Genomic DNA, 72,089 nt, shown 5'->3' with positions numbered 1-72,089 from the left:
ACTGGAATTTCCAATTTCCATTGGTTTTATTTGTTGGCGTGTATTCGACGCCTTTATGAAAATTGTAAATTGTTTAATAGCCTGGTTTGATTTGGTAATCCAAAGCTACTTAAGTTATTATCTAATGCTATGTTCCCACCACAAATTTTAGATGATTAGATTACATTTATATTCTGCTGGTCACGATTGTCTCATGTCTCTAATTGTCACAATCGTAATTTAGTGATTCTGTTAGTCTGGATGTCTCATTTTGGCATTTTGGCAAATACAGTCTCAAAAATATTCACCAAGTAGTATGGTAAAAAGAAGGGCAGCAATCAGCTGTTTAGTTTTGCTGATTAGAGATGAGAGCATGCAATTAGTTTTTCTTTTATAAAATTTCAGCAGCAAAACTTCTTCTTAATAATTGCACAGTATAATTATTGAAAACTAATACTGAAATAGCTTACAATAAATGCTTAACATGTGCATTTTATCTGAATCAATTGTTAAGTAAATATAAAAAAATTTAACAACACTATTATTGATTAAGGGGGGAGCCTGATTTAGAGCTTAAAAAAAACGATTTTTTTTAATTGGCGGGCAGGATAAAAAAAAAACTAAACGTCGTATGGAAATGGGGCAAAGTTTATTATTTTTGGCATTAAATTATCTTCTATTTAAACTAAACAAAAGTAAGAAAAGTCGAGTTTGAACATATTTTTAAATAACATAAAGTAAAATGTTTTTGGTCAAAAACCACTTTTTTCAATTTTTAACAAATTTCTAAAATTTTTTTTGGAATTTTTTTAGTTTAACTAGAAGATAAATTATTACAAAATATGAATCTTTTTGAATTTTTGTTTCCGATAGAAATTGCGACCTAGATCCTGCCTGCCGTCCGACAAATGCACAAGCGAGATGCATCCGGCAATTGCTTCCAAAACGCAGATTATCAAAGATTTCGTATTCAAAAAATGTGTGAATAATGTTTATATATAACAAACCCTAGAAATTTTATTTTAATCACCCATTTCTTTCCTTCCCAAAAAAATCGATTTTTGAAGCCTCTAAATCAGGGTCCCCCCTTAACATATGTGTTCATCCTTACATTTGAGAATAATGGAAAAGGAAGGTAAGTAATTGGAAACAATACAAATTTCATTATTTTATGCTTATTATAGTACAGGGTAGGCCATTTAAAGTTGGCCCATCTGGCAACGCTGTAACTTTTAACAGCGCTGACAAATCGGCTAATGTCATACCGCGTTAGAAGCGTCATTCGAAGACAATTTATACCATGGAACAGTACACTCCAAAAGAACGCGCTGAAATTGTTCAGCTTTATATTCAAAATAACTTTTCAAAAAAAAAAAAACTCATCATGTCAGACGAGGCACATTTCTCGTTGAATGGAGGCGTAAACAAGCAAAATTGCCGATTTTATGCCACCGAAAATCCTCAATTAATTGAAGAACAGCCTCTTTACGACCAAAAAGTAACAGTTTGGTGCGGTGTTTGCGCGAATATGATCATCGGACCGTATTTTTTCGAAGACGATGATGGAGCCACGACAACAGTCAATGGTGAGCGTTATCGAGCCATGATAACGGATTTTGTGATACCCATTATTCGCGAAAATGACATGGATAACTTCTGGTTTCAACAGGACGGGGCTACATGCCATACAGCTCGACCAACAATCAATTTATTGCGACCATTTTTCCCCGGGCGATTGATATCGAAAAATGGTGATGTTGACTGGCCACCGAGATCACCAGATTTGACGCCACCAGACTTTTATTTGTGGGGTTATTTGAAATCCAAGGTATACGCTAATAAGCCAAAGACCTTAGCTCAACTGAAAGCCAACATTCGACGTGAAACAGCCGCCATATCATCCGAAACATTGGCCAAAGTCATGGAAAATGTCGAAAAAAGAGTGCATTTAGCTGTCAAAGCTAAAGGTGCCCATTTACGCGATCTAATTTTTAAATATTAGCTGAAACAAATCCCCTTGGACCAAAATAAATTATTTTTGAAATGAACAAAAAACATTGTTTTCTTTTGTTCTTTTTTTTTAGAAACAAATGGGTCAACTTTAAATGGCCTACCCTGTATATGTATAATGTGTATATTTTACAGATCATAATAAAACGTTGTGCACCTCGAAGGAGCATATCGAGTGCTAACTCAACTTTGTGCGGGTTCACCCAGAAATAAAATTACATAAAAACGACTCATCGCAGCTGAAAAGGGTTAAGGAGCTTTGGGAGGAACTATCCGAACAATTAAATGCCCTTAAAGAGCCCACCCGGAACCCCACCAAATGAAGAGAGGTCATTTTTAACCATAGATATTGGCATATGTATTCATGTCCTTTCTTTTACAGAATATGAGCCATTGGAAAAATTGATTACGGTCACGTGCAAGGAGAGCCAAGGCGCACAAGCTGGTGACAAGCGCGCGTCCCAGCTCAACATTTGAGCTCCCTGAAACAGAGCAGAGGGCGTTGGATACGTTGGGGTCAATCGCGTTTGATGGGTTGGCTGATGTACCAGCCATTGGCACAGAGGTAAGAATGGCAAGAAAGACCAACAGAGGGTGCGGAATTTATAATTGTTTTTTCTTTTTTTTTTTAATTAAGAAATTGTTTTTACAGCTACACCATCACCCCTGTTGACGACTTCGGATGCGTCCAAGGACGGCACTCCATCATCGTCCCGTACAAAAAGAATGACGACGGACGAAATGTTCACGAATTTTATGGATTTAATCAAAGGAAAGGCCGAGGAGGAGAAAGCTTTTCGAACTCAGACATTAGAATATAAAGAAACACATGGAATCTATTAATAATTTAGAGGCAGCCAAAGTGAAAATTAAAAAAGTACCTCTTTATTTATGTATATATGTATTATTTTATTGTTTTGTTTTTATTTATAAATTAAATAAAGGAAGTTTGAATTGAAGTAAATATTGGTAGAATTTTAATTATTTAATGTGTTAATGCTCCTTGCTGCTCTGCCTCGAGTATAATACTACCCCGAATGGATTTCAGAGATTGCTCCCACATTTTCAGGAAGTGATCGATATGGCAATATTTCGGTTTCATCTATAAAAATGCCACGTTTTTGTAATATATTGTGAAATATTGTACATTGAAATTTTTTTCATTTGGTGTTTCAGGGTTTGTCACCGGTGTAAGAAGCCATGGCTCCCATGGATATCCACAAAGGCTATTTAAAGGCTCCATCAGAGTGTTCTCTTATAAGCTTTATCCTTGCTGGCGAAGTAGTCCATATACCGGAGTCAAGACATAATCCGGGAAATTTTGCATTCACGTGCCGGAAAATTAGTTCATCGTCACAAACCTATTAGGAAAATTAGTTATTAATTAATTATTAAATATAATAATTTCCACTTCAACACTAATGCTATAATACCCTTTTCTGTTCATGTAATCATGCAGTGCAACTATGTTTGACAAGGCAGGTGCAATTATGCCAACATGAGTACAATTGCTCCAATTATACCCTTTATTCCAAATTTCGAATAAAATCTGGAATAAAATTGTTGTAGAGCGATTTATTTTCGCACTTCGCCGTGTTTACGCTCCATCACCAATTTACAAATATATTCAATGCTACGGGAAACGATGGGTTGGCTTATCACCGCGAAATATCCATTTCCCACGCAACACTGGTGTGTGCCATTGCATAAAAAATATAGAACTGTTATAAAGTACAGAAATTTGATTGCATGAAGACATACTGTTTCATTAATGTTAAAATGTAACTCACCAGAAGTTCAAATGGAATCGAGGTTTGCTGTTGGTAATACGGCTTGAGTTGTTGGCTGAGATCGCAGCACAAAGATTTTGAAAATCGAAAGAACTTCCTAAATGTATTATCTTCGTACAGGGATTTTCTTTGTTTTGCAAAACAGCCAGATTGCGGCTGTGCATGTAGCTAGAAGATAAGCACCTTGTTATCCATTATTGCAAAATTACAACTATTAATAAATTACCTCCTTTCCTCCTCTTGTTTTTTCATTACAAGATAAATTAGTCCAACTTCATCATCCATTAATTGCTCTTGTTTTTCTGTGGCCTGTGTGTGAGACTGCTCGCAGGCATTAATCTCTTCACTAATCTAGCCGTTCGCACTGCAGTTGGACATATGTTAAGACAGATGTGTTGGACAGATGTTAAAACAGATGTTTTTTCCATTCATGAATTCACATCGCTTAATATTTATAAAAAGAAAGCATTGTTATAAAGTATTTTGTTCTAAAAGCCGTCTTTTTTTAATATTTTCCATATAATGGTAATGATGGACGCATTTTTTTATTTTGGAAGTTGATTTTGAGGTGAATTCAGATTCATTGCGTTTACTTCATTTGTTCGTTTACCTTTTTTCTCTTTGTAGTGTGCTAAAGAGGATGGAGTCATGTGTAGAAGTTCATGCAAGTGAGGAAAGTTCTCTGATCGCCATTCACTTGGGAGTGACCAGAAACGATATGGCTCAAGCAGCTCACGACTTCCGGTCTTTGACCAAGTATCCTCTGGGTAGCCTAAGAATATCACTTTGAAGGCGAGATAAAGTGAGAAGGCGAAACATTCCCTGCATAGGGTTGTGCGCTGGGTTTGGGACCCGCCACTTAAAAAAACAACCCCAAAGAAAAATAACAATCAGCCTCGGGTAAGAGAGCCCCTTTTGATGACGACCATGGCAAACGAAATAAGGACTATGATTTGGGGGCATGCACCTGGAATGTCTAATCCCTTAATTGGGAAGGTGCCGCTGCCCCGCTGGTTGATGTCCTCGTTAGAGCGAAGGCTGACATCACTGCCGTCCAAGAAATGCGATGGATGGGGCAAGGACAGATACGAGTAGGTCCTTGTGGCATTTACTACAGTGGCCATATAAAGGAGCGCTAGCCCCTCTACCTTGGTAGGCACCTTGCCGTGGTGTAGAGGCTTAGTCGCAAGGCATACTCGGCGCCCCCCAACCGGTATGGATAGTGCTGATTAGCGCTATTCAGGCGGGTTGTCGGGAGCTGCATGCGTGCGACGACCAAGGTCTACCACCTCCTAATCCAGGGTGTCATGCGACCCGTGCCCATTGGATGATTTGCAGCCAGGAGGTAAATTCGGCTGTATTTTAACGGAGCCTTCCCAACACCGGGCCGAATTGGGAAGTAACGGTGGCCTTACCACGCCAAGGGGCTCTGGTGTGACCTTCCCGTTCCCCATATAGACTATAGACCCGACAGCTCACCTTGTTGAGCCAAGGGTCGTACGAACAAGATGAACGACCAAAAACAAAAAATAACAACAACAAAACCGGATTTGATGACGGACAAAGGCCAACGACAGAGGACAACGGTAGCGGATACGGAGAAGGAAACTGTAGCAGCGGAAGGCAAGGGGGGTCGAGGTGCCAGGCCTAAGCCTAAATACTTTGACGATCTCACGCCAGAGGAGCGCTCGCTGTTCGAGGAGCACGCCAGGGAGGATGACGACGACGTGCCCTCTGGCAGCGGAGCTCACCTGGGGGGTACGCCTGGAGCTGAAGCAGTACCTAGGAGCATCGGCAAATCCCCTGCCGGAGGGTGCAGTGGGTCGGCCTCTGGTGAATCGAGTCGGGCAGAGCCTGACGGCGCCAAGAGGAGAAGGAGGAGAAGGCGCAGGAGAGGTGGGCAACGCCCCCTCCCAGAAGCTGGCCAACCCGGCGGGGGTGGGGATCCACGTAGGAGAGGAATGAGTGGCTCCACCATTAGGTGGTACCTACGCCACCTACATGATGGGAAAACCCCGGAGGAGGCGGAGGCTCTAGCCAGGAGCAAGAGCCAAAGGAGTAACGTCAACCCGGCGACTGGACGCGACCACAATGTGCCAGCTCGCGCGCAGGGCAGCGGCAGCGGCGGCCGTGGCCCGGTCAGCACTACGCTGTCCGTGCGGCGGGGCGACAGCAGGGCATTGCCCGCAGGCACAAGCGCCCAGGCCGAAAAACGGAAAAGCGGCCAAATCACGCCACAGGAGCCCCCACGATCCAAGAGGGTGCGGGGCACAGACGTAAAGGAAACCGGGGGCCAACAACCTGGATCGGCTCCTCACCGGGTGGAGGAGGTGCGGCGCGGGTATGCGGACGCTGTCAGAGGCATCCGCATGGCTGTTCTGCCTCTCAAGTACCCGGCGGAGGCGCTAAAACCGGAGGAGCTTACCGTGCTGCAGGACATCCTCATGGACGAGGTGTGTCAAGGAGTGGACTACACGGCGTCCTTCCTGGGCATCGACTTCAGGGGAGGTATGATGCAGGTAGACTGCCATGACGAGTCGTCCGCCAACTGGCTGAAGGAGCACGCTCCAAAGCTGGGAGGCTGGACGGGCCCTGTCCTCTGTGCGAAGAGGGTGGAGGACGTGCCAATCATGCACAGCATGACAGTTTTCCTCCCTCGGTGTGGGGACAGGTCCTACGAGTACGCCCTGAGTCTGGTGAGGAACCAGAACAGGGGGCTCAGTATCTCGGCCTGGTGTGTCGCCAGTAGCAAGAAAGAAAAGCTAGGCGATATGGAGGGTTGGAGGTTGAACGTGTTTATTGACGACGAGTCATACAAGTACGTTCGGGCCGCGGGCTTCCGCCTGTTTTACAGGTATAGCACGGTCGTTATGCGGCCGTACAAGACTGCTGACGCCGGGAGCAAGGAAGCCAAGACGCCCGCGCCTCCACAGGACAAAGGCGTCGTTAGCCAGGCAGTGCCGGTATCCGCCTCGGAGGAAACGAAGATGGAGGTGGACGAGTCGTCGGAGCAGCCCTGCGGGAGCAGGACTGAACTGGCAGTGCCAGGGCCGGCTTCAGACGTCCCCGACGATGGCCGGAGCATGGAGCTACCCTCAACACAGGAGCTCCTAGACGGACTTGGAGACTCAATCGACAGCAGCGCGGTTGACGGCAGGGTAGAGGATCTTTCACTCCTCGAGCCCAACTTATGATGGCCGTCAACATGGAGATTGCCCAAGTGAACCTGCATCATGCGGCGGCAGCCTCCGCTGTCATAACAAGCAGGTTCACTGCGGATAAACTGGGCACGCTGCTGATCCAAGAGCCTTGGATCCATAAAGGCGAGGTAAAGGGCCTCAAGACGGAGGCAAACAAGGTAATCTGGGACCTCTCAAGCGAGAGGCCTAGGACGTGTATAGTTGTCAGAAGCAATATTGATTTCTTTTGCATTTCAGAGTTTCTGACGCAGGACTTGGTGGCGGTGCAGGCTAGGGACAGTGAGGGCAAAGACTTCGTCCTAGCCTCAGCATACTTTCCGGGAGAGGCAGCAACGGCACCCCCGGAGGCGGTGGAAAGGTTGGTGGAGCACTGCAGGCTGCACAAGCTCCCGCTTATCATCGGCTGCGATGCGAACGCCCACCACACGGAATGGGGCAGTACCGACTGCAACGCGAGAGGTGAGTCCCTTTTAGAATATCTAGTAGGTAGAAATTTAGCGGTAGAGAATGTAGGGTGCGAACCCACATTCGTAACTATAAGCAGGAGGGAGGTGCTAGACATCACCCTCAGTAATGAGCCGGCAACAGGGATGGTCTCGCAGTGGAGAGTCTCAACGGAGCCCTCCCTGTCGGACCATAGAATTGTAAGGTTCGAGCTGAGGGCAGAGGTCAAGCTATTCCCCCCTAGACGCAACCCTCGAAGGACCAACTGGGTTACCTTCAAGGAGAGGCTGGACGAGGAGTTAAGGAGGAAGGGGCAGACTGACAATAGCGCCACGGGCCGGGGCATTGAGGTCAGATTGACCGCACTTAGTGAGTCCATTATTAGCGCGTATAACGACAGCTGCCCCTTAGTTGCACCCACAGACAGGCGCAAATGCTCTTGGTGGACACGGAAACTCGCAGACCTGAGGAAGAAAGTACGGAGGCTATTTAATAAGGCAAAACGTACGGGGGTCTGGGAGGAGTACAGGAGCAACCTGACGTTATATAATAAAGAAATCAGGTCTGCAAAACAGGCTAGCTTCAGGAGATTCTGTGAAAACGTCTCCTCCACACCAGAAGCTGCCAGGCTGCACAAAGCTCTGGCTAAAGGGAAGACGGACACAGTGCTAGCCATCAAAAGGAACGACGGGACATTCACGACCAGCGCGGAGGACAGAGCTACAGAGCTCCTGCGTGCTCACTTCCCGGAGACTGTCCCGGTTTATCGGTGTCTGCCCTCATCCGAACATAGGCCGTCCCGCACTGATTGGGCTATCGCCAAACAGCTGTTTACTGCGGACTCGATCAGGTGGGCAATGGCCTCGTTCGAAAGGTTCAAGTCTCCAGGAGTGGACGGCATCTTCCCAGCGCTTCTACAACAGGGTGAGCAGATTCTGTTGCCACACCTGATTAGGCTGCTGAGGGAGAGCCTGGCGCTGGCCTACATCCCAGAATCATGGAGGACAGCTGAGGTAATCTTCATACCGAAAGTGGGGAGGAAGGACTACTCGTTGACCAAATCGTTCAGACCGATTAGCCTAACCTCCTTCCTACTGAAAACTATGGAGAAGATTATAGATCATCATCTAAGGTCTAAGGCGCTGAGGACCGTACCCCTGCATGCAGCTCAGCATGCATACAGAGCTGGCAGATCAACCAGCACAGCTCTGTACCAGTTGACCTCCGAAATAGAGAGTTCACTGGAGAAAGGGGAAGTCATGCTATGCGCCTTCCTGGATATTGAAGGAGCTTTTGACAACACTTCTCATAGAAGTGTGGCAATGGCACTGGAAGGTAGGAATGTGGCGGCACCAGTGCGTAGATGGATAGAGGCGGTACTCCGCACCAGGATTGCTGAGACCACTGCAGGGGGCACAAAGATTCGCCTAGGCACAACAAGGGGCTGTCCGCAGGGTGGTGTACTATCGCCCTTGCTGTGGAGCCTTGTCGTGGATGACCTGTTAGCACTGCTAACCGACAACGGCATCCGCTGCCAGGGATATGCGGACGATATTGTGATCATAGCGAAAGGCAAGTTCGAGGACACTCTCTGTGACCTAGTGAAACGAGGTCTAAATCTGGCAAAGGAGTGGTGCAGGGGAGTTGATCTCAGCATCAACCCCTCGAAGACCACCATCGTCCCTTTTACAAGGCGAAGATCCCTACCCGGGCTTAGAAACCTCACACTTGGGGGGAGAGTGATTGAGATGACCAGCAATGTTAAATATCTCGGTCTCACTCTGGATTCCACTTTGCGGTGGAAGCAGCATGTGGACCAAACCTTGGTCAAGGCGACAAAGGCTTTAATGGTGTGCAATCGGCTGGCAGGTAAATCCTGGGGTTGCAAGCCTAGGATTGTCAGATGGTTGTATACCATGATTGTGCGACCGATCGTGACATATGGAGCGGTGTCCTGGGCCTCTGTGGCGGCATAGGCCTCGGTGGTGATGAGACTATCGAGGCTCCAACGGCTAGCATGCGTCTGCATGACGGGCGCTATGCGAACCTGCCCAACAGCGGCGCTGGAGGTCCTGTTGGAACTCACACCGCTCCACATAGTGATCGGCCAAGTAGCCAAGCATTCACTCCTGCAAATAACGGCAGAGGGATGCGGTAAAGGAAAAATAATCTCGACCCTGAGGATGGAGGTGATAAGTGGCGATAATCCAATTGCCCTCCTCCCGAAGGACGGGATTACAAAGACAGTTAACTTCACGAGAAAATTCAAGGTAACCCTGGGCAGCAAGAACGAGTGGAATGACTCCACTCTTGAGCTGTTGCTGAGGGACAGTACACTAAAGTGGTACACCGATGGCTCGAAGACGTCGGAAGGTATTGGTGCAGGGATCGCGGGCCCACGCACAAGGCTATCCATACCGATGGGCCGCTTCCCAAGTATCTTCCAGGCCGAAGTCTTAGCAATAAGTCGGTGTACAGAGATAAACCTCCACCGCGGCTATCGCAATGAGCGGATAACCATACTCAGCGATAGCCAAGCGGCACTAAAAGCGATCTCGGCCTACGAGATCAAATCGCAGCTAGTGCAGGAGTGTAGAGAACGGCTAAGCAGCCTAGCGGAATTGAATCAGGTGCACCTAGTTTGGGTACCTGGTCATAGAGGCATAGCCGGAAATGAACTGGCTGACGAGCTCGCCCGCTCTGCAGCCTCCACAAGTATGGTAGGGCCCGAACCATTTCCCGGGGTGGGCCCCCATACGATTAAGGAGCTGCTCCGCAAAGAGGAAAGAGAGGGCAGAGAAGGTCATTGGCAGCGGGCGCATGGCATGCGGCATGCAAAGCTGCTGATAGGGGGGTACAACCTCAAAAGGTTTAAATCAATAATCAACCTCCCAAGGATCAAGCTCAGGCTCCTGGTCGCATTCTACACCGGCCACTGCAAGTTGAAAAGGCATATGTACAATTTAGGACTTGCCTCTTGCTCTAACTGCCGGTTCTGCGACAGGGAACCTGAAACCCCGGAGCACCTGCTGATCGATTGCATTGCAGTCTGCAGACGCAGGTCTAAGGCCCTTGGAACTACATTTCCGGATAGGGATCACATCGACTCACTAGCTCCCAGCAAAATGTTAAAATTCATCGAATTGCTGGGGCTTGGTGAGTTGCTGTGAGTTAGGAGAGGGCACAATAGACCCAAGGTCGCAGTGCTTACCTCAATTTATTCTATTGTCTATTGTCTATTACTAGCCACAATTCGCATCAAAGCGAGGTTCTTAAACATATCGCTGATTTGCGCCCACGCCCCGACGGAAGAGAAGGACGATGTGACCAAAGATGCCTTCTATGAGCGTTTGTAGCGCGCCTATGTGAGCCGTCCCCGCCACGATGTCAAAATCGTGCTTGGCGACTTTAACGCCTGCCCGACGAGACATCCACATATGGGTTGAGGCTGATTGACTTCGCCCGGGCCCGAAATATGGTTATCTGTGGTACTAGATTCCAGCACAAGAAAATACATCAAGCTACTTGGCTGTCTCCGGATCGAAAAGCCACCAACCAGGTTGATCATGTTGTGATAGACAGAAGACACGTCTCCAGTGTTCTAGACGTGCGTACGCTTCGAGGTCTTAACATCGACTCGGACCACTATATTGTTGCAGCCAAGATTCACACCCGCCTCTGTGCAGCAAACAACGCACGTCAGCAATCAAACAGAAGGTTCGACGTCGAGAAGCCGCATTCACAACAGACAGCCGAACGATTTTCTACTCAGCTTGCACTCCTGCTCTCTGAGAGCATTCGTAAACAACTCTGTAAAAGGGAACTGTAGGACGGCATTTCACACTCCTTACGTTCAGCTGCAACCGAAACCATTGGTTTTTGGAAAGTGCAAAAGAACAGCTGGTATGACGAGAAGTGCCGTGTCGCAGCGGAGAGAAAACAGGCTGCCTACCTCGCAACGTTACGATCGACCACAACACGTGAGGGATGAGATAGATACTGAGAGTTTAAGAAAAAGAAAGAGGCTGAAATGCGTGAGTATAAAGAGCTTGATAAGCTGGCCGACAGGGGTAGTGCTCGAAAATTCTACGAAAAAATGCGGCGGCTTACAAAAGGTTTCAAGACCGGAGCGTACTCTTGTAGAACCCCTAAAGGTGATCTAGTCACCGATGCCCAAAGCATACTTAAATTATGGAGGGAACACTTCTCCAGCCTGCTGAGTGGCAGTGAACGTACAACGCCAGGAGAAGCCGAACCCGATTCCCCAATCGATGACGATGGAGCAGACGTTGCATCACCCGACCATGAAGAAGTTCGAATAGCAATTACCCGCCTGAAGAACAACAAATCGGCGGGGCCGATGGATTGCCGGCCAAGCTATTCAAACATGGCGGCGAATAACTGATAAGGAGCATGCATCAGCTTTTTTGTAAAATATGGTCGGACGAAAGCATGCCCAACGATTGGAATTTAAGTGTACTCTGCCCAATCCATGAAAAAGGAGACTCCACAATCTGCGCCAACTATCGTGGGATAAGCCTCCTCAACATCGCATACAAGGTTCTATCGAGCGTACTGTTTGAAAGATTAAAGTCCACCGTCAACAAACTGATTGAACCTTATCAGTGTGGCTTTCGACCTGGCAAATCAACAACCGACTAGATATTCACCGTCTTGGAAAAGACCCGTGAAAGGAGAATCGGCACACACCACCTCTTCGTAGATTTCAAAGCTGCTTTCGACAGCACGAAAAGAAGCTGCCTTTATGCCGCGATGTCTGAATTTGGTATTCCCAGAAAAGGCGACTCCCTATCGTGCGACTTCTTCAACCTGCTGCTGGAGAAAATTATTCGAGCTGCAGAACTTAATATAGCAGGTACAATCTTTTATAAGAGTGTACAGCTGCTGGCGCATGCCGATGATATCATTGATATCATCGGCCTCAACACCCGCGCCGTTAGTTCTGCTTTCTCCAGACTGGGCAAGGAAGCAAAACAAATAAGTCTGGCAGTGAACGAGGGCAAGACGAAATATCTCCTGTCATCAAACAAATAATCGTCGCACTCACGACTTGGCTCTCACGTCACTGTTGACAGTTATAACTTTAAAGTCGTAGATAATTTCGTCTGTCTTGGAACCAGCGTAAACACCACTAACAATGTCAGCCTGGAAATCCAACGTAGGATAACTCTTGGCAACAGATGCTACTTCGGACTGACAAAACTCTATAAGTCACTAATAATTCCCGTCCTGCTATATGGTGCAGAGGCTTGGATGATGACAACAACTGATGAGTCGACGTTGCGAGTTTTCGAGAGAAGGTTCTGCGAAATATTTATGGTCCCTTACGCGTTGGCCACGGCGAATATCGCATTTGATGGAACGATGAGCTGTACGATATATACGACGACATTGACATAGTTCAGCGAATTAAAAGACAGCAATTTTGTAAAGTCAAAAAGACTGTGCTCAAACAGCTTATCACATGCTCACATGCTTAAAAATTATGAAAACAAATCTAATTGCGTTTATTGACACAAACGACATCATTCGATGCTTCACATAAATAATTTTTCCAGCTCACCCCCAAACAGCGTAAGTAAAAGAGCCACGGGTTTAGTTTCAACAATAAATCTCGAAGTGCCAAATCCACAAAATTGCCAAGAAGCACCATGCAGCTCAAAAGCATTAAAACCACAAACGCTACACAGCGAAAATCGAAGTAGGTTACTACTACCCACAGCAGTCGTCTCCATCGAGCATGGAGGAGAACTGTTTAAGCTAAGGGCCCTAATAGACCAAGGCTCACAACGATCTTTCATAGCGTCTAGGGCACAAAATAGGTTAAAACTGCCAACAAAACAAGCCAATTTTGAAATTATGGGAATGGGCGGAAGAGTAGTTCAAAACTCTAATCAAATCTGCCCCATTACACTATTTTCCGAAGCAGAAGCACCTAACAAATAACAAATATGCTTCCAATAAAATAACAAGCATTAGGGGAAAAGGTTTCACACCTTAAGTTAGCAGATCCCAACTGCAACCCCCTCGCTCAAATAGACCTTCCATTATATACATTAGGTTGTCAAATTGCGGTATTTTCGCTAGTTGGCGCTGAAAGCGCGTAGGTCTAGTTTTATTCACTGTCACTGTGCCGCGCACTGGGGCTGCTCCCGTAGCAGCGCCCCGAAAAACTGCTGTAACCACTGCGACAATCGTTGCACGAATGCCGCCCGACAACCACCGACCGTGGCTTCGCAGCCGTCCCGAACCCGAAGCCCGCTTTGTTGCCGTCCACACCGCTTGCAGCACAGAATTGTCTAGCTCAAACGCAGGAGTGCGTGTCTGACACCATTTGCCAGCACTGTGAGCGGCCACTTCATACGCTGCTACACCGAAATCCCAGACGCACTGTCGCCCGTTCATCAGCTCCCCGTAGCCGAGATTTAGCCCGACGTGCCAGCCAAGCCGTGTAACACGGACCCGACGAAGAGAAGTCCTCGCAGCACCTCGTGCCTGGCGTCCACATAACGACACTTCGATGCGGCGCCACCTTGCAACAGATACAGCGTCTCCTAAGCTAACTTTTCGCCTAAGGGGCCGGGATGGCTAAATGAGCCTCAGCGTGCCACACCAGCACACAATCCTACATAGACACGTAACACCGATGCACCGCATTCGTCATTTCACAACACACGTTCGACATCACTTCACCACAGAACATCCACAATGTCTCCGCTAACAAAAAGGAATAACGAGTAGCGGACCGCTCTCTTTTTCGACATCAGCAACCTCGCGCTCGACCTCTTTTTTACATCTCCTTTAGAAAGTGACATTTACAAAAATTTTGATTTAAGCTGTGCCTTTTTTTTAATAAATAAGTATTATAATACCTTCCTCGGAAAACGGAAAACAAAGTAGTTTAGCTTTTCACGATTGTTGATATGTATACATATAAACTAAACACCACATTTTCTGCAGAAATCCTTCACGTCGAGATTTTTTCGGCAAATGCCACCTAATTTCTTACTTGCGTGGATAAGCTATCAAAATTTGCGGTAGTACAACCATTTCCTTCGCGAACCATAGACGTTATTAAACCGCGCATTTTGCAGTTGGTCAACATATTCTCTGGAGCTAAAAATATATTCTGCGATTACGAAAAATCGCTGAACGCAAATACAATGAAATGGTGTCTTTAACTTCACAAACGTGAATGCTCCGCTCCTTCATAGTACTTAAAGTGTAAAAGTTGTGACAACTAAATATCTATACAGAATTTAGTCCACACAACCCATAAAAGCACACCCTATTGTTCACAACACAACGGGAAAACCACGCCACTTCTACGAACACAAGAAGATTGGGAAACAAGACACGCAGATGAAATGACAACAAGAATGCATACGCAGCGGTAAAAGCACGCCACACGAACAATTCAACGGAATAACCATGGAGACGGAGAAATCAGACAAGCAGACGAAACAACAACAAGCATGCATAAGCAGCGGTAAAACCGAGCCACCGCCAGCAACGTTGCGAATGTGTTAGCACGCAGCACAGGCTTGGTGGCGAGTTAGATGGCCGATGATCAGTCAGTCAGCACGGGACTGTGACAGCATACGCACTCTGGCTAGTCTTGGTACCCTAACTTGTGAACGCCGTCTGTTAAGGGTGAGCTTGGTAGTGAGTTTATCCTCTGACCAACTCAACCTTTAACATCGCGGTCGCTAACGCAGTCTTCCGGGATCTTTACGCGGCAAAGTGATTAAAAGGACCTCTCCAGCGTAGCAGAGGAGCGTAAACGTGTACAGCAGTACAGTGTTATTGAAGCCTACACGAGCGTCGGCAGAAGTAGCCGAACGTAGTCGTCGTAGCACGCGAGTGTCAACGTGTACACCAGTACATCGTTAGTTGAATCCTACACGAGCGTAGTCGTCGTAGCACGCGAGCGTCAATGTATACGCCAGGACATCGTCATCGAAGTTTACAGGAGCGCTGGCAGAAATAGCGGGCGCAGTCGTCGTAAAAGAGGAGTGTCAACGTGTACGCCAGGACACCCTTATTGAAGGCTACACGAGCGCCGGCAGAAATAGTCGAGCGTGGTCGTCGTAGCACGGGAGCGTCAACGTACGCCAAAGGATAGTGTCAGCGAAGCCAACGCGAGCGCCGGCAGAAGTAGCCGAGTGTGATCGTCGTGGTACAGAGCAGCATGTCGTCTAGCACCCAGGAGCGCAACAGAGCGGGAAACGGTATTGCCCTAACGGGCCACACAGAACCGTTACCCGGACAGCGTAGTCCTCGGGCGACGAAAGTACAATACCGTTTCCCGGTATAAATTAATATACATATATTACATATTAATATAAGTTGAATGAAATAAATTACGATTCGCAGAAGAGCCCTAATATTTTCAAATTTATTGTAACGAACCCTGGACACGGCGAGTATACCTCAGCAATTTATACTTGTAAGAAGCAGGGGCAGCAAAAAGCTTCGTTACAAAGATTACATAGCCCCTTTGCGGAAATTGCTAGGTGTCTGAAAATCGAGAAAGAAATTGAAGACACTACGGTTTTAATTTTACTTGACGCAATCGCATATAATAAGAGCATTCACTCTGTAACAGGCGAGAAACCTAAAGATGATTTTCAATCAAGGGTAGATGGAACTGAAGCCAAGAATAAGGTAGAAAAAGCTCAGGAGAAAACATTAAAAACTGATAACAGAAGTAAAATATCAAGGAAATTTGCGGTAGGAAAAATAGTTCATATTAAGTCAAATAAGCGTTTAGGGAACACTCACCCCCTTGTACTTAGAAGGCGTAGTTCAAGAAGACCTGGGTTCTACTGTAAGAAGAAAGGGTAGGATTTAAGTTTAAGACCTTGACTTCGGTGAGCAGCAATAAACTCAAGATACGGAGCACTTTTACGAAAATCTTTTGGCCATAAATAAGGCTGTCATTATGAGCATAGATAATATTATCCTTTCGATTGCTCTAACACTGTTAGGTTCACGGTATCCAATTATTTTTGTCAATAATAAGATCGACCCAATATTAAAAACCGAGTCTCTCAACAATTTAGCTATAATTGCTATTAGTTTATAAATCAAAACTCTATCATAACAACAATGTCAATATACATAATAATATTTAACTATCCCTAGACCTAAGATTATTTGTAAGGTTGTTTTTCCGACGACACATAATAACCAGATGCTATCATTACGAAGCAACGCTGTGGCAGTCTGTAGAAAAAATATCCATTTCCCTGGACGACTGTAAAGGAACTGTCATGAGAATCGAACATCTCGACTTGCGCTCAGCAACTAGTAGCCCGTACAACGAAACTACTGCGTCAAAGGGGGTACGTCCTTGGTGGCGTTCTCAGACAAAGCTACAGTGAACGAATTTGTAAATCGAGATGCTATTCAGATAAAAATACCAGTGGATAAATATAACGACCCGAGGGCGTCCCTCACACGGTGTGACAACGCAGTTAAAAAAAAACCTTTTTCTAACATCTGCTTACAAATTACCAAGCCGTTTTAACGCAACTTTTCTTCTATCTTTTTGCTTCTGACCCGGCGACTACGGTTCATAAATTTTTTCATCTTCTGACATCAAGCAGCTATACAAGGTGCGTTTCAAAGTAAACAGGACTTAAAAAAAAACAGAACAAATGGTTTTTTTCGGTAAAATCAATTTATTTTATTCAAAATAGTCTCCTTCTGCTTCAGTACAGCTTTTTGCATGATCCAAAAGCATGTCGAACGAGTGTTTTAGCTCGTTGGCCGGTATAGCCGCCAGTATGCCGGTGCAAGCCTTTTGAATGACCTCCAAAAGCATGTCGAATGAGTGTTTTAGCTCGTTGGCGGCCAGTACGCTTTTGTTATCCTTTTGAATGACCTCTACGTTGCATAACGCTTTCCTTTCATGGGCAAATGCATTTTTCCTGTGACATATCAGGTGAATGCGGAAAGTGGTTAATGGTTAAAATGTGTATAATCAGTCAATTTGTGCGGAACAAACCGTGCACATACCTTCCGTAAGCCCAAATATTCGGCCAAAATTTGATAAATCGATGATTTGGAGATGATCAATTCCATTTCCATGAATTTCAATGATGATTTCGGCTGAGAAAACGTTGAAACCACTCGTGCCATTAACTTGTTTCATCAATTGAAACGTTTCGGTAAAAGTTTTACCAATTTAAAAAAAATTAATGTTGGCTATTTGTTCGAAGCTCATTTTCGTATCGATACATAACACAAACATACCGACACTTAAAACGCAATAACTTCACTTCCGTGTTCAATGAAATGTCAATTGATAAATATAGCCAGGTGGCGCTAGATTCAAAAAGTCCTGTTTACTTTGGAAAGCACCTTGTACATGTTCAGCAGAACGAAATCGCAGGAACAGTATAATGAAAATTTGGAAAACTTAATTAAACTGTGTACTAAAATATAACAAAAGTGAGTTACTTAAGTTGCATACATACTTGTATGTATATTTATTTCTCTTTATATTATATTCTTGGGTATGTGAGAGAGCTGTATTTGTATGCATTTTTCGCTTTTAAAAAAGGAATATCAAAGAACTTATTTTTCTTCAATATGCCCTGATTGGGCATACATGCTATCGTCAGAGAATGTAAATACACATTCTGCTAGAGTATGTGAGAGAACTGTAAACAATGTTAACATTTCACATTCCATGGATCAAGTTTTACAAATGTTCGATATCGAACCTGCACCTTCTCTATGTCTTTACATTCTCTGCCTGCATCTTCTCACTGTTTTGTGTTTTCTGCTCATACTTCGAAAGAATTCAGGGCGATACAACGGATAATGAGCTTTGACGCGATTTTATTTAAGTGTTTAGAAGTGAAGAAATATTATTATAAATGACAATTACAAAAATAAATTAAAGCGATTACAAAGCTGGGAAATTCATTTAACAAAGTAGAAAGAAAAATTTATTCGAATGCTACGATAGACATTGTGAAAAACATGTAAATGCCATGAGGAATTACTGTAGGCGTGAGCTTTCCAAAATAAAAAAGTCGACGAAGTCTGGTGTGATATTTATGACCCGACATTATAATATTTTTACCAATTAGATTTTCTATGAGATGAAGAAATGAAGTGGAATAAATAAAAAGTTTAACTAATTTTAGTTTCCTCTTTATTTTTTGATGGATTCTGAAAGCACACGAAAACGAACAGACAACAAATCCGAACATCACGACCAAGTCAAGAATTCAAGGAAAGAACGCGATGATGCTGACGCATTTGCTGAATCTTGGGCAATTTTATTTAGAAAATTGTCTGCGAAGTAACAAATACATGGGCAGTTAGGTAACCACACATGAATTCTGTTTAAATAAACACCGTTCAAAGAAATCCAAGAATATCTGCAGAATACCCCGCGCCTCGAGTTCATACACTTCCTCACCGCCTTTTCCAGAACCTTTCCCTACAGTACTCAAATACCATATCGACGTGGTTTTGAGAATGCATATTCGCAGTCAGTATTTGCAGAATCAGAATATGTTGTCACTTAATTCTGAAAATTCCACCTCAGTGCAGTCTTTCCACGAACTGTTTACGGACACTCAATATAATCGAACTTTAATTTAATTTCCAAGTTTTTAATTACCTATTTTATTTTTATATGACAAAAATCGTAGAGTAGCCGAAAGACGTTCATGGGGCGAAATGCGTCACTCACGAACGTATTCTTTTATTATTAGGAGTTCCACCATCGACAGAAGTTTTTGATAATTTTCTTTATTTACAAAATTTTTAAATTTTTTTGTAGAATTTGTTTGCAATTTCTTAACAAATGGTACATATGAATATTTTGGCCGGAATTATAAGCAGCGCCACAACTTCATCATGCCATAACGACCGATCACTTCAAAAATTGCAACGAAATGATGTGTGTATGTATGAACAACGTGTCGCATATAAGGGCAATTCAGAATTTGGTGTAAATGGTCTTGCATCTTTGCAATTGCAAATTAGCGATCATATTTTTGCTTTTACACTAACAAAATGTATAGCGACGCACCTGCTACACCCTTGCAAATAAGCAACACTAAAACGCCATTGTACATTATTATTTGCAACACTGGTTTGCAAATCGACACCTGCTGTCAAAAATAAAACAATTGAAAACAAAGAGAAGAAATGGAGCAAACCGGTTTGAATAAAACAACGCTAAAACACGAAAAGCCGAATAAAAAGTGTATACTGGATTTCTTGCAGGAAGCTCCAGAAGTAAAAGTGAAATTTGTGCTATGTACCGCATAAAAATATTTCTCACCTTCAATGTCCATAACTTCTTTCGAAAATTTTGTTTACAAAAAATGCTTTTCTTCACCGATCAGCTGTGAATTAATGGTCTTTGCCAGGGTTGCACAGAAACCACAAAAAGACGTTCATTGTTGATGGTAAATATTTGCAATTGCATAATTTTACAAACTCAGATGCACAAGATTCTGAATTGCCCTATAGTATATAGTGAACTGTCTTGTGACACGTTATGCATACAAGTCTGCAAGTGTATTTGCCGCTTAAGAACTAGTTTTAAAACGTTGCCGTCCAATTTTTACCTTCCTTCTCATTTATTCCCCAGATCTGGCCCCCTGTGACTTTTTCTTGTTCTCTAAACTGAAGAGGCCCATGAAAGGACGACGTTACGCTTCTCTTGACGAGATAAAGACGGCATCGAAGGAGGAGCTGAAGAAGATAAAAAAAATGATTTTTTGAAGTGCTTCGAAGATTGGAAAAACCGTTGGCACAAGTGTATAATATCTCATGGAGATTACTTTGAAGGGGACAAAATAGATATTCATGAATAAATAAATAATTAAAAAAAAAAAAACACAAAATTCGCGATACTTTTTGAACACACCTCGTTTGTATATGCCAGAGAACTGCAACGAGTAATAAATTTTTGTTTATATAGTACTTAAGTACTGATCCGTTACTCTGTCTGATTCTGTCAATTCGGTTCATGTACACGAAGCGCACCGAAAATACCCAAAGGGATGCAAGCTCATGCTTCAATGATTGAAATGATCGACAGCGTTCGGTTTGTATATCATCCCCTAAACACTGATTTATAGCGGGATTCTGTAACCAGTCTCTAGTCTCTATTTGAGACATTTTGAGGCAAAGTCTCAATTTGAGACTAGTTACTATTCACAATACAGTCTCAGTCTCTAGTCTCAAAACATAGTCTCAAATTTTGTCAGCTGGTAATAAGCAGGTCACAAACGTATTAAGAAAATAGAAAACAAGCAATGGACGAAGAAGTTGCAGCTTTTTTGTTAATTTTACAAACTTATGAAAATGAAGAAAGGTAAGTATTGTTTAATAGCAATGAATATAAAAATATTATTAATTTCTTTCAATTAGAATTGCAAACAGGAGGAATTTGGCGCACTTAAGGAATAGTGAGGATCCATTTTTATTGGAAGAAGGAATATTTAGAAAATATTTTCGTTTTCCGAGATCATTGTGTTGGGACCTTATGCAGGATTTGAAACCTCACGATAATCGCTTCCGAAAGTCTGCTATTCCTTTTGAGATTCGGGTGAGTGTTCATGCTTTTAAATTAAAATTGTTTACTAAACATTGGTGTACTATTTCTAGTTCGTTTCAGTGCTATATTTTTTTTCAAATGGTTCATACCAATACTGCATTGGAAATAGCCATTTATCTGCCATGAGCCAACCTAGCATATCCCGAAGTATAAGTAATTTATATACAAACTTGTGTTGGAACACAAAAATGTGGAAATAAGCTTCCCAAATGCAACAGAGCACTACAACACAATTAAAATGGGGTAAAGTATATATATAGGAGTTAAATTAAAACAAGTATATTAAATCATACAAATATTTCTAGTTTCCATAATAAGTTTGGAATAAAAGGAGTGATTGGTGCTAACGTTATTCCACATGAATACATGAACCGAAAGGGTTACTACAAAATTAACGTAGAAGCGGTAGGTTAAAGTATTAATTTAATGTAATTAACATATATATATATATATATGAATTTTAGATTTGTGACGACAAACTTATTTTTCGCCCTTTAAATGCTCGTTTTCCTGGCTCATGCCATGACTCCGGAATTTGTAGAACATCGCCGGCCAGAATAAAATTATTAAGGTAACATGTTTCTGGTTCATTTAAGTGACTTCTAGGTGACTCAGGATATCCACTAGAGCCATGGCTTTTGACTCCTATATCAAACCCATCTGCACCAAATGAAGTTCTTTATAACAGAATCCATATAAAGGCCAGGAACATAATTGAAAGAACCTTTGGTGTTTTAAAGTCTCGTTTCCGTTGCCTTTCTAAAGAGCGAGTACTGAGGTATACACCTTCAAACGCTGCGTTCTTAGTTTATACTTGCTCAATTTTCCACAACATTTTGCAAAAACATGGTATTTGTGACTTCGATGAAATCGATATTGAAATTTTGAATGCTCTTCCTTCAATGATAATTCTCCAGCTCAAACAAATCAGTATTACAATGCAGGAATACATGCATGACGTAACTGCTTAAATTCTCTCACACAATCTTTGTAAATACATATCTTTACAAATAAATCTTTCATTTATATTTTCACAAAAAATTAATAGATTCATTTATTCAGTCTTTTATATGTATGTTAATAATAATAATTAATAGGAACATAAAAAAATTTAACTTATTCAGTCTTCTTTTATATGTATGTATGTACATTATATACATTAATAGGAACTTAAAAATATTTTCTTAACTTAAACATATTCTTTGGTGTGTATTTACATTATATACATTAAGAGGAACTTAAAAATACTTTCTTAACTTAAACATATTCTTTGGTGTGTATTTAAATGAAATGAAATGAAATGAAATTATATACATTAATAGGAACTTAAAAATATTTTCTTAATTTAAGCACAATTTTTTTTAATTTTTTTTTAGAACAGCTTCTGATAGCTTTACAATAGCACTTGCCATATTATTTAAAGATTCAGCAACTTTTTCGAAGCATTGTTGCGATGTTTCTCTGAATTTTGCTTCTTCTTCACTCCTCCTCTGCATTGCAGCCACCATATCCGCAAACATTTCTTGCGAAGTCTGCCTTCGTGAACGTGATGTAGATGGCATTTCACATACTAAAGGACTCTGCGGATCCATATTTATTATAATGTCGTTCTAAACGAAAAAAAGAAAATATCATTCCATTTTATATAAATGTATTTATAAACATATTATACGCAAATATTTTTTAATCATACCTCCACTCCAATTGTTGGGACATCAGGCAGTCCATCAACAACGGTCCTCCCTAAGGCTTCTATCGCCCGTTCTTCCAACTCGGAGGACTGAATATCTTTCATTGGTCCTCCACCAGTTAATATTCTGCTTACCTTCGCCTTTCTTGCCCTCGATCTGATTTGATTTTTCCAATGGTTTAAACACTGTAAAATAAAAAAGATATTTATTACAATTGAAATATATGTATATGTATAAGTATATAAATGTACATGTAAAGATTTACCTCCTTCCATTTGGTAGGCGAACGCGATGGATCCTTTAGAGCGTTTAGCTGTTGGGCAAGCTCGATCCACAGCTCTTCTAACCTTTTGGGCTGCGTAGGATCATTCTTGTGGAGCTTCATTTGAGGGTGAAGCTCCAGAAATGCTAAGTAGCATTCAATTTGCTCCTTTGTTGTACGCAAGGATTCTAGAAATGCAACAGTTAATTATAGAAAAGTAAAAGAATATAACAGCAAATCTTTAATTTAACGTTTACTTACCTCTGTTTTCCATTTTGAATGTATTGACAATTCACTTATAGAGATCATCACAGATAATAATCGATTGTTGGTGTCTATGTTTTATACAAAACTCAATCAGGTAAAAGTAGAAAAAAATCAATTTCACATAAATTTTAGCTCTATAATATTTCAAGTACAATATTTTATTTTTATTTTAATTGGTAGTTAACCTTTTTCACTGCATTAAAGATAATTTAATATTTGTTATCGACAGTCTTTTTTCATTCAGGTTTTACATACATCTCTAAATAATGAAATGTGACAGATGTTCAGACCTGTTCGTTTTCAGTTGAGAGACTCGCAAATTTTTAGTGACTGTCACTTACAGAATAGCAAAATCGTCTCAAGTCTCAAAAATTGTCTCTAACTCAAAATCTCAAATTTAGAGACTTGAGACTGTCTCAAGTTACAGAATCGCACGGTTAGTCGAGCACTTCCCTTGCCAACCACGGCTACCCTCTTGTGTCAAATATTTCAATACAACTACACATTTTTTCTCTATGCACTAACACCAACGCACATTTTCCGGTTATTTTTTGTTTACCTAAATGCGATGAAGAAAAGTTTCTTTCATTTCTTGATTTATTTGAATGAGTGCGAAGGAGAAAACATAATTATCAATGGTGTCAAAAGAAAATCCCAAAAAGGGTAATAAAAAAACGATTGAAAGACACATGCCATTGGTGCTCGTACCATCGTAAAGGAGGCTCGTACAACAAGAAGGTAAGTAAGTGAATTTTATGTGATTTTTTTTTTAAATAATTTGCAAATAATTACTTCATTTGTTTTTATAGCATTGGAAATCCGAATGAATTGGAAAAAGCAAAATCAGCGATATCATCACAAGCAATAATCAATTGTTAAGTAAGTATGTATGTGGAAAAATTGTGTATAACTTGAAAATGAGCTGTGGAGTCCATATAATACACAAAAATAAATACATACATATCTAGCCCTAACCGCCAAAAAGACGTAAGCACCATGATTATCGATTTTTGTTTTTTGATAAAAATCGATAGTTTTTGATCATTCGCATCATCTCACAAAATACCATAGCTATAAAATGAACCGTTATGATTTTACAGCTAAAACAATTTAGACGTATGTACATATTTCGTTTGTTTACATATTTTGTTACAACGAAGTGGTGCTTACGTCTTTTTTCGATTCAACATATTAGTTTTGATTAGCGGCAAAATCGCAAAATATTTTACTTTTTATCAGTGATTGTGCAATATGGAATTGTGTCAACAAGTGGTAAGTGCACTGGGTTGTTTTTGTAAATATATTTCGATAAATTTCATTTTATATTTTGGTGTTGTAAAACTTTGTTTCAGATTGCATTCAAAAATGGTCTTGTTCCATACAGCGATACTGATTCTAATCATTCTTCTGAGCAAAAAACTTATTCACAAACAGAATCCAAAAATGATATTGAAGAAGAGACATGTGCAAAAGAGGTTACAGAAACAAAAGAATATTACCTAAGAGATTACAAAATAAAAAACAACGTGATACTAGTGTTCAGCCGAATCCTTGTATAAATAAAAAGTGTGGAAATCTTTGTGATGATAAGTTCACCGAGTCAGATCGGTTAGCAATAAATGAACATTTTTGGGGCTTCGGCAACAAAATTAGACAAAAAGACTGGCTCCTTTCGTGTATAACACGGTTATCCGTCCGAAGACGAAGAGATGATAGTAACAGAAGGCAATATACATATAATTATGCCATTAATTAGAATGATAATACTATTAAAGTGTGCCAACAGTTTTTGCTGAAAACGCTTCACATATCGGAAAAAAAGTTAAGATTGGCTAGAAACAATGCGAGTGGTTTGAAAAGTTTTAGTGAGGAAAAAAAAATCTACGCCTCATAATACGAGTCCAAGGTTGCACTTTTAAAGTCATTTATTGAACAATTGCCAGCAGTTCCCTAGCATTATTGTCGTAATAAAAGTAACAAGCTGTATCTTCCTCAAGAATTTCACAATACAAAAGGATTATATGATTGATATACCAAGCATTTAAATAATATTAATCAGGAGTCGTCACTGTTATCCTTAAGAGTCTTCCGAAATGTTTTTACAAATAGTTTTCATATCGGTTTTCACTTGACAAATGCGTAACTTGTGAAAATTACAAAAACCTGGACAGCGAAACACAAAACCATTTAAAGCAAACTGAAGAATACCAGACACACATAAGAAACAAAGATAAGTGTAAAGAAATCTTTTTCGAGGATCAAAAACAAAGTAAAGCCAATTCGTTCTTCCTATGTGCTAGCTTTGATCTCCAAAAGGTTTTAAATACACCCCATGGAAAAAGCATGACATTATTTTATTCTCGAAAGTATGCATACTATAATGAAAGCGTGTATGAAAATGACACTAGAAATGGTTATTGTTTTTTGTGGGGAGAAGCTGACGGAAAAAGAGGATCTAATGAAATTTCCACTGTGGTCTTTGAGTATTTGAAAATTGTCGACGAAAGAAGAACTCACTCTTCAGTAAGTCTTTACTGTGACAGCTGTGCTAGTCAAAATCGGAATAAAGCTATGCTTTCCACATTAGTATTTTTTCTTACAATTTAACATAAAAATTACGTATTTGTTACCTGGGCATACTATGATGCCAGTTGACTCTATACACAGCACTATTGAGGCATTTACTCACGATAAACTATTTGGGCCCCTAGTGAATGGTATACCATGATTTCAAAAGCAAGAACTAATCCCGAAAATTATAAATGCGTTATAATGAATAATTCTGATTTCAAAGATTGGAAAACATTTTCTCAAACTATGTTTCCAACTTCAATTAAAATCTCTTTTCCAAAATTACGTTCTGCTTCGTTAGAAAAAAATAATCCTATCATGAAACTTAAGTACGGATATTTTGACGATTCCAAAATTGAAGAATACGATCTTAACTCCATTGCAAGATCAAGACGAAATAATTCTTTAATGGACCTCTACGTTTATATGATAATTTATTAAAAATTTCTTCAAAAAAATACAAAGATCTAAAAACAATATGTGATAAAAACACAATACCTACAAGATTTCACAGCGAATTTTTAAATTTAAAATACGATGAAATTATTAAAGATGTTCTACCTGAAACTGATCAAGTAGACAATTAGTATTTTTTAGTAAGCCAATTATTTTTAAAACTATTCAATTAAAGTTTAAAAACTATTATTATTTATATAAGTTTGCAGTTAAAATTAATTCTGTACTCTAAAGTATTTTTCATATTAATTTTATTTTTTATTGACACTAATGAATTTAAGGTTAATTTTTGTACACGAAAAAATTTGAAAAATTAAAAAAATTAAAAACAGAACAAAGATTTTTTACTAATATCATTGGGCATAACCGCCAAAACATAAATTAGTAGCTATCCAGCATGACAGCAAAAAAGACGTAAGCGACATTAATACCCGTTATCTTGGAAATATATGAAAAAAAAAATAAATACAATGTATAGTTAAGAAGTAGCAGTGCATACATACTCAATTCCACTGCACTACTTCTTCCTAAACCTAAGATTTAAAAAAAAAATCTTCCCCTGTATAATTTGTTTTTGGCGCTTACGTCTTTTTGACGGTTAGGGCTCAATATGTATGTTTAAGGAGGCCTGCACAATCAGATGTTATTATTATTTTTATTTAATTAATCTTTGCTTTCAGAGTAAATTCTATTTGTATTTAATATATTGTTACGATTTTTACTGCTTGCTAGTTGACTTTGCTAGGTTCGTATCTCTGGATTGACGAATAAAACCAAAACTGTTTAATTCAATTCAACAACTCTTTATTTTACAACTTGTCTACACTATAACAGTTTACTCTTAGCACTGATTGATTACGTTGGCGCTGCCACGGCTTATATACCCACGCACTTCTCGCTGATGCCGACGTGTCCTTCTAGAATATTGCGTCTGGAAATTACCAGAACATACGGCGCCAAATGCAGCTATTGCTTAGACAAGCAGACAGCCGCGGCGCCAGATGTCTACAACAAGACAAATGCTATTCCATATACCTACAGCTATTGTTCATAATAAGGGATGCATATCCAAATACAACTAAATACTACTTTTGCAACAATATTTTATTTTTTCAGATAATATTAATCTTTTCTTTCAGATATTATTATCATTTTATACAATTGTTGCGTCAAGCGACATATCTACAAATTTATACCTAAAATAAAAATAATAAATGAATTATAAAATATTGAATTATAAAAATTATGAAATATTGAATTGTTATAAATTAAGTTAAGAAAATCTATTATAAAATACTTACCCTAACAATGTTAAATATACTCACCTTAATCTATTACCATAATCTGTTACAATATTGAAAGAAAAGTTGAAGATTATTATACTTACCCCTTATTGATACATATTTATTTTACCACTAGTTTAAGCCGTTAGTTTTAAGATTTAGGCTTAGCAATTAGTTTAAGAAATAAAGAACTGCTATTGGATCAGAACCATCGAGTCGAACGCACGCGTCTTAATTTTTATCGTAAATCTCGACAGGCAATTAGGTATTTTTCACTTTATTCGCGCATTCCCAAGTTTTGTATTATCGCTTCTCAAAAACGCTTGAGATTTTTCATGGCGCCCGAGCAGGGACTTAGTGCGTGATCTAAGAATTTTTTATTTGACTTTCGTTTTCGGTTTAATTAAACATTATCGTTTCTAATTGCCTGTCAATCGTTCGGTTTTCGGTCTTCGGTAAAGTGAAGTGAAGCAAAGAAATAAAAAAAAAAAATAATAATAGTTAACTAAAATACATATACATAGATATACATACCTATATATGTATATAATTCATACATATATATAGTGGAAGTGACCTAAATAATAAGAAAAAAATAAAGGAAAAATAATCATAAAACATAAAATATAAAACACAAAACAAGAGTGAAAAAAGTGGCGGAAAAGTATTTAATACTTACATATGTACGTGAACACGTGAAGATATAGTGGCAAAATATAAACGCAAATATACATATTTGTGAAAACAAATTAAACCTGAAAAAACCTGAAACAAAAAAAACAAAGAAATAACAACATCACATACTTATATACAAAGAAAACACAAAGCAAAAACGTGTAGTGCAGTGGTACCAAAGTACATACAAAACAAAAAATAAATAAATAAATAAAACATAAAAATTAAAGAAGTTTTTAAATAAAAAGATAGAAAAGAGTGAAAGTGTTAAACACAGTGGAAAATATATGTGCATATACGAAAAAAGGCTAAAGAAGAAAAATATATTTAAAAATATATACAGCCATATCTACTTACATATATGTATGTATACAACGTTAAAGTGACATGTACAGCGGCAAATCTTTAAAAAAGGAACATAGGAAGTGATAAAATAGAATACCTACATATACATACATACATAAATACGCGTATACGTGACGTGGAGAAGGTGCGGTACAGTGTGTTTCACGTTAATTACACAAAGTGATTTGAAATAGTCTCGGCTAAAAGTAAAAAAAAAAAAAAAAGAAAAATTAAAATTACATATACATTGTGTAAAAGTGCCGTATGACAAAAAAAACCGTGAAGTTCCGTTAAAAACTACCGCAACCAAATACCGTTTTTTGAGCCGTAAGAGTGAAGTACCACTATTAAATACTTACCGCTTCCAGTGCCGCTACCAAATCCCGTAACTATATAGTGCCGCCAAGTGTCCAATTTTGCTACGTCAACTCTATCACATCGCTGCTACCATCACTTGCTGCTGCATCAGTCGCTGCTACCATTAATCGCTGCTGCCATCATTCGCTGTTATCGCACCGCTGCTGCCATCAAACCGCTGCTGCCTTCGTCGCCGCTGCCAGCAAGCCGCTGCTACCATCAACGTCGCTGCCGTCGTGGGAATGAGCTGCCGCTGCATTCTCTGCAAAAGGGACGTAAGCGCCGGCAAACAGCCGACGCACCAGGTAACGAGTGCGGATTATTGAAAGTGGTGCAAACAAACGAAAATTCAAATAAACAACAAAGTGCACACTTTCAGTTTTTGGCTCTCCCTTTTCACTTTATATTATATTGCCTTGTATTTATTATACAAACATATACATATATATATACATATCTTAATATATGCTCAGACATATACGAATTCAAGTGAATAAGGGATTTTGGGATTTGCGGTAGCCCTTTATTTTGAAATAAAGGTGATAAAATTATTAATTGCAAAATTAAATTTTCTCGTTTTTCGCAATTTTTTCGATCCGCGTTTGCAATTATCGGTCGTTTTTTCGCAATTTTTGTCGATTTTCGTTCGGACATTTTCCGATTAAATAACTTTTTTGTGCTATTGCTCATTTTGCGCATTTATCGGTTTGGCTTTCGATACTTGAGAATCGATATTATTTTTTTTCGTTTTTCGTCACCGATTCCAAATATATTTGTTGCCAACTTTTATTGCGATTAGTTTGGCTTTCGTATATTTGGGAGATCTGTTGCCAACCGTTATAGTCTTTTTTCGGAAATTTAATTTAAACAAGCAAAATGAGCAAGCCAAAGCCAACTCTCGCAAGCCTGTCTCCAAGTAAGGAATTGACGGACTTAAAATCGTTAAGACGTCAAAGAACGGTTGCGAAGAGTAGTATTTTGCGCATTAAAACGGGCCTTCTTGAAAAGACAATGTCTTTAGATCCAATCGAATTGGAATGTCGTCTAGATATATTAAATTCACATAGTGAAAAATTAATGAAGTGCCAATCAAAGATTGAAGAAATTGATGAAGACGACATGGCCCGAGGGGAGTTAGAGGACATAATCGTTGAAACGAAGTCCATAATAAAATCAATTTTAGCGAAAAATAGAACTTCACTTGCCGAAACATCTTTTGTAGCTTCTCACAGCTCAAGGCTCCCTAAAATGAATTTGCCGAAATTCAAGGGAGAATATTCAGAATTTAAAAACTTTATGAGTTTGTTTGAGAGCTTGGTTCATAATGATCCAAATATCCCAGATGTTTAAATGACTTACGCATCTCCCCGCATGTACACCTCACTGTACCTGGGAAAAACTGGCGCACCCTAGCAAGACAGCTTAATACAACACATCTGATGGCACCACATCAACACAACTCACCACACCTGTAGCCACTCAACAAAAAGGATGGGAAAAAGGATAGCGAACACAATTCAATATATACTTTTCGACCATCAACTTTCGCTGAGACACTGCGCCGCGATAACGCCTCACGCTATTTTTCCCCAATTGAGGAATTCAACTACGATCCGTGCCCATTCGATCGCCAACAGTGACAAATCGCTCCCGGGATTGGAGTGTCGCCGCCTCGCCCGTCGATGTCATATTTATTTAATATTACATAATAAAATCAATAAATTTAAATCTAAATAAAATGGTTAAAATCCCAAATGTATAAACCATAAACCGGATGTTTTTATTTAATATATGTATCGAGTATACATTTTAAACATGGTCCTTCGAGCCTAACAGAAAGGCACTAATGGATTTTTAAAGAAATCTAAAATCTAAAAAAGAAAAAAAAAACAGAAGAAAAGTGTGGTGACATAAACAGTGCTTCTATAACACTTATAAATAAAATAAAACGAAACAAGTGAGTTGAAGTGACAAAAGTTATAACTTTACATACATTTGTAACATACATATGTATACAACAAATAGACAAACAAACAAAAAAGTGCGAAGATTAAAAAACAAAAAATCAAGTGCAGTGACTCATCAAAAAAAACAAAATGTATACAAGTATATGCAATAACAAAAACTGCGGTGATTAGGGAACCAAAATATACGAAATAGTTCCAGCAAACAAACAAACGCGCGAAAACTTAAAACAAGGAAAAAAAAGACAGAAAAAACAAAAAACAGTGCAGTTCAATAAAGTGCAGTGGCGAACAATATGTACATACGTATGTATATAACAAACAAAAAAGCAACCAAATAAAAGTGTGCAGTGCAAAAACAAAACAGTGCAGTAAACCCATATCAAAAACCAAAACAGAAATGACAATTAGTTACCATTACAAAGTATAAACAACAAAAAGGAAATTAATTTCGTTCCAAAAAACAAAAACAATCGGTGCTGGAAACTCCCAAACTAAAAAGACAAAACATAAATAAAAAAAAAAAAACACTATTCGGGCGCGAAACCTAAAATCAAACAAAAACTAATAACCGGGCGCGGGCTAAATTTACCTAAATGCAACAACACAAATTTACCCAACAGCAAGCAGATGGATGCATAAGCAGAGGAATTGGAAAAAAAAACGAACAGGCATACTATACAAATCGTTTACCCTACAAAACTAAAGTTATTCTGTTCTACTATAACATTATTATGCATATATGTATGTAAAATTGGTAGTTATACAATTAACGATGAAATAACGATTCCATTGATTAGTAAATTCGGTTAACAAACATTTCGAGTTTAATTTTGGGGAAACCCTGAAACCATCTGGCATTATATACATATATACGTATATAACTAAATAATAATTTTTTGCCTATTATTGCAATAACTCTTTTGCTGGAAAAAAAGAAAACAGTAAGCAGCTTAAACAAATAAGCAAAAGCAAAAACAGTAAAAACACAACCATCATTATCAACAAACAAATCTAAATAATAACATACATACATACATATATGCTTATTGACACACCATATATAAAGTATTTAGCACATACAAACATATTTTATTTATATACATAAATTCATAAGAACATACATATGTAACTTTTTAATAAAGGAGAATACATTTTTTCCATTCCGTTTCTCGCTCTCTCACCTTTGCGAAAAAATAAGTACAAAACAAAACAAAAGGCATACAATCTGTCAAGTATATTACAAAACAAAAATAAGATAAGTTTATTTACAAAGTGCATAAGGAAGCATACCTGCACATTTTCCCACTTCACTTTCGCGCTCTCTTCCTAGTGCGAACATATGTATGTATACATTTATTTCACATATAATCATATGGGATAGAAACAGCCTGTGATAGCATACCCTACACTGGGTACGACATATCAAATAATTAAATTTTACTTAATTCTCAAAGAAAAAGTTCTCGTAATTTCCGTAAATAACTAAACGGAACGGCAATTAAATTCACAAAATACGTTATTTTGGGCGAATACAAAAAAAATCAGTATCACAAAATATAAAAAAGTTTATACACACTATATACACATATGTAAATATATTATTGGTACATCTACAATCCTATAAAAACTATATTCAAAGTCCACATTGGCAACTATTCGGCAAAATCCCTTGTTCTCGGTCAAACAAAAACAAGTAGGATTGCAAAACAAAATAATCAGCATATTCTATTTCTCTACATATACATTAGCACGAACAATTCGTGCATACATATGTACAAAGCACATTGATCTCTTCAACTAGCTCTCAATTGCACAACAACACGTACATACAAGTCCAATCATTAGGGTGCAACTACATACCTACATAAGGACATAAAAAATATAATAAATTAAAAGTGCGGTTTTAGGAAAGACATAACAATAATAAATAAATAAATAAAATTAAACATATTTTCAAACTAAAATATAAATAAATAAAAAACAAACTCTTATTTACATAAAAGAGTATACAGTTTATTATACTGTACCGGTTCATATACATAAATCAGTTTGCAACGAGGAAAACTTAATTCGTTTTGACAAATATCTTAATATAAAAAAAAATGATGAAAGTTGATAAAAATCAAAATACACCTGCAGGAGCTACACGCTCAAAACAGGTTGTTAAATTCATTTCAGAAAGTGACAGTTTTTTAAGATACTGCACTAGATTTGCCTCTTTACCGATTCAAGAAAACTCTGAATCATTATTAGAAATAAAAAGCCAAAATCTTGAAAATTTCTGGACTCGTCTCCAAGCGGCTCATGATGCCATTGTAGATTCTGACGATTCAGATCTGCCACAAAATTTTAAATCATCGGCTTACGATATTTACGAAAACTGCCTTGACCAATATGAAGAAACGAAAGCTATGATCTCCGATCAATTAAAGCTATTAAAAGCAATTGCACCTACTCCACATCCGAGAGTAGAGCTGCCACAAATGCAACAATATCAAGAGACAAGTTCAGGCATCCAACTCGAGTTGCCCGCTTGTGACACAGAAACCTTTTACGGAGGTTATGAAGAATGACCGTCCTTCCGGGACATGTTCACGGCCGTGTACATAAACCATCCTCAATTATCACAAGCGCAAAAATTGTATCACCTCAGATACAAAACTAAAGGTCAAGCAGGCGAAATAGTTAAACAGTTCGCATTAAATGACGACAATTTCAATTTGGCTTGGGAAGCTCTAAAAGCAAGATACGAAAACAATAGAATACTGGTCGATAAACAAGTAACGACACTAATGAGCTTGCCAAAAATTAAGAAAGGAACAAGTGTGGAATTCATCAACCTAGAATCCACTGTTTCAAATTGTTTGTCGGTTCTATCGACACTTAATATTCCCACAGACAGCTGGGACCCAATTCTGGTTAATATTTGCACCGCCGCATTACCAGAAAAGTCGTTACTTCTATGGGAGCGATCGCTCCCATCACGAAAAAAGTGCCCAACGTGGCAACAAATGAAAGATTTTCTCACCACCCAATATGAAATTGCGGAAAGGTTAGAAGAAAAAATACTCAAAGTTAAGAACAAACACGACCAGAATGAAAGCTTTAATAGACCCCAAGTTAGTAACAAAATCAATTCAAACAAAAACTTTTACAAAACGCAATCGTTCACATCCGAACAGAAAAAACATGCGTCATGCGAACTATGTAAAAGAGGGCATAAACTTATATCTTGCCAGAGCTTTAAAAACTTAAATATTAACGAAAGGAACAACTTTGTCAAGTCAAAAAGACTCTGTACAAACTGCTTGTCCCATACACATAATCTTAAAAATTGCAAAAGCAAATTCAACTGCTTGTATTGTCACAAAAGACACCATTCGATGCTTCACTACAGCACATTTCCTAGCTCACCCCAAAGAAGCTCTTATACACAAAGAACCACAGATTTAATTGCAAAAGCAAATCCTGAAACACAAAATACTAAAAATTGCCAAGAGACACCATGCTGCTCAAAGGCACAAAAATCTCAAACGCTGCACAGCGAAGCACAAAATGGACTAGTCACAGAACTAGTCACCACCATACCAACTCAAGTTGAGTATCATAAAAACAAATACCTTAATTCACAATTAAGGAAATTTCGAGATATAGAGATACTTCCTCCTATATTAAAAACGCATACAACTTTTCGGCCCCGCAGGATGGCTTTTGCCAATAATGAAAAAAAAAAAACAATTCTGAACATATCCTAGAGCGGTGGCGGGCTACTAAACGCCAAATAGTGCATACATATATAACAACATAAAAAATAACAAAAGTGCCTCAAGAGGCTTAAATTTTCAAATAAATAGAATCGCAAAAGCAAGTTAAGGGATCACCATACTCCCAATGCGATACAGTGACGCACCTACATTTACAAATAGCTAAGGTCGCTATTATTGCATCTTCTTAAGCGCTCCTCATAAGGGTAGTTGGTGAGAATCTGTTGCAAAGCTTGAACATCCCATTTAAAAAAATTAGAATTCTAATGAAGCCGTTCGCAATTACCGGCCACTCTCTCGCAAGATCCCTCTATTGTCACAGCCCTAACTCCAGGGCAAAGGAGTACCCATTCTGGCCATATCTGAGCCAGGCGTGGAGTCACTATCCTTTATAAACCAATAACACAGGAAAGGCACCTAAAAAACAGTTAGTTTACCAAGCCGATGGTAAAGAAATTTTAAATAAAACCACAAATAAGAAGCCGTCATTACAGAAATTGTCAATAACCGCCAATAAAAATATATATAAACGAGATTAAAAATAATTCAAGTCGCCAAGTCATAAAATATGAAGGGAATTTCAATATGACCCGTTCATACATATTGAAGTTACTTATTTCAAACACCAATTCCCGCCGAAATACATTGAACATCATATACGTAATACTAGGCAAAAAATTTGCCTAGGGGGCCCAGTATGTTTAAATAACTTAAGCATCTCCCCGCATGTACACCTCACTGTACCTGGGAAAAACTGGCGCACCCTAGCAAGACAGCTTAATACAACACATCTGATGGCACCACATCAACACAACTCACCACACCTGTAGCCACTCAACAAAAAGGATGGGAAAAAGGATAGCGAACACAATTCATTATATACTTTTCGACCATCAACTTCCGCTGAGACACTGCGCCGCGATAACGCCTCACGCTATTTTTCCCCAATTGAGGAATTCAACTACGATCCGTGCCCATTCGATCGCCAACAGTGACAAATCGCTCCCGGGATTGGAGTGTCGCCGCCTCGCCCGTCGATGTCATATTTATTTAATATTACATAATAAAATCAATAAATTTAAATCTAAATAAAATGGTTAAAATCCCAAATGTATAAACCATAAACCGGATGTTTTTATTTAATATATGTATCGAGTATACATTTTAAACACCAGATATTGAAAAATTTAACCATTTGGTTAATTGTCTATCTGGAGAGGCTTTGGGAACAGTTAAAGCGTTTCAGATGTCGGATGAAATTTATCCGAAAGCGTTGGCAAGTCTCAAAAAAGTTTACGATAATAAATGTTTGATATTTTTCAATACAATATCCAAACTTTTTGAGCTGCCAACAATCCCAAAGCCTTCTGCGCCTTCCCTGCGTTCAATGATTGACGAAGTGTCCGCGGTATATGATTCATTGCTATCGCTGGGCGATGAAGAACAAATAACGAACGCAATAATCATACATATTGTAATGACAAAGGTTGACCCTGCCACCCGATCCAAATGGGAAGAAGCGCTGGACTATGACAAACTGCCACTGTGGAAGGACTGTGAAGCCACCCTAAATAGGAGATACCAGCAGCTGTCAGCGGAAGGAGCATCACACTCTAGGACGAAGCCCATACCTACAAGCAGTGCGCATCATGGAAAGCAACAACATATGGATAGGACCAAATCGGCGCTAGTTGCTGCAAATACGAGGCAGCCTCTTTGCCAACAGTGCAAATCGAGGGATCACCATTTGACTGCCTGCCCCACCTTCAAAGCGCTTCCGGTGCAGCAGAGGTTCGAGTTCGTGAAATCGGTGCCCTTATGCATAAATTGTTTGCGTAAGGGTCACACGGTTTCCAAATGCAGAGCGGATCGTTGCCGTATATGCAATCGATCCCATCACTCGCTGTTGCACCAGTATCCATTGTCCTTCCCCGCTGTACCTCATCCGCAACCATCAACCACACATGCCATGCATACAGCCAGTATGCCGGATCGGGTCATGTTGGCAACAGCAGTAATTCTAGTGAGGACCAGCTGCGGAGATTACCTGCCTGCGAGAGCCTTGCTGGACTCAGGCTCCCAGGTCAACTTTATGACGGAGGACTTGGCACAAAAGTTGCGGATTCGACGTCAGCATAAAACATTAAGTGTAATAGGAATTGGCAATTCCAATACAAAAGTGGGGTCTAAACTAAGCGCGTTTATCAAGTCGCGGTTAAATAATTTTGAATTTTCGGCGGAATTCTGGGTAATGCGATGCATTTCGGCAAATCATCCAGACCATAACATCAATGTTAATGGCTGGCAAATTCCGCACAATATTGAATTGGCGGACCCAGAATTCCACAAATCTAAAAAAGTGGATATCCTATTGGGTGCTGAAACATTTTTCGATCTTTTGGCTGTTGGTCAAATTAAAAATGGTCCTAACCAACCAACTCTTCAGAAAACCCTTTTAGGATGGATTGTATCTGGCAAATACGCCAGTAATATAAGTTCTCCTCCCAGATTACATAGCACATTATGCCAAGCTGAAGAAGACTTAACGTCAATCGATTCAGTAGTCCAAAAATTTTGGGCTCTAGAAGAATTACCTTCAGAATCAAATGGCATCAAATTCACACCAGAGCAACAACAGTGTGAAAACTTTTTCGTTAATACTACTCAAGTATTGCCTTCAGGACGGCTTCAAGTCAGAATGCCCTTTAAAGCTGACCGTAAGTTACTCGGTCACTCATATGAAACCGCAGTTTGGCGGTTTCAGGCCCTGGAGAGAAGGACATTAAAAGATCCAGAACTTCGCAAAATGTATCTGGACTTTATGAATGAATATAGAGCATTGGGTCACATGAGCCCAACGAACAATAAGATCCCGAGTGAGCCACACTACTTCATTCCGCATCAATGCGTTTTAAGGCCCGAGAGCACAACAACCAAACTACGTGTTATATTTGATGCTTCGAGTCGATCTTCAACTCAAATAGCGTTGAATGAACTTTTGATGGTAGGTCCAACCATCCAAGAAGAGTTATACTCAACTCTTCTTCGTTTTCGCTTACATAAGTATGCATTAACAGCGGACATTACTAAAATGTACCGTCAAATAATTATGCATGAAGAAGACAGAAATTGCCAGCTTATTGTGTGGAGAGAGCATCCTTCTGAGCAAATTAAAATTTTTCGTCTCAACACCGTAACATACGGCACTGCGCCTGCTCCATCTCTCGCAACACGGTGTTTGCAAATGCTCAGTGATGCCAATACAATGAAATACCCACTCGGTTCATTGGCCATCAAAAGAGACTTTTATGTTGATGATTTATTAACAGGGTCCGAAAGTTTTGAGTCTCTAGAGCTTTTGAGAAGTGAGGTAATTAAAATATTAAACTCGGCAGGATTCTCCTTAACGAAGTGGTTTTCGAACCACCCTAAATTTTTCGACAGTGATTGCACTGAAAAGTCATTAAGCTTCAATGACAAAAGTTCCACTAAAACGTTAGGAATCCATTGGTTGCCGAAAGAGGATTTGTTTCGATTTGTTTTAGATGACAATTTTAATGATCTGCGAGCCACTAAACGTAACATATTGTCAGTTTCTGCTCGCCTTTTCGATCCTCTTGGATTACTAGCCCCACTAGTTACCAAAGCAAAAATCTTATTGCAAGAGCTTTGGATCCAAAAACTAGATTGGGATGAGTCGATTCCATTGCGCCTTGACACTAGCTGGCAGAACTTTAAAGCCAACCTAATGCAGCTCTCATCTATAAGCATTCCTCGTTACGTAAACGTTGAGTCGAGTGCCATCTGCCAAATACATGGTTTCACCGACGCCTCAATAAGGGCGTACGGATGCTGCATATACATACGAAGCCAATCTGCTAGTGGTATTAAATGCATGCTGCTTACTGCAAAGTCTAGAGTGGCTCCGCTGAAGACCAAATCTCTTCCGCGTCTTGAGCTCTCGGCAGCACATCTTCTTTCGAAATTATGGTCAAGAGTAGCGCCCATGTTGAGTCGACATTTCGAAAATATTACATTTTGGACAGACTCTGAAATCGTTTTACATTGGATTAAAACACATCCATCTTCACTACAAACCTTCGTCGCAAACAGAGTGTCCGAAATCCAAGAGTTGACTGAAAAAGTACATTGGCGACATGTGCCAACGAAACAAAATCCTGCGGATCAAGTGTCTCGGGGTTGTAACGTGGATGAATTGAATAATTCAATATGGTTTGGCGGTCCACAGTTCCTCCTAGAAGACCCTGCATTATGGCCAATTAATAACCACTTCCAGCTCTCACCAGAAGACGAAGCATTAGAGAAGAAGAAAACCACATTTACATTAATTTCGACTGCTGAGAAAAATTCAATATTGGACCTCATTGAAAAATTCTCTTCTCATAAAAAATTGCTTCGTGTGGTCGCATATATATTACGATGGATCAGGCGACCACCAAATTCCTCCAGGGGCCAAGATCTGACTTCAGAAGAGCTAAACTTGAGCTTTCTAAAAATTGCACAGGTGGTCCAACATTCAGAATTTTCGGATGTTATTCAAAAATTGCATAAAGGCACCACCCTACCCGCAAACTTGCAAAAACTCAACCCGTTTTTGCACGAGTACTCGGATAAGTCGCTGTCGTTAAAACTAATCCGAGTAGGAGGTCGCTTATTAAATGCACCTCTCCCATACGATGCCAAATTTCCGCTTTTATTAAATAAAAGTTCGCACTTCGTTATAACGTATTTACGGTTCCTGCATATTCGAAATCACCACGCTGGGGCTAAAGCGTTGGTTGCGCTTCTTCGAGAACGCATATGGCTAATTAATGCCCGAGCAGCTTGCAGTAGAACCGTAAGAAACTGTATACATTGTTTTCATTACAAGCCGAAGTTGCAAAACCAAATAATGGGAAATTTGCCAGTCGAAAGACTTCGAGCACTACGGCCCTTTCTTATATGTGGCGTAGATTTTTGTGGTCCGATATACACAACTTTAAAAATACGCGGTCGACCACCCGTAAAAACATATATTGCAGTTTTCGTTTGTTTTACGTCCAAATCAGTACATTTAGAATTAGTTTCAGACCTGTCAACTAATTCGTTTATTCTCGCCCTAAAAAGGTTCATTGGACGCCGAGGAATCCCGACGAAGATATTCAGCGACAACGCCACCAATTTCGTCGGCGCCGATCGCAAGCTGCGCGAATTGAAGGAGGCGTTTCTAGCAATGGGCCCAGAACTGCAGAGATTCGCAGCAGACGAAGGGTGCAGCTTCACCTTTATACCACCGCGGGCGCCGCACTTCGGCGGGTTATGGGAAGCCGCGGTGAAGTCCGCCAAGCATCACGTCGTTCGCGTAATCGGCAACGCGCTACTGACCGCAGAGGAATTGTCAACCCTACTGGCAGAAGTGGAGGCCATCCTCAATTCTCGGCCCCTAACACCGTTGAGCCAGGACCCCAACGACGGCGAGGCACTAACCCCAGCGCATCTACTAATAGGATGCTCCCTGCGGGCTTTACCCCCAGAGAAGGTGCCAGTGGATCCGGTTCGTTGTTGCGAGAGATGGCAACTTGTTTGCTCTCTCAAGCAACAGTTTTGGCGACAGTGGTCCAAAAAATATCTGACAGGCCTTCAGGAACGCAACAAGTGGCTGCACCCCACTCGCAATCTGCAGCTCAAAGACCTCGTCCTCGTCCACGAGGACAACGTGCCGCCACAGCAGTGGGTACTCGGCCGCGTCGTCGCCACCGTCGAAGGGCAAGACGGCAAGGTGCGAGTCGCAGACGTGGCGACTAAGGCGGGCACAATTAAGCGTCCCATTCACAAGCTGGCCTTGCTTCCAATGGAGGTTGAAGGAAATTGATCCTGTCAAGGTGGCCGGTGTTGCGTCAAGCGACATATCTACAAATTTATACCTAAAATAAAAATAATAAATGAATTATAAAATATTGAATTATAAAAATTATGAAATATTGAATTGTTATAAATTAAGTTAAGAAAATCTATTATAAAATACTTACCCTAACAATGTTAAATATACTCACCTTAATCTATTACCATAATCTGTTACAATATTGAAAGAAAAGTTGAAGATTATTATACTTACCCCTTATTGATACATATTTATTTTACCACTAGTTTAAGCCGTTAGTTTTAAGATTTAGGCTTAGCAATTAGTTTAAGAAATAAAGAACTGCTATTGGATCAGAACCATCGAGTCGAACGCACGCGTCTTAATTTTTATCGTAAATCTCGACAGGCAATTAGGTATTTTTCACTTTATTCGCGCATTCCCAAGTTTTGTATTATCGCTTCTCAAAAACGCTTGAGATTTTTCAACAATTAATCTTTCTTTTTCTTTTAGATATTACAAACTCAATGTAATTATTATTTATTTTCAGGTTTTAATAACCTTTGTTTTATTTCAGGTATTTGTCTTTTATAATCTTTTTTCAGATGAAATTATTTTTTTTTTTAATTAAATATATTTTTATTTACACAATGTTAGCATTAAGATATTTAATTACAATAAATTACAATTTTATGTTAATAATTTAAAAATTAAAAAGTTTTCTTTTAAATTTTAAGAAATTTTTAAACTAGGAATCAAAAAATGCAACCCTGCATCAACCGTCGATTGGGGATATTAGAGCAGGACAGATATACTTCTTTATATGACACTGCTGAATGAGCGCAACAAAGATGTATGATCACATGTATACGTACGTTTGAGGGGAAAAGTGGTTAGAATCTTCACGCGGCCTATGGCAATGTAACTTTTTTCACTACTTTTCAACTTACTAGGGGTATTCTCTTGCTCTTGCAAGATTGCAGATTGCAAAAATACTACACCGAAATATACAAGGGCACGAGAGCACCCATTGCAGAATCTAGTGATATATGAGCGACTGATTCAGTCAATTTATTGTAAATGACTATTGTGCATGGCTATTGTGAATTGGCGCACCTTCTGCATGCATTTTTAACAAAAAAACTGTAACAAAACTTTATAATTTAAATAGAAATTATAAAATGTAATTAAAATTTACCTTTCTCAACAGTTTAACGACGTAATATGTCTTTATGTAAAATGGCAACTACAACAGGGTTGCAATTTTATTTTTGCGTGACATTGCACGCTAATATACACGGGTTTTGGTCTGACATATTTCACAGCCCTTGCAAATATTTTTCTGCGTGTGTTTGTTGTTGTGCCGTTGTAAATTTGCAATGCTTGCACCGTGCACCGGTTTTTGCAAGAGCAAGAGAATACCCCTACTGTTTCACTAGTTTTTTAACCGCTCTTAGCTGGCATTGTAATTAAAAACAACCCTATGCCGTACATACACATACATATATTTAATTGGATAAATAAGACTTCAAAATAGTATATAAGGCTTACGAATATATATATACAATTAGAATGAAAGATTTTTCACTCAAGAAAAGACTTTCATTTCCCCCCACCAGCAGTAAGGTTTGACAAAATTTTCATTGAGTTATAACAGTCCATTTGTTTAAATAATACTATTTTTTGTTAAACACATTAAAAAAAAACTTTGCAGATTAATAAAAGCGAATATTTTCCGCGTTGTGTCACATACTTTTAATTTTTTTTAGTGTGAAGAACACTTAAAACATTTAAATTGCTTAAAAATTATGTAAATTGTAAATTATTATTTAAACAAAAAGACCATAAAAAAATGTGTATAATATAGCACGAACATTTTTCTTTCGGTTTTTGCAAGAGCAAGAGAATACCCCTACTGTTTCACTAGTTTTTTAACCGCTCTTAGCTGGCATTGTAATTAAAAACAACCCTATGCCGTACATACACATACATATATTTAATTGGATAAATAAGACTTCAAAATAGTATATAAGGCTTACAAATATATATATACAATTAGAATGAAAGATTTTTCACTCAAGAAAAGACTTTCATTTCCCCCCACCAGCAGTAAGGTTTGACAAAATTTTCATTGAGTTATAACAGTCCATTTGTTTAAATAATACTATTTTTTGTTAAACACATTAAAAAAAAACTTTGCAGATTAATAAAAGCGAATATTTTCCGCGTTGTGTCACATACTTTTAATTTTTTTTAGTGTGAAGAACACTTAAAACATTTAAATTGCTTAAAAATTATGTAAATTGTAAATTATTATTTAAACAAAAAGACCATAAAAAAATGTGTATAATATAGCACGAACATTTTTCTTTGACTTCACAAAATTTCATTGATTTATTTCGATACTTGCGACACCAAGATTCTTACAACAAAGAAATATTTTACATTATGTACTCAGTACTTGCGACATCCAAAAAATTTGACCTCGATACTTGCGACAAGACCTTGTTGATTTTGTTAACGGTTCCTTAGTTCGAATACATTTCTAAAAAGGCCCGTTTCTTTTGCTGATGACTTCTTGTAACTCTTACGGGTGTGCGTTTATGGAGATTTGAATCAGTTTTAACTGACGTTTTGTGTCGTGCGATTTCATAATGGCAAGGAAAAAAATTTACGTTGCTAACAATAAAAGAGAAAGTTCACATTAAAAAAAAATAAGTGCAGGATATTCTATCAATTCCTTAGCGAAAAGTTTTCAAGTGCATAGATCAACAATAGTTCGTATTAAAAAAAAATTAAAAATCAAGAATTAAAGAAGTATGTTATTAATTTTAAATTTCTTCAAACTGGAGGTAAAAGAGTTTCTTCGTGTCGAAAATCTTCCCGAAAAAGCCATTTTACTTATAGATAATGCTCTCTGTCACCCCAAAGAAGGAGAGTTAAAGTGTACTGATGGTCAAATATTGGTACTGTGTCATCCTCCGAATTGTACTGCTGTTATACAGCCCATGGAACAGAATGTCATAAGGCTTCCGAAAATGAACTACAAGTCTTTTAGGTCACATCGTAGCCTATAGACGAAGCTTTGATAAACATCAGCTTGAAAGACGCAATATGTTTTTTATATAATGCATGGAATGCCGTTAATGTGTCTTCAATTCGGTCGTCTTTTCAAAAATTGTTTGACATGACAACCGAATGGAATATTCAAGATGACATCCCTCTTTCAGAGTTACCTTTACGGCTAGCTAAAGATATATTAAAAATTCACACCATTTCAGGACCAAGAAAGTTACGTCGGCGGAGACAATTTCAGCATTCAATATTTGCCTAGAATAAGCGGAGCAAAATAACGCTTCCTTAAACGATGTTATGACGCTTCAGAGGCTCAATATATGTATATATTTATGTATATATAGTATACTAAGATATTTAACTTAAGGATTTTTGAATTGAAATGTAAATAAATATATGTAAGATTCGTTTATTTTATATGAAAAAAGATACTCGGTACTTGTAACATCCTCAATAATTGCACCGAGCTCGGTTGTCATTACGTGCAAGAATCGAGGTACTACTGTATTTTCAAAATCGGTGATTTTGACGTTATTGGATTTATCCACGTCATCAACATATAATTTATTCATTTTTTTATAGATTTTATTTGCAATCTATCTGAAGATAATCAGCTAATTTTATAAATATAAACATCATAACAGGATTGATTGGGCTACATTGAGACTAATCAATATATTCTTCATTAACATAATTTGCTGAAAAATATTCATAAAAATAATAAAGATCCAAACGATGAGTGTCGAACATCCATAAAGTTGTCTAGTAGATTTATTGCTAGTACGAGTAAGTAACATACTTATAACACTCCGTCATTACATTATAAATCATTCAGGAGTTCATAAGTGGCACCTAAGCTACGAAATATTTAATAGTTTACCAAGCATTTGAAATTTGATTACGAAATAAATGGTAACTGTCAATAGAATAAACCTTCTAGAGCAGACTATGGAAGGTAAGCTACGCTTAGAACATATGTATGTATAACCTTTGGCAAGCTGCACTTAGAAGATATAACCTTCGAGAAACTTCGCATAGATGACATATCGAAAAAAGGTAAGCTGCGTATAGAATATATACGTTTCGAGAAGCGTTGCGTTGATGACATATCGAAGGAAGGTAAGCTGTGCGTAGAAGATATAACCTTTGAGAAGCCTCGCATAGCTAACATATCGAAGGAAGGCAAGCTGCGTGTAGAGGAATTTACTTTGAGTAGCAATGCACATTTAATGATGTGAACAATAAAATGTCTCTTTTGGAAATTGAGGAGAATGGAAAGGATGAGATAAAATATCTTGCAGAAAGAGATGCTGAAGTTGATAACACAATGGAAGAGCAGGACCCAATGGTAGCCGAGAACAAGTCAACAACTAAATGCGATTAAAAATCATGCAACCTGGCAGAAACGAAGAAAGCAGAAGAACAAAAGAAATCTTGGAGAGCAAAATTTTTGGATAGTGGTTTTAAACAAGTGATTATATCAACTACGGAAAAAGAAGGCAGCAAGTGGAATTTTATTCTCCCCGCAAGTCTTTATTTTGGGAGGAATTCGGGAGGCGGGTGCTAAATCTATGAAACATTAGGGGTATTCTCTTGCTCTTGCAAAACCCTTGCACAGTGCAAGAATTGCATATATTTCCTCTTGGTGCACCGGCACAACAACAGACAGAGGCAGAAAATTATTTGCAATGGCTGTAAAATATGTCAGACCAACCCTCATGTATATTTACGTGCAATATCATGCAAAAATATAATTGCAACCCTGTTTTAGCCGTCATTTTACATAAAGACATATTACGTTGTTAAATTGTTGTGGAAGGTAAGTTTTAAATAGATTTTATAATTTCTATTTAAATTATAAAGATTTGTTACATTGATTATCTGGTCTTTTATCCGCTCTTGATTGGCAGGGTCTGTTCTATTTCAAATACATATGTTTGTATGTACATGTATGTATGTGTATTCCTATGTTATATGTGTAATGGAAATTCCATCGAGTACATAGGAAAAGAAATATGTATATATGTATACACGTACTCGATGGAATTTCCATTGTTTACGCATCGAAATTTTGTAACATGCGCACATTTTCAAAGCTGATACATTTTTTGCCACACATGATTCAAATCAGTCCAGCAGAAAATTGTTGTTGTTTGGGGTACTTATAGATTTACCCAAAGATTTAGTCGTAGATTTAATTATAGTTTACCCAAAGTTCACATCAATTCAAACAATCCTCGCAACGCTATGAACTGACCTGATACGATTGGAACCGAAGCCACCCATACCGTTTACTCGATCGTGATTGCTGAAGAACAGATTGTTCGTGTTGCATCAGATCAGTTGACGCTGGCGGCTATTCGAATTGATTAACAATTTTGTCTATGCCGAACGGAATTGATTTGATTGTGTTTTTGGCACGACTGTTTGTTCTGATTTTATCATATTCATTGCAGCTCTCTGGTATGTACACGTTATTCAAGAATGAAATGAACTACTTTATTTGATTCTACAAAACAGAATGAAAATGATTGATCGGGTGAAGCGTTTTAGGTTCCTAAATGTCGATTTTCTTAACATCTACCTTTTTAAATTCGAACGCCCTCGTTCGACTGCATTGGTTGAATTTGTTGTTGCAAATCTTCAAATAATGAGTGATGAAGAACGGTTTTTTCAGAGTAGTTGAGTTCTTGTTTGATTTTAATTTCTGGTATTGCGATATGCTTTCAGATAAATACTACAAGTATTGTTACCATCAATAAGATCAATACTACGCTGATGGAGAAATAAACTTTATTTTCTATATTCAGTGGTCAATGTACATACATATGTATGTGCTATCATTGCGATGTATCTAGTTTAACATTTTCAATGATAAATAGGTAGATGATTTTAATATATTAATTTTAATATTATGGTATTTCTATTGGCGGCAATACGAACATCTGCAAATTCTAAATTACGTTCTGCTTCGTTAGAAAAAAATAATCCTATCATGAAACTTAAGTACGGATATTTTGACGATTCCAAAATTGAAGAATACGATCTTAACTCCATTGCAAGATCAAGACGAAATAATTCTTTAATGGACCTCTACGTTTATATGATAATTTATTAAAAATTTCTTCAAAAAAATACAAAGATCTAAAAACAATATGTGATAAAAACACAATACCTACAAGATTTCACAGCGAATTTTTAAATTTAAAATACGATGAAATTATTAAAGATGTTCTACCTGAAACTGATCAAGAAGACAATTAGTATTTTTTAGAAAGCCAATTATTTTTAAAACTATTCAATTAAAGTTTAAAAACTATTATTATTTATATAAGTTTGCAGTTAAAATTAATTCTGTACTCTAAAGTATTTTTCATATTAATTTTATTTTTTATTGACACTAACGAATTTAAGGTTAATTTTTGTACACGAAAAAATTTGAAAAATTAAAAAATTAAAAACAGAACAAAGTTTTTTTACTAATATCATTGGGCGTAAACGCCAAAACATAAATTAGTAGCTATCCATCATGACAGCAAAAAAGACGTAAGCGACATTAATACCCGTTATCTTGGAAATATATGAAAAAAAAAAAATACAATGTATAGTTAAGAAGTAGCAGTGCAAATTAACTTTCCTTGTGTGGGAAGTATTTAAAAAAAATATTCCGTTCCGCTACGCGCGGTAGAAATTAAACAAAGTGTTGGTTTGAGTGACAATGTATGGTGCGCTTTGATCATCAAGATGATCACTCAATACGCTTGCCGATTATACACTGATCTTTATTAGTAAAAGCACTTATATTTATATTCTTATAATTCTATGCTTATTACTAAAGATGCTTTGGCATTTCATTAAGTGATGAAATGCCAGAGCATTGGATTTCCAATTATTCTCATTATCAAAACAAATAATGGAATATTGGATTTTGCTTACTTATCAAAACAAGTGATATATTGATTTCTTATTAATTAAAGTATTCTGCTGACCAAGCAGTAATACTGTGAGAAGATACAATTTGTTTACATTTATCGTTAAGTATCTGTGTGGCTGCTGCCGTTAACTCCCCCCTCTCTAAGATGAATCGTCCCCGATTCAGTATCATTTTTTGATATTTTGTAAATGCTCTTTAAAATAGCATTATATGACAATTCTTGAAATTTTAATTTTTTGCTTTGCTTATTGGTTTTATATATATTTTTTAATTTTAAAATCTTATAGATTATGTATATTGTTATTAATAGTACAAGTATTACAATTATGTACCAGAAAAGTGAATGATTTTTAAATTCTTTAATTCTTTCACTCAAAATATTTATGTTTTCAAATTCAAATTCTTTATTTTTTGTTTCTATGTATTCTATAATTTCAAAGTTATTAATATGATTATTTTTTAAATAATTCCATATTTTACAATCAATATTTTCGTAAGTTATATTATCAATATTTGTATAATTTTCAAATGTTACAAGGTAAACTCCATTTATGGCAGAGTCATCTATAGTATGATTTCCAGAGACTAATATTGCTCCTTCTTTAATTATATCTATGTCTTTATGTTTTTCTTTAATTTTTTTACATTTCCCTTTTTTATTGGACAAAATATCTGATAGGCAAGTATTTTTATTATTAATTTTACAATAAGTATTTATCATTTCTTTTTTGCAGTTTTTTATATTTATATATTCTTTTTTGCATTTCGCAATTTCATTATCAATTATTAATCTGCCATCTTTTTGTGTAATTGCTCTTACGTCATAATATTTACAATCATATATAATTTTTGGATACTTAATATATATAACTATTACATCTTTATTTTGTACTATTTTAAAATTTGAAATGTCTATTATATCAATTATTGTCAATCGTCCATGTTCATTCTTAATTATACTTTTAATCTCGGCTAAATTTAAAATTGTCGGGTTCAAAATTCCCATTTTTCCTATAGCTATTGTATTAATCATATTTTGTAATTCAGTTATTAGGAATTGATTTTTCCGTTTCATTAGAATTTTAATATTTGAGTTTTCATTAATGTTATTGATTGTTTCAGTTAATTGGTTAATAATTCCAAAAATTTTAGAATTTGTTGTGTATTGTTTATTATTATTGTCAATTAATTCGTTTAATTTATTATTTACTAACACTAGGTCGTCATGGTCTGGTGTTCCTGCTATCCACTTCCATAATGTACCTATTTCATTTATTCCTCTCCTATATCTTGTATCTTTAATTTGTAGTTGTTCTAATAAAGTTTCTATGAGTTCTATTTCTGGATCTGTGTCTAAATCATTAATATATGCCTTGTCTTGTTCATTATTTTGTTCAAAATTTTTATATCTGAGTTTTTTATTATAATAATTTGTGTCTGAACTTATAAGTTCTCTAAAGTATGTTAAATTAGTGATGTGAAAAATATTTCCGTAGTCATTATACAGGGCTACATCTCCGTCTTCTAATAATACGTAATCTTCTCTTGTGTAGTCCACAATGTCTGTCATTGTATTGGTAATTAATGTTAGAATAATTAGGGGTATCATCCTCTAAAAATATATGATTAAGATTTAATATTATCTTTATGTACTATTCTATTCCTGTAGTTAATTCTAACTTTATTCCCTAAGTCTTCTTTTACTACCTGTTTCTTGTATCTAGGATTTAGTTTATTTCTCTCTCCTGTAATCTTTTCATATATAACATCTCCGCATAAATATGTTTTATTAATTCTACTTTTATTGTGTCTTTCTAGCATCTTAGTTTGTGCTGATAAAATTTTGTCTGGTAAAATATCATGAGAGACTTTATTATAAAGTACTTCAAATGGTTTCTCATTAGTTACCGAATGTATAGTTTTGTTATATTGTTGGGCAGCTCTAAATATTGATTCTGAAAAGCTTATTAAATTATATTCTTGTTTAATACATCGTGAAATTTCAATTATTGTTGAATGTACCCTCTCAATTTGACCATTCGTGGTACTATTATTTGGGTTACAAAAAAATATTTCTATTTGAAGTCTCTGCATCAAGGACTTAAATTGTACCGTAGTGAATCCTGGTTCATTATCAATTGTTAACTTCTTTATATTGGGGAAGCTTTGTAATATTTCTAACACTTTATCTTCTAAATTAATCTTATCTTCGATTTGCTTAATAACCAAAAATTTGGAATAGCTATCTATACACGTAATGAATTTTAAAGATTGCGCATAGAATATATCCATGTGTATCTGTACTCCTTCCTCTGTAGGTATTGGGACCTCTCCAATTGGTATTTTTATAGGGTGTCTATCATATTTGTTTTTATTACATATGTCGCAATTCCTTACATATTCTTTGAATTGTTTTCTCATTTCAGGCCAATAATATTTTTTGCAAATTTGATCCAAATTTTCTTGGTAACTTCTATGTGCTCGTGTATGCGTTTGTTCAATTATAATTCCTTGGTCTTCTCTGTTCGTTATGTCAATTGCAAAATTTTTCGTATATATGAATTTATTAGTAAATGTTTCTCTTATTTTCGCTTGTATTTCGTACAGATTCTCTATTGAGCAATGTATTGCCGTAACAATATTTGGTTTGATGTATTCCTTTAATATTGTGATTAAATTATCAACAGTATCGTATTCAATTAAATGTCTAATTTTCCCAAATTCTTGAATTTGCTCATGTATTGTAAATCTATTTTTACTTAGTAAAATTTGTTGTTTAAATTGGTTTAATGGTTTTTTTGTCTCGGGTATCTGAGTATGATCACTACTTTCAGCTGAATGTTGGGTTACTGTGGTTGACGATTCGTCGGATAAATTATTAAGAAATTGTCGTGATAGAGCATCTGCTACCACATTTGTTTTACCTGGTTTATATATAATTTTTGCTCCATATTCTCCAATTAAAGCGGCCCACTCACGACAAATTTGTTTGACAAATCTGTTTGAGTTTGAGGTGGTTTTTGTCGTGAGTGGGCATGTTGTCAAACGGATTGAAGGTTTGCGACAAATTTCAAAAACTAACAACCGATTTGTGGATTCGTTTGTCGTGAGTGGCGTGGTTTGCAAACATTTGGTCAGTTGTTTGAAATTTTTGCAGAGTAAACATCAGCGGATAAAAAAATGGCAAGCGTGAGCAAACATTTTTTGGAAGAGTTTATTGAATTATTTAAAAATGAAACGGCCTTATGGCAATGCAAAAGTGAAAATTATAAGAATAAATGCCAAAAAGATAAGCCGTGGAAAAATTCAGCTCCATTGAATTTAATAGTTTTACATGTGAGTGGTTATATCTCTCACATAACCACTCTTTCATCCATTCTTTCTTCATTATTTTTTTTTTTTTGCATTTGGCTTTTTTCGCTTCATGCACTGGTGTATTACTAGTAGCGCAATTACATCATCCGCGTTATAATCAGACATGTTAACTCCTCGAAGCACACAATGGAAATAAAGTTTGTCAAATCAGTTTGTCGTGAGTGCTCAACCGTCTTCAAACAGATTTGTCAAACAAATTTGTCGTGAGTGGGCCGCTTAAAGCATGCCATCTTTTCATTTTGGCATTTGGATTTCTAGGTGAGACTGCAAATGTTAGTGGTTGGTGATCAGTATGAATTTCCAAATCTGAAACTCCGTATAAATAATTTCTTAGATTTTTTAATGCCCATACGATAGCGTATAGCTCTTTTTCATTAGTCGCGTAATTTCTTTCTGTTGAATTTAATGTTTTAGATATAAATGTAATAGGTTTGCCCCCTTGGCTTAAGACTCCACCAATAGCTTCATTTGATGCGTCTGTCGTTAATATAAATGTTTCGTTAAAATTTGGTTGAATTAATTCGACTTGATCTACTAATATAGACTTCATTTTCTCAATTGCCAAAAGTCCTTCTTGTTCCAATCTAATTTTAATTTTTTTGGACATATGTTGTGAAACTCTTCCGTTTTCACCTGATAAATGTATTGTTAATGGTTTTGCTATTTTAGCATAATTTTTAATAAACTTCCTGTAATATCCAATCATTCCTAGGAAAGTTCGTAACTGTCGTAAAGTTGTTGGAACCGGAAAATTTAAAATTGTTTCAACTTTTTTTGGATCTGTCTTTATAACATTCTTTGCAACAATATATCCCAAAAATTCTACTTCTTCTTGGTAGAATTTAGATTTTTGTAATGAAATTTTCATATTTGCGTTTTTTAGAACTTCTATTATTATACTTAAATGTTTTTTATGTTCCTCGAAGCTTTTTGAAAATACGATTATATCGTCAATATAAACGTGACAAAATTTTCCAATAAAGTCCCTTAAAACATTATCCATCGCCAAATTGGTGAATTATATGCGCTCTTACTTGGCCTTATTATTTTATCTTCTATCATTTTTTTTACCTCTTCGTTTATGAAGGAATTAGCAGAAAGAGGATATGGGTATTGTTTACTCCATATAGGAGTTTCAACAATTGTCGTTATTTCCGCTTTTATATCCGTTCGAAACGGTAAATTCATATTTATTGAAGAATGTATTTTATATATTTCATTTCTAATTTCCTCTCTTAAATTTTCAATTTCATCTTCGTTTATGTCGGTATTTCCTTCGACTGGCGCTTTAGAGAACCTTTCCTCTAAAGTAATTTTGTTTACATAGTTTTCCTCTTCTATATTGCCGGTATTATCATCGGCTGGCGTTGTAGAACTTCTTTGTTCCACAATATATTTTTTATTTAATTTGCCGGTATTATCATCGGCTGGCGTTGTAGAACTTCTTTGTTCCACAATATATTTTTTATTTAATTTGCCGGTATTATCATCGGCTGGCGTTGTAGAACTTTTTCGTTCCACAATATTTTTTACATAATTTTTACTTCTACTCTGCTGGTATAAATCTTCAGCTGGCGTTGTAGAGCTTTCCTGCTTCACAATATTTATTTTTTTATATTTGCCGGTATTCCCGTCGGCTGGCGCTTTAGAAGTCTTTGCTTCCAAAGTAATTTCGTCCTCCTTTACGATCTTTAAATTATCCTTACTTTTCTGATGCTCATATTCGCATCCTAAGCTAAATATATCCTCCTCTTTTTCATTATTTATTATTAATTTCTTTTTTTCCAAGTTAATCACTGCATTAATGTCCTTCAAAAATTTGTATCCTATTAAAAGGTCTGCTTCCAAATTTTCGATTTCGTAGAATATTTGTTTTTTACCGAATAATGTGATAATGTGATAATAGCGTATTATCGAAAAGCCATTAATTGTTTTTACTCTTTTTTGTATATCCAATTTATTTTTATTTTTGTATATTCCTGATTTAATATAGCAACTAGTTGCTCCTGTATCTATTAATATTTTAAAATTCTGACCAGTAACCCTGTCATCTAGAAATATATATGGCAGAGTTAATTTTGGCCTAAAAAATGATCCTCCTTAATATTATTAATGCGCTGTGTCTTAGTCGGTGGCTGCACATTCTGTTGTGTACTTCCATGTGGCCTTTTTTCCAAATTGTTTTGATTAAATGTTGTTGGCTTTTGCAACATACGGTTGCGTGTATGGATGCTTGAGTCGACATCCATTGGTGTAGGTCGTGGTTGGTTATTCTGGTATCCCATTCTTTGGTTATAATTCCTTTGTGGTTGGACTTGTGGGAACCGTAAATTATTATTAAAATTACCATTATTGAATCTGTTGTTAGAAGTATGTTGCCTGTTATTATTGTTGGGATTTGAATAGTTTTTTCCAAATTGTAATGCGAATGCTGCTCGCATATTGTTGGATTCTAATTCTTGTGCTTTTGCTAAAGCATTTGGTAAGTCGCTTGGCGATAGAGAAAATAGTATATTAGCTAAATTTCCGTTTAGTCCCGTTATAAATGTGCGTAAAGCATCCCGCCTATTTTTAGCATTGAATTCCTTAGTTACGGCGCTATCTGATCCGTAAGTCATTATGGTTTTATTTATTAGCAAGGTTAATTTCTCATTAACCTTATTATAATATTCAATTATAGAGTAATTGCCTTGACGCAGAATACTCATTTCTTGCTCGATTATATGAGCTGGTCGCTTATCGGCGTAAGCGAAATCTAATCGTGCTAATATAGCATCAAAATTTAGGACTGTTCCGTGGTTGGACAAGATGTCATTAGCATCGTGAGTGATTTTATTTCTTAATATAGTTAATGCAGCAAAATACCTACGGCTGCCTCTTATGTATAAGCTCATTGCGTTGTTAGCCGATTCCCTCCAACTAACATATTTATTTTGCTTTCCCCCAAATTCTGGTAAAGATTTTATTACTTCTAGGGATTCGTCACAGCGAATCTCTGAATTTATTTCTTCAGGTTGGTAATCTGTTATTGTTGTAGACTTCGTTAAGCCTTCTATTTGCCTGCGCATTTCAGATATTTCTAATCTGAGTGATGCGTTCGTTGCCGCAATTAGTCTTGCGACTAAAGTCTCATTTTCGCTACTTAAAGGCATTTTTGATAAATTAATTTTTCTTTAAATATGGGCAATTTTAATCCTATCGACTTCTACAAATCTTTCAAAATTTCTAACTATTCTGTCTATTTTGTTATAGTCCAAGTCAGTTGTTTTATTTTTTTTATTTTTATTTTTTGATCCTTTCTAGGAAAGGAGACTCTTTTATTCTGGAGGGTCTGTAGTTCAGAATCGCAGAATTGAGTTTTATTATAAACCGGAGGGTCCCCCTTGCGGTGGTGAATCGCGGTTTTTTTTTAATATTTTATTATATGTCTAGTCGAGCCTTTATTTAAAATTTTTAAGATTTAATTTTGTACTTTTTTATTTTTGATCCTTTCTAGGAAAGGAGACTCTTTTATTCTGGAGGGTCTGAAGTTCGGAATCGCAGAATTGAGTTTTTTGTTATAAACCGGAGGGTCCCCCTTGCGGTGGTGAATCGCGGTTTCAAAATATTTTATTATTTGGCTGGTCGAGCCTTCAATGATTCTTAATAGTTTAACTTAATTGCTAAAATTGATTGTCTTATATATTAATGTACTAATATATTTGATAAATATGGATAATAAAATCTTACTCCTTCTTCTCCTCGTCTTTTGTGGTGTGTTGTAATTTCCTTAGTCCTTGGTTTCCGTCGATGGCTACGCCGCTGCTTGACGTGCAATGCCTAATGATGTTTTTTTTTTGTTTTTTAAATATTTGTATTTTGTGATTTTTATAAGTCACTCTTTACTTTTTTATTCACTGTTCATTTTTTTTAATTTATTTAAAAAAAAAATTTGTTCTTATTTATTCTGCGATTGTCACAACACAACAAGCAATAAAGTTTTTGCTCACTTTACTTCAAGTTTGGTTTGGCTTTTCTCCCTATTCTTGGGATACTTGTTTTTTCTTTTTAATTTTTAATGCGTTATTCACATATGTACTACCTCTCGCACGAGGTTTATGTACGTTTACCGGTTAGTGTTCACTAATCGCGACCGTTATGGTTCTAGGGATACATTTCTCTCCCTTTATACGACGAACACGTGCCCTTAACGTTGGGCGCCAATTAACTTCCCTTGTGTGGGAAGTATTAAAAAAATATATTCCGTTCCGCTACGCGCGGTAGAAATTAAACAAAGTGTTGGTTTGAGTGACAATGTATGGTGCGCTTTGATCATCAAGATGATCACTCAATACGCTTGCCGATTATACACTGATCTTTATTAGTAAAAGCACTTATATTTATATTCTTATAATTCTATGCTTATTACTAAAGATGCTTTGGCATTACATTAAGTGATGAAATGCCAGAGCATTGGATTTCCAATTATTCTCATTATCAAAACAAATAATGGAATATTGGATTTTGCTTACTTATCAAAACAAGTGATATATTGATTTCTTATTAATTAAAGTATTCTGCTGACCAAGCAGTAATACTGTGAGAAGATACAATTTGTTTACATTTATCGTTAAGTATCTGTGTGGCTGCTGCCGTTAACTTGCATACATACTCAATTCCACTGCACTACTTCTTCCTAAACCTAAGATTTAAAAAAAAAATCTTCCCCTGTATAATTTGTTTTTGGCGCTTACGTCTTTTTGACGGTTGGGGCTCAATATGTATGTTTAAGGAGGCCTGCACAATCAGATGTTATTATTATTTTTATTTAATTAATCTTTGCTTTCAGAGTAAATTCTATTTGTATTTAATATATTGTTACGATTTTTACTGCTTGCTAGTTGACTTTGCTAGGTTCGTATCTCTGGATTGACGAATAAAACCAAAACTGTTTAATTCAATTCAACAACTCTTTATTTTACAACTTGTCTACACTATAACAGTTTACTCTTAGCACTGATTGATTACGTTGGCGCTGCCACGGCTTATATACCCACGCACTTCTCGCTGATGCCGACGTGTCCTTCTAGAATATTGCGTCTGGAAATTACCAGAACATACGGCGCCAAATGCAGCTATTGCTTAGACAAGCAGACAGCCGCGGCGCCAGATGTCTACAACAAGACAAATGCTATTCCATATACCTACAGCTATTGTTCATAATAAGGGATGCATATCCAAATACAACTAAATACTACTTTTGCAACAATATTTTATTTTTTCAGATAATATAAATCTTTTCTTTCAGATATTATTATCATTTTATACAATTAATCTTTCTTTTTCTTTTAGATATTACAAACTCAATGTAATTATTATTTATTTTCAGGTTTTAATAACCTTTGTTTTATTTCAGGTATTTGTCTTTTATAATCTTTTTTCAGATGAAATTATTTTTTTTTAAATTAAATATATTTTTATTTACCCAATGTTAGCATTAAGATATTTAATTACAATAAATTACAATTTTATGTTAATAATTTAAAAATTAAAAAGTTTTCTTTTAAATTTTAAGAAATTTTTAAACTAGGAATCAAAAAATGCAACCCTGCATCAACCGTCGATTGGGGATATTAGAGCAGGACAGATATACTTCTTTATATGACACTGCTGAATGAGCGCAACAAAGATGTATGATCACATGTATACGTACGTTTGAGGGGAAAAGTGGTTAGAATCTTCACGCGGCCTATGGCAATGTAACTTTTTTCACTACTTTTCAACTTACTAGGGGTATTCTCTTGCTCTTGCAAGATTGCAGATTGCAAAAATACTACACCGAAATATACAAGGGCACGAGAGCACCCATTGCAGAATCTAGTGATATATGAGCGACTGATTCAGTCAATTTATTGTAAATGACTATTGTGCATGGCTATTGTGAATTGGCGCACCTTCTGCATGCATTTTTAACAAAAAAACTGTAACAAAACTTTATAATTTAAATAGAAATTATAAAATGTAATTAAAATTTACCTTTCTCAACAGTTTAACGACGTAATATGTCTTTATGTAAAATGGCAACTACAACGGGGTTGCAATTTTATTTTTGCGTGACATTGCACGCTAATATACACGGGTTTTGGTCTGACATATTTCACAGCCCTTGCAAATATTTTTCTGCGTGTGTTTGTTGTTGTGCCGTTGTAAATTTGCAATGCTTGCACCGTGCACCGGTTTTTGCAAGAGCAAGAGAATACCCCTACTGTTTCACTAGTTTTTTAACCGCTCTTAGCTGGCATTGTAATTAAAAACAACCCTATGCCGTACATACACATACATATATGTGGCAACACCATAAATAATAATTAGTTTTTAATTATCAATGCAACCATGCGTTTTGACATGTTGTCTCTCCTTTATTCTATTCTAAGTTTTAATATGTCAATCAACTATGGCAACACTGTAAATATTTTGTAGTGTCATTAAATCTTCCCTTTTCTAATAAAACTGTCAAAGAGATAGCACGCGTCTATATTGGTGACCCCAGACAAAAGAAAAAGTTATTTTTTAATAGTTAAATTACGAAAATGATAAAAACGAGATCATCGGCGGATACTCATAGCGACATGGAACAGCCTCCACCGCAAAATACTCCACCACGAATTCCACTGCCGGCGATGTCGGAGGATAGTATTGAGGCTTACTTCTACTCGCTGGAGTTTTGGTTTGAAGCCTCACGTGTTTACTCTGATACAGCCAAATTCAACATAGTACTTGCAAGCGTACCTCCGGCAAAATTACTAGAGATGCGTACTCTTATTGATGATACACCAGCAACGGACAAATTTAGCTACATTCGTCGTAGAATCATCGAAAATTTCGCCGAGAGTCAACAACGCCGTCTCCAACGTGTTTTGAAAGAGCTTCCACTGGGTGACCGAAGGCCTAGCGATTTGTACAACGAAATGCGACGAACAGCAGGTACCACGCTCAGCGAGAGCATACTACACGATCTCTGGGTTAGCCGCTTGCCACCGTACGCACAAGCAGCTATCATCGCCACTAGCGTTCCAATTAGCGACAAAATTAAAATCGCTGATTCTATCACAGAATGCTTATCACTGAAGGATGGTGGACAAATTTTTGAGGTTAGAGCCGAATCGCAACCGCAGGGTGAGTTAAGTGAAATACGAAACGAAATTGCTGCTCTTTCGAAAACCGTAGGACAGTTGATGCGGAACGTTAAATCCACCGGACAGCAGCGCAGTAGACCTACGTCACGTGGGAGACCGGTAATTCAACATACGAACAATTTTTGTTGGTATCATGCAAAATTTGGTGCAAATGCCACTAAATGTCGCCAACCATGCTCGTTCACGCCAGTATCCAGTCCAAGTCAATAGGCCAGCTCGGCTAATACCATATCAGAGCCCGGCAAACACTCTGATAATTCAACAAGTCGTCGCCTTTGCATTTACGACACTTCAGCGAAAATTAGTTTTTTAATAGATTCAGGAGCGGACATATCCGTTATACCGAGGTCGACGAAATTAGCTAGAGCACGTCCATCATCTTTGTCATTGTTTGCCGCAAATGGCTCTCCCGTAGAAACATACGGTGAAGTCATGCTTAAATTAAATTTAAACCTACGCCGTGAATTTCTTTGGAAGTTCATAATCGCGGACGTTTCGCAGGGTATACTTGGTGCGGATTTCTTAAGTCATCATGGCTTGATCGTCGATTTACAAGGTCAACGTCTCGTAGACCGAAACACCCTGGTCAAAACGTCGTGTTTAGTAACACAACATAGACATCCAACAAATATATCAACTATAAATTTCACGCAAAAATTTTCGGACATTTTAAAGGAATTTTCTGACATCACATGTCCGTCACGACTTGGTTTACGTACAAACACGTCAGTAGTTCATCGTATTTCAACTACTGGTCCACCTGTATGCGCACGACCACGACGCTTATCATCGGAAAAACTCGCAGCTGCACGTGCAGAATTTGAACTCCTGATCAAGCTCGGTATTTGTCGTCCTTCAAATAGCAGCTGGGCCAGTCCCTTGCATTTAGTTCGTAAAGCCGATGGTTCTTGGAGACCCTGCGGTGACTATAGGGGTTTGAATGCTAACACGATTCCTGACCGCTATCCGATACCATTCCTTCAAGACTTTTCAACAATCCTAGCAAATAAAATTATATTTTCGAAAATAGATTTGCAGAAAGCGTTTCATCAGGTGCCGATTCACCCCGATGATATCTGTAAAACCGCCATTACAACGCCGTTTGGACTTTTTGAATTTACTCATATGACGTTCGGATTAAGGAACGCTGCGCAGACGTTCCAGCGTTTAATTAACGAAGTACTTCGAGGCTTGGATTTTACATTTGCGTATTTAGATGATGTTTGCATCGCATCAAAATCGATTGATGAACACAAACAACATCTTCGTATTGTATTTAACCGTTTTCGAGATTATAATTTAACAATCAATGTTGCAAAATCGCAATTCGGAGTATCTCAACTCGATTTTTTAGGCCACTCAATTACGAAAGACGGTATTCGCCCATTGCCAAGCCGCGTCGAAGCACTAACAAATATGAAGCCACCCAAGATCGCAAAAGAGCTTAAACGTTTTTTGGCAATGCTCAACTTTTATCGGAGATTTCTTCCAAACGCCTTAGAATTACAAGGACCCCTATTCGCCATGATTCCTGGAAATAAGAAAAACGACAGCACCATCTTAGATTGGAATGAAGATACCAAACGCCATTTCGAAGCTGCGAAAGCCCAACTAGCAAACTGTGTTATGTTAGCGCATCCACTACCTGATACAGAACTTTCATTGTGGGTAGATGCATCCGATTTTTCAGCTGGAGCAGTCTTAAATCAAATGGTAAATGACAAACTTCAGCCATTAGGATTTTTCTCAAGGAAGTTTTCATCAACTGAAATGCGATACAGTACGTATGACCGTGAGTTAACCGCGCTATACAGCGCCGTTCGTCATTTTCGTTATATGTTAGAAGGTCGTAACTGCCACATTTACACTGACCATAAGCCACTTATATTCGCATTCCGACAACAACTGCATAAGGCTTCAGATCGTCAAGTTCGGCAATTGGATTTCATATCGCAAATCACTACTGATATTCGACATGTCCAAGGTAAAAGAAACGTAACTGCTGATCTATTATCGCGAATTCAATCACTTACGACCGCCATTATTGACTACGACGCCGTCGCCGTGGACCAAGAGAACGATGAAGAGCTACTAGCACACCTAAATGGCAGCATTCGACACTCACTAAAATTAAAATCCTTTGTTTTACCTCCAAGTACTAAAAAGGTTTTTTGTGATATATCCACAGGACGTATTCGTCCCTTTGTAACATCAAAATTTCGACAAACTTTTCTACGGGCTACACACAATCTGTCGCACCCCGGCTCGCGCGCTACTGTCAAGATGATGGTCGACAGATTCGTTTGGCCAGGCATTGCGAAGGATAGTAGAACCTTTGCTAGATGTTGCATACAGTGCCAACGGTCTAAAGTCATTCGACACAACAAGAGCTTATTCCAACGCAGAATAAATCCCAGTAGCCGATTCGGACATTTGCATATTGACATTGTCGGTCCGTTTCCAATATCGGAGGGCAACCGATATTGCTTAACCATAATCGATCGATTTACACGATGGCCAGATGCCATTCCGATTCCCAACATGACAGCTCCAGTTGTAGCAAAGGCCTTGCTAACCGGCTGGATTTCCCGTTTTGGAGTACCCATCGACATAACGTCGGATCTTGGTCGTCAATTCGAAAGCGCCATATTTAAACAACTGCTAAACTATTTGGGAGTGACCCATTTAAGAACAACGCCGTATCATCCACAATGTAATGGACTAATAGAACGATGGCATCGCACATTAAAGTCTGCCGTTTTATGTCATAAAGTGGATCAGTGGACGACCTATTTACCTCTTATATTACTTGGACTGCGTTCAACATTTAAAGACGACATCGGGTCCACTCCTTCTGAATTGGTTTATGGAACATCATTGCGATTACCTTCAGAGCTTTTCATCGAACAGCCCAGTAACCAGAGCCAAACGGAAATCCTAGTGGAGCTCCGTCGTATCATGCGAGACCTGCGTCCTGTTAGTACAGCCTGGCACACTAACCAAAAAGTTTTCGTTCATGGCGATCTCAAGTCTTGTGATCATGTCTTCATCCGCGATGATTCAGTCAGACCGTCACTATCAGCACCTTATATGGGACCCTACAAAGTTTTGAGCCGCTCACCTAAGTATTTCGAAGTGGAAATAAAGGAGAATAAAGTTAAAGTTTCCATCGATCGTCTAAAGCCAGTTTTCATCACACCACCTACGACTCTCTAGGAGGAGGGTACTGTGGCAACACCATAAATAATAATTAGTTTTTAATTATCAATGCAACCATGCGTTTTGACATGTTGTCTCTCCTTTATTCTATTCTAAGTTTTAATATGTCAATCAACTATGGCAACACTGTAAATATTTTGTAGTGTCATTAAATCTTCCCTTTTCTAATAAAACTGTCAAAGAGATAGCACGCGTCTATATATATTTAATTGGATAAATAAGACTTCAAAATAGTATATAAGGCTTACAAATATATATAGACAATTAGAATGAAAGATTTTTCACTCAAGAAAAGACTTTCATTTCCCCCCACCAGCAGTAAGGTTTGACAAAATTTTCATTGAGTTATAACAGTCCATTTGTTTAAATAATGTGGCAGCATTATAAATATGTAAATTATATATTGTGGTAACATCATAAATCTGTAAATTATGTATCTTATTATAAATAAAAGAGTGTGGCAGCACGATCTGCGGCCATGTTGAAGATAAAGAAGAACGAGTGCAGATCATTTAAAAAGAGCGTCCAACATAATAAAATTGTTTAAAATATCAGAAGTGGTTGTATTGCGCCCAAAATGTCATCAAACGAGGATTCGCTTAGTTTATACACAGTTGAACAATTAAAATCATGGTTGCGTTCGCTCAAACATAAAACAACAGGTAGTAAAGCCGAACTAATTGTTCGCCTACAAAAAATTCCTGAGGAGCTTCGTGGAAATTTTCGAAACTCCATGGTTGACGTTGACGCTGACGTTGACTGTACGCAAGCCATCATTGCGGAAAAAGAACAAGCTGATGAAATCAACGAAGGAGCGAGCAGTATAAACATCACCGAGGAGTGTGGTGAATTTAGCAATGGGATTGTACCACAATATGACGCAAGTAATCGAACGAGTGTTGAAAAGAAACAAAAAGAGTGTGATGCAAACGAGTGGCGACTTTTAAAAATCGAATTAGAATTGTTGAAGCGTGAGTGTGAACTAAAGAAGATGGAAAATGAACTTCTAATGAGAGAAAAAGAACAGTTGAGAAATAGTGATAATCAAACAAAAAACATTTCCAATAAGCAAAAGTTCGCAGATGTTAAAGAACTTATATCTGAATTTTCTGGTAGTGGTGAATGCCTTAAGCTATGGCAAGCACAACTAAAAAATATCCAGAGTGTTTACCAACTTGATGATAACAACCTAAGAGCATTAATTGCAAATAAATTAAAAGGCAATGCGCTAAAGTGGTTACATTCTCGAGATGACTTGATTTTAATGCCAATCGACAAGTTCTTAAAGGAAATGAGCTCGCTGTTTGAAGAAAAAACAAGCAATTTGATGCTAAAGAAAAAGTTTGAAATCAGGCAGTGGTTGACTACCGAATCGTTTCGAGAATATTTCCAAGAAAAACTAATTCTGGCAAATAGAATTCTAATTGGTGAAGATGAACTTGTAGAATATCTAATTGATGGTATTCCGGATAACACTTTACGTTCGCAAGCTAAAATGCAACGATTTCATGACAAATATGAATTGTTAGAAGCGTTTAGAAATATTCAATTGCCACGATATATATCAAAGAAAATGACAGCAGACAATCAACATGAGCAGTCGAATAATGGACAACAAACAACAAGAGTCGTGAGATGCTACAATTGCAACTCCGTTGGCCATTTAGCAAGTGTATGCCGAAAACCCAAACGAGAGCTTGGTGCTTGTCATGTATGCGCTGAAGTTGGCCATTTAGCAGCAAATTGTCCACAAAGGAAGAGCCGCCCTGTACAACATGTCACAGAATTGATGGAAGGCGATGAATATGTAAGGTTTTTAAATTATGTATTTATTAATTCTAAATTTACTTATAAAACTTTATTAGGATCATTAATTGATACGGGAAGCCCCATTAGCTTTGTTCGCCAACAGTTCGTACCAGATGTAGTAATAAACAGAAAGAACAATGTATTTTTAAAATATAGTGGTATAAACAAAAGTCCATTATCTATTGTCGGAAATGTAAACAGTTTTATTTTTTTCAAAAATAAAAGAATTGAATTAACGATGTTAGTTGTAACAAATGAAACAATGACTCATCCAATTATTTTAGGAAGAGACTTTTTAAGTAAATCTAATTTAAAATTAGAATGTAAAGAAATAGATTCGAATTTCAAAGTCGAAAATAACACATATGATGAAGAGTGTCAAAGATTAATGAAAATTGAATTTGATAACACTAAATTTTCTGTGAATTACAATGAAGTATTGAAAACTGAAGCAAAAACTCCTAATGTTTATATAAAAAATGATAATGTAAGTGTCTATGCAAAACAAAAATTTCTGCAAATATTTCAAGATTATTATATGTGCTGTAAGCGCCCCGATACGCCAAAAATTAGATGTGAGATGAAACTGTTGTTGAGTACAGAAAAACCTTTTAATTGTCCTCCAAGAAGACTGTCATACAGTGAAAAACAACAAGTTAGGGTTGTTTTAGATGACTTAATGCAAACCAAGATAATTAGGCCGAGTAAGTCAGAATATTCTTCCCCCATTGTTTTAGTAAGGAAAAAAACAGGTGATATAAGGTTATGTGTGGATTTTCGTAGTTTGAATAAGATAACATTGAAAGATAACTATCCCTTGCCTCTTATTGATGATCTGTTAGATAGACTAGCAAATAAATGCATTTTTTCGTTATTGGATTTAAAGAGTGCGTTCTATCACGTAGATATGGTTGAAGATTCGATTAAATACACTTCTTTTGTAACACCGATGGGGCAGTACGAGTTTTTGAAAATGCCTTTCGGTCTGAAAAATGCACCTTCAACATTCCAGCGGTTTGTTAGCCATGTTTTCGATGATCTGATTCGAGCAGAGAAAATTGCTATTTATTTAGACGATATCATGATAGCTACAAGTAATGAAGAAGAACATTTAGACATTTTGCAGGAAGTTTTTAATAAGTTAGTACAAAACAAATTGGAATTGAGGTTAGATAAATGCCGATTTATGGAGTCAGAAATACGCTATTTAGGATATAACATTTCGAGTAAAGGTATTCTACCGGATGAAAAGAATGTAGAAGCTATAGTGAATTTTCCTATACCCAGTAACACAAAAGCTGTACACAGTTTTTTGGGCTTATGCTCATACTTTAGAAGATTCGTTAAAGATTTTTCGCGAGAAGCTCAGCCTCTGTACAAACTAATAAAAAAGAATGTTAAATTTACATTTGGGGAAGACGAGTTACAGTGTTTTGAGAAACTTAAAAATAAATTAATTGGGTCTCCTATCTTAGCGATTTACGACCCAAGAGATGATACAGAGCTGCATTGCGATGTCAGCTCTCGGGGATTTGGTGCAATATTATTACAAAAAAAGAGTGACGACAAATTTCACCCAGTCTTTTATTTTTCGAAACGTACCAGCGAGCCCGAATCTAAATACCACAGCTTTGAGCTGGAAACACTTGCAATTATTTATGCACTTCGGAGATTTCGGGTATATCTTCAAGGATTGAAATTTAAGATAGTCACTGATTGCAATTCACTCATGCTAACTTTAAATAAGAAGGAAGTAAATCCAAGAATAGCCAGGTGGGCACTCGAATTGCAAAATTTTCAATATGTTCTCGAACACCGTAATGGAAATAGAATGCTCCATGTGGACGCACTTAGTCGCACTTCAAATATCTTAGTTCTTGAAGAAAATACGTTTGAGCAAAATCTGTCAATTTGCCAAAATCGAGATAGGAAAATTATTGAAATCCGGGGGGAATTGGAAAACAAGGAAAATGGTGTTTTTGAAATGCGGAATGGCTTAGTTTATAGAAAAAACGGACAAAATATACTATTTTATATACCAAATGAGATGGAAGAACATTTATTGAGAAAGTATCACGATGAAATGGGTCATATGGGAAGTGATAAAGTTTTCAGTGCTATAATAAAGTCATATTGGTTTCCCAAAATGAAGGAGAAAATTAAACAATATATCTCAAATTGCCTAAAGTGTATTGCCTTTTCCTCGAAGAGTGGGAAACATGAGGGCCTCTTACATAATATACCCAAAGGAAACGTACCTTTCGAAACTGTTCATGTGGATCACTTCGGTCCAGTGTCATTTAAACATTCTAAGAAAAAATATGTATTTTTGGTAATAGATGGGTTCACTAAATTTGTTAAGTTATATGCGGTGTGTTCAGCAGGCACCAGGGAGGTCATGAGCTGTTTAAAATTGTATTTTAGTAGTTACAGTCGTCCAAAGGTATTGATATCTGATCGAGGCAGTGCGTTTACATCAAAAGATTTTGAAAATTTTTTGAAAACAAATAACGTAAAACATGTAAAAATTGCGACAGGATCGCCACAAGCCAATGGACAGGTGGAGCGCGTTAATCGTAGTCTTGCTCCAATGATAGCAAAATTAACCAGCGGTGGCTTTAATTTCAGCTTAGACAAAACTTTACCGGACATAGAGTATGCTTTAAACAATACGATGCATCGAAGTATAGGCACAACTCCAAGCGAACTACTTTTTGGAGTTTCACAAAGGGGAACTGTCGTTGACTTTCTCAGAGAAAGACTAGAAGAAAATGATTTGAATAATAATGAACGTAACTTAGCAGATATTAGGGATAAGGCAGCAGAAAATATTTCAAAGTCTCAAAATTATAATAAATTGCTGAAAGATAAACATCGGACACAAAGAAAGTATATGGAAGGAGATTATGTTATGGTAAAGAATTATATAAGTAATCCAGGTGCATGTAAAAAGATTGCCCCCAAGTTTAAAGGTCCTTATAGAGTTTGCAAAATACTTCCTAATGACAGGTATATACTTAGAGATGTCGAGGGATTTCAACTTAGCCAAATTCCATATGAAGGAATATGGGAAGTAGCAAACATGAAGCCTTGGTTAAACCATAGTCTCCCTAATGAAAGCGTAATCGGGACGATTACATGTCAGGATGGTCGAACTGTGGCAGCATTATAAATATGTAAATTATATATTGTGGTAACATCATAAATCTGTAAATTATGTATCTTATTATAAATAAAAGAGTGTGGCAGCACGATCTGCGGCCATGTTGAAGATAAAGAAGAACGAGTGCAGATCATTTAAAAAGAGCGTCCAACATAATAAAATTGTTTAAAATAATAATATTTTTTGTTAAACACATTAAAAAAAAACTTTGCAGATTAATAAAAGCGAATATTTTCCGCGTTGTGTCACATACTTTTAATTTTTTTTAGTGTGAAGAACACTTAAAACATTTAAATTGCTTAAAAATTATGTAAATTGTAAATTATTATTTAAACAAAAAGACCATAAAAAAATGTGTATAATATAGCACGAACATTTTTCTTTGACTTGACAAAATTTCATTGATTTATTTCGATACTTGCGACACCAAGATTCTTACAACAAAGAAATATTTTACATTATGTACTCAGTACTTGCGACATCCAAAAAATTTGACCTCGATACTTGCGACAAGACCTTGTTGATTTTGTTAACGGTTCCTTAGTTCGAATACATTTCTAAAAAGGCCCGTTTCTTTTGCTGATGACTTCTTGTAACTCTTACGGGTGTGCGTTTATGGAGAATCAGTTTTAACTGACGTTTTGTGTCGTGCGATTTCATAATGGCAAGGAAAAAAATTTACGTTGCTAACAATAAAAGAGAAAGTTCACATTAAAAAAAAATAAGTGCAGGATATTCTATCAATTCCTTAGCGAAAAGTTTTCAAGTGCATAGACCAACAATAGTTCGTATTAAAAAAAAATTAAAAATCAAGAATTAAAGAAGTATGTTATTAATTTTAAATTTCTTCAAACTGGAGGTAAAAGAGTTTCTTCGTGTCGAAAATCTTCCCGAAAAAGCCATTTTACTTATAGATAATGCTCTCTGTCACCCCAAAGAAGGAGAGTTAAAGTGTACTGATGGTCAAATATTGGTACTGTGTCTTCCTCCGAATTGTACTGCTGTTATACAGCCCATGGAACAGAATGTCATAAGGCTTCCGAAAATGAACTACAAGTCTTTTAGGTCACATCGTAGCCTATAGACGAAGCTTTGATAAACATCAGCTTGAAAGACGCAATATGTTTTTTATGTAATGCATGGAATGCCGTTAATGTGTCTTCAATTCGGTCGTCTTTTCAAAAATTGTTTGACATGACAACCGAATGGAATATTCAAGATGACATCCCTCTTTCAGAGTTACCTTTATGGCTAGCTAAAGATACATTAAAAATTCACACCATTTCAAGACCAAGAAAGTTACGTCGGCGGAGACAATTTCAGCATTCAATATTTGCCTAGAATAAGCGGAGCAAAATAACGCTTCCTTAAACGATGTTATGACGCTTCAGAGGCTCAATATATGTATATATTTATGTATATATAGTATACTAAGATATTTAACTTAAGGATTTTTGAATTGAAATGTAAATAAATATATGTAAGATTCGTTTATTTTATATGAAAAAAGATACTCGGTACTTGTAACATCCTCAATAATTGCACCGAGCTCGGTTGTCATTACGTGCAAGAATCGAGGTACTACTGTATTTTCAAAATCGGTGATTTTGACGTTATTGGATTTATCCACGTCATCAACATATAATTTATTCATTTTTTTATAGATTTTATTTGCAATCTATCTGAAGATAATCAGCTAATTTTATAAATATAAACATCATAACAGGATTGATTGGGCTACATTGAGACTAATCAATATATTCTTCATTAACATAATTTGCTGAAAAATATTCATAAAAATAATAAAGATCCAAACGATGAGTGTCGAACATCCATAAAGTTGTCTAGTAGATTTATTGCTAGTACGAGTAAGTAACATACTTATAACACTCCGTCATTACAATATAAATCATTCAGGAGTTCATAAGTGGCACCTAAGCTACGAAATATTTAATAGTTTACCAAGCATTTGAAATTTGATTACGAAATAAATGGTAACTGTCAATAGAATAAACCTTCTAGAGCAGACTATGGAAGGTAAGCTACGCTTAGAACATATGTATGTATAACCTTTGGCAAGCTGCACTTAGAAGATATAACCTTCGAGAAACTTCGCATAGATGACATATCGAAAAAAGGTAAGCTGCGTATAGAATATATACGTTTCGAGAAGCGTTGCGTTGATGACATATCGAAGGAAGGTAAGCTGTGCGTAGAAGATATAACCTTTGAGAAGCCTCGCATAGCTAACATATCGAAGGAAGGCAAGCTGCGTGTAGAGGAATTTACTTTGAGTAGCAATGCACATTTAATGATGTGAACAATAAAATGTCTCTTTTGGAAATTGAGGAGAATGGAAAGGATGAGATAAAATATCTTGCAGAAAGAGATGCTGAAGTTGATAACACAATGGAAGAGCAGGACCCAATAGTAGCCGAGAACAAGTCAACAACTAAATGCGATTAAAAATCATGCAACCTGGCAGAAACGAAGAAAGCAGAAGAACAAAAGAAATCTTGGAGAGCAAAATTTTTGGATAGTGGTTTTAAACAAGTGATTATATCAACTACGGAAAAAGAAGGCAGCAAGTGGAATTTTATTCTCCCCGCAAGTCTTTATTTTGGGAGGAATTCGGGAGGCGGGTGCTAAATCTATGAAACATTAGGGGTATTCTCTTGCTCTTGCAAAACCCTTGCACAGTGCAAGAATTGCATATATTTCCTCTTGGTGCACCGGCACAACAACAGACAGAGGCAGAAAATTATTTGCAATGGCTGTAAAATATGTCAGACCAACCCTCATGTATATTTACGTGCAATATCATGCAAAAATATAATTGCAACCCTGTTTTAGCCGTCATTTTACATAAAGACATATTACGTTGTTAAATTGTTGTGGAAGGTAAGTTTTAAATAGATTTTATAATTTCTATTTAAATTATAAAGATTTGTTACATTGATTATCTGGTCTTTTATCCGCTCTTGATTGGCAGGGTCTGTTCTATTTCAAATACATATGTTTGTATGTACATGTATGTATGTGTATTCCTATGTTATATGTGTAATGGAAATTCCATCGAGTACATAGGAAAAGAAATATGTATATATGTATACACGTACTCGATGGAATTTCCATTGTTTACGCATCGAAATTTTGTAACATGCGCACATTTTCAAAGCTGATACATTTTTTGCCACACATGATTCAAATCAGTCCAGCAGAAAATTGTTGTTGTTTGGGGTACTTATAGATTTACCCAAAGATTTAGTCGTAGATTTAATTATAGTTTACCCAAAGTTCACATCAATTCAAACAATCCTCGCAACGCTATGAACTGACGTGATACGATTGGAACCGAAGCCACCCATACCGTTTACTCGATCGTGATTGCTGAAGAACAGATTGTTCGTGTTGCATCAGATCAGTTGACGCTGGCGGCTATTCGAATTGATTAACAATTTTGTCTATGCCGAACGGAATTGATTTGATTGTGTTTTTGGCACGACTGTTTGTTCTGATTTTATCATATTCATTGCAGCTCTCTGGTATGTACACGTTATTCAAGAATGAAATGAACTACTTTATTTGATTCTACAAAACAGAATGAAAATGATTGATCGGGTGAAGCGTTTTAGGTTCCTAAATGTCGATTTTCTTAACATCTACCTTTTTAAATTCGAACGCCCTCGTTCGACTGCATTGGTTGAATTTGTTGTTGCAAATCTTCAAATAATGAGTGATGAAGAACGGTTTTTTCAGAGTAGTTGAGTTCTTGTTTGATTTTAATTTCTGGTATTGCGATATGCTTTCAGATAAATACTACAAGTATTGTTACCATCAATAAGATCAATACTACGCTGATGGAGAAATAAACTTTATTTTCTATATTCAGTGGTCAATGTACATACATATGTATGTGCTATCATTGCGATGTATCTAGTTTAACATTTTCAATGATAAATAGGTAGATGATTTTAATATATTAATTTTAATATTATGGTATTTCTATTGGCGGCAATACGAACATCTGCAAATTCTAAGTCTTCGTCAATATGAATAAAATCATATTTTTCAAAATCTTATTTTCGCAAAATTATGTCTGTGGCATTAATTTCCGAGTTTGACAAGATACTTATATAATAATGGGGTTTGTTACTATTTCTTCTTTAAGACTCCGCAATTTTAAGTTTTTACAACAATAATAATTAATTAACAAGATTTGATTTAGTTTTAGATCCATTAAGGATTTCATTGGTTACATTTTATTTTATTTTTTTTTGGATATTTTATTTTTTGAAGTGAAACTTCTTTACGCGCGCTTGGCTTGGGGAGTAAGCTGATGAACGCGTAACGAAAAGTGTGATCAGGCGAGGCGAACGTCCGAAATGCTTTGCTCACGTTTGCTCATTTCACGAAATGTTCTATTCAATTCCAATCACTGAGCGAAACACAGCGTTGAGTAAAATCAGCTAATGTTGACGAACCGCTCATTCGCGGACAATGTGAGCCTTCGGTCCGAAATGCTTTGCTCACGTTTGCTCACTTCACGAAATGTAGAAACTTTTGCGTATGAGCTGATTCAAGGAAAAAGTGAGTTTTGCAGTTCTCTGATACATACCAGGAACTGCAAAACTCACTTTTTCCTTGAATCAGCTCATACGCAAAAGTTCTCTGATACATACCAGGAACTGCAAAACTCACTTTTTCCTTGAATCAGCTCATACGCAAAAGTTTCTATTTAAGTCCAATCACTGAGCGAAAGTGAGCTAAACATTTCGTGAGTTCGGTTAGTAGAATTTCCGACTCTAGTTGCTTAGCGGGAGGCGATAAACGGTACAAAATAGGTGGTTCAATACTTATTCGTTGAGATTTTAGGTTGCGGAACGTATCTGAGAAGCTTGCATCGGAAGAAGAGAGTGACAGGAAAGAAGCAAAATGGTTGGCAATATCTACGGGAGCCGTTAATGGACCGCTTTGTGTTTGAATGTAGGAAAATAGAGGCTGTTTAGGAGATCCGGTTAGCATTTTGATATCATCCCATATTTTCTTTGGTTAATGGTCTCAGTGAGTTCTTCAAACTTTTTCTTTTTATAATGTTTGGCAGAACGTCGCAATAACGCATTTGCCTTTTTGTAAAGGACCAGGTTTTCAGCTGAGCGTGTTCACATGTATTCATACCATAAATTCTGCTTGGTGAGCCGTAGTCTGAACAAGTCAGCGTTCCACCAAGGAATATTTTTCCTGCTTTTGTTGGGAAGCGTTCGAGGGATGGAAAAGTGAGAAGCGGTACGTATGATTCTCGAAATTTTAGCAGACTCCTGGATCGAGTTGGAGGAAACTTGCGTGGTCTCACAAAGATTGTTGCATATTTGTCTGAACTTTTTCCAATCAGCCTCATCAGTTTTGAATTTAGATGTAAATTTAAATGTACTCGTATTTTGATTGTTGTGCGGATTTGTTTGTATGAATATTGGGAAGTGGTCGCTGCCAAACAAAGAATTTAGCACTTGCCATGTGCATTGGGGCGCTATATTAGTAGAGCAAAACGTGACATCAATATTGGAGAAGTTGTTGTGGGTGGAAAAATGTGTGGCGGATCCATCTTTAAGACAGTTAATATTGGATGCAAGTAGCGCATCTTCAATTTTTTCGCCTCTTGAGTTTGTGTGCGTAGATCCCCATATTGTACTCCAGGCGTTTATATCTCCTCCTAAAATAAGTGGTTTATTTAATTGGTTTATCAATTGCAGAATATTAGAAGAAGCAAAATCTTGTGTGGGTGGAATGTAGATGCAAGCTG

The 72,089-nt window shown here is 37.3% G+C and overlaps 2 protein-coding genes, 1 long non-coding RNA gene and 1 pseudogene across 3 annotated transcripts; 2 read left to right on the top strand and 2 right to left on the bottom strand.

Moving 5' to 3' along the window:
* Nucleotides 1–3,331: 3,331 nt before the first annotated feature.
* On the bottom strand, nucleotides 3,332–4,031 carry LOC125777599 (uncharacterized; annotated as a pseudogene).
* Nucleotides 4,032–21,794: 17,763 nt separating this feature from the next.
* Nucleotides 21,795–24,680, bottom strand: LOC125777171 (uncharacterized). Its single transcript, XM_049451437.1, has 4 exons — nucleotides 23,256–24,680; nucleotides 22,998–23,182; nucleotides 22,735–22,917; nucleotides 21,795–22,651 (listed from the first exon to the last, which is right to left on the bottom strand). Exons 1-4 carry the CDS (start codon nucleotides 23,266–23,268, stop codon nucleotides 22,403–22,405), a joined length of 630 nt encoding a protein of 209 aa, XP_049307394.1. The 5' UTR covers nucleotides 23,269–24,680; the 3' UTR covers nucleotides 21,795–22,402.
* LOC125777218 (uncharacterized) lies at nucleotides 24,393–28,291 on the top strand. Its single transcript, XR_007422176.1, has 2 exons — nucleotides 24,393–24,533; nucleotides 24,614–28,291. It is a non-coding gene; the product is annotated as an uncharacterized LOC125777218 (long non-coding RNA).
* Nucleotides 28,292–57,492: 29,201 nt separating this feature from the next.
* On the top strand, nucleotides 57,493–58,308 carry LOC125777598 (uncharacterized). The gene has a single exon (XM_049452685.1). It carries the CDS (start codon nucleotides 57,493–57,495, stop codon nucleotides 58,306–58,308), a length of 816 nt encoding a protein of 271 aa, XP_049308642.1.
* The last annotated feature ends 13,781 nt before the right edge of the window (nucleotides 58,309–72,089 follow it).

Source organism: Bactrocera dorsalis, chromosome 3, assembly GCF_023373825.1.
Source record: "Bactrocera dorsalis isolate Fly_Bdor chromosome 3, ASM2337382v1, whole genome shotgun sequence".
NCBI classification, from domain to species: domain Eukaryota; kingdom Metazoa; phylum Arthropoda; class Insecta; order Diptera; family Tephritidae; genus Bactrocera; species Bactrocera dorsalis.
This window is presented reverse-complemented; position numbering and strand designations above follow the sequence as displayed.

Bases quoted from the DNA above. Each gene is read 5' to 3' on its own strand.
- LOC125777171 (XM_049451437.1), bottom strand. The intron at 22,918-22,997 runs GTAAATCTTTAC...TTTATTTTACAG, and splicing joins CGCCTACCAAATGGAAGGAG to TGTTTAAACCATTGGAAAAA. The intron at 22,652-22,734 runs GTATGATTAAAA...TTTTTCGTTTAG, and splicing joins TCCCAACAATTGGAGTGGAG to AACGACATTATAATAAATAT.
- LOC125777598 (XM_049452685.1), top strand. From the start codon at position 57,493: ATGATAAAAACGAGATCATCGGCGGATACTCATAGCGACATGGAACAG.